Consider the following 72,089-nt stretch of genomic DNA (forward strand, 5'->3'; position numbering starts at 1 on the left):
GGATACCCCTACCTATGGACTTTGTAGGAATAGGCCCACATATATCATTGTGCATTAAGTCAAGTGGCTCATTCTTTTTTCAATTTAGGTTTCTTTTAATGGGTTGAATGTGCTGGATTTCTATAAAAGAGTCCCACTCTAAGCAAGAAAGCTTGTTATAGTAAAAGGGCCATAACTTTGGGTAGGAACCTCCCAATGAGATAAATGTGGTACTAGAATGTAGAAGACATCCCAAAGTATCTATCTATATCATTAAAATCAAATTTTAATGTAGTTAGGCCAACTGACTTTATTACAAAAATTTAATACAAATTGTTGTTCCATGTTTTGCGAGTTATGAAGGTTCATTATCTCATAGATTTTTCCATCAACTCCAACCCTTCTTAAGTTTAAGGATGATTATTCATATCAACAAAGCACTTGAGATACTTTGAAGCATATTAACATCATGAAGCAAGTGTCTTTGAAGTAAAATAACCACCCAGATCAAAAGGACACCCATCAAAATAGGGATCGTTAATATCATAGCTATCACCCACAAAAGCATGGGTCTACAAACCACCACCTAGATCAAAAGGAAACATAATCCCATCATCTCCATAAAATGAATCTAAATCGTTCTCATTGTGCAAGTGAAAATTGAAAACATACCAACATACCTCGTAGGCAGAGACATAGCAAGCATCAAGATATCTATCATTTGAATCCCAATATATGTAATGTCACCATCTAGTCTCAAAAATTCAAGCCTACTAACTGTAGCTTTGTCATGTCCTTTGTAAATGTATTTGTAAAGATACTTCATAGCTATGAGGATAGTAGAACATATCTCAATATTGATGTGTGCATTATATTTCTTTGAAAGTTACATATTATAGGGCAAAATACAATGATTATCAATGATACTACCCCTAGTGTTCACACTTTTTCCATCATCACATCTCTTGTAAATAGGATAACCTGTTTCATAATACCGGTCTCGCAAAATGAACACCTTTAGATACACCTTTGTACAATTTCCTTTGCTAGTACATGGACTGTGCAAATTAAACTACTCATATGGTCCATATATGTTAGATCTAACCCATTATCTTGTGTAGCACATGGAGTTTTTATTTATCTAGCAGCTCTATGCAAACAATTTTGTCATAATGCTCTATTATCAAAGGCTTGAATGACTCTTCTAGAATCAACAAAGTATGAGAGTGAGGCAACCCTATCTTTTAGAACGCTGGCACACTAACATATCTAGCTATACTTTCAAAAAGCTTTTAATTGATAAGTGTTTCTATCAAATCCACATGCTTGGCATGGAAGACACAAGCAATAAAGTCAAGCCAATCATGTGCCATTGCCTTAGCAACAGTGCTTGTCAAATCTCTAGCCAATTCGAATTGCATGTTCAAGTTATAGAAAGATCAGCCGTCCCCCTTGTGCACATAGTTTGCATAGCATCCTGATATAATCAATGCATGAACCTTGGACCACCAATGAAAGAAGAACTTTATTATTCCATAGTAAAAAATGAAGAATAAAGAAGATAGTGGTGGGCGGCCACCACTTGCAGCTTGCAGTGTACATGTAGGCACTAAGTATAAGATAAATATGTGTGGCTATGTATAGGTAGCCTTTAACTCTAACAACCTCCCACTTAAATCCAAATGTATCGGGAGTGAGGAGAAGAAAAGAAATACATAATGTGCATAGGAGTAGAACTAGATGAGGAAAGATATAATCTCATCCTACGCCCATCATTTTCCAAGAAAGGCATAAATTCCATTGGGAGACTTTTAGTAAGCATATTAATAGGATTCTCATATTTAGAGATCTTGACAAGATCTATTTGCTTATCCTCAATCACCTCTCTGATGAAGTGATACTGCACCACAATGTGCTTGGTCTTCACATGAAAGATCAGATTACATGCCAACTGGATGACAATCATAGAATCTGAATGTAAGATAGGAGTCATAGAAGTGATATTAAGGTCTACAATCAAATGGGCTAACCATAGGGCCTCCTTGTAAGTCTCAGTTGGCTGCAATGTGCTCAAGATTTGTAGTAGACATCCAATGCATTTCTATATACTAGACATCCAAGAAAGAGGGCCTCCAACAAAGGTAAATAGATAGCTAGAGGTGGACTTCCTACTATCTGCATATTATACATAATCTAAGTTGGCAACCCATGACTCCAGTATCCTAGCTGCCATAACAAAGACACAAGCCTATAGTGCCCTTAAGATATCTCATGATACCCTTCACAATGTCTTAATGCTACTGGCTAGTTATGTCATCATATAACAAGCCGCAATTCCCATTGCAAATGCTATGTCAGGTTTAGTGGTTATCATGGCATGCATCAAGTTTCCCACTATGGATGCATAGAGAATCTTGGCCCTCTCATCATCTAATTGGGAAGAATTTTCATGACTAACCTTCATATGGAAAGATAAAGGGGCGCTAATGGGCTCACCACATTGCATATGAAATTGCTCAAGTACCCGATAAATGTACTCCTTTTGTAGCAAGTACAGGATTCCCTTAGAGTGGTTTCATGTAATGCACATACCAAGAATGTGAGAAGCATGCCCCATGTCCTTCACCTCAAATATCCTATTGAGTAGAGTCACCATCTAGATTATCATAAGCACTCCCAATAATCAACATATCATCAATATATAATACTAAGATAATAAGGATACCATCACAAGCCTTCTTTGTGTAATGATATGGATCCATAATGTTGCAAGTATAGAACTACGAATGCATAAAAACTCTTAACTTCCACACTAGGTATTCCTTGCTCTTTTCCACAAATCCCCTAGGTTGCTGGTGTATAAATGTCCTCATGCAGGTCCCCATGTAGAAAATCCATCTTAATATCCATTTGGTATAAGTCTAGATCTAATTGTGCAACCAAGGCCAAAACCAAGTGAAAGATAGTCATCTTGACCACAAGAGAGAGGATCTAATCAAAGTCCATACCCTTCTCCCATTAAAAACCATTTGTAACCAATAAGGCCTTATATGTTGGCTTAGGATGACCAGGGGTGCTCTTTAGATTATACACCTACTTGCATGGCAATGTATGTTTTCCATTGGGCAAGGAAAACAAATCCCAAGTACGATTCTTTTGCAGTGAGTAAAAAAGACAATAACAACGTATTATTTTTTGGGTTGATTTTAGGGCTAACTTGCTAATATTATGGTAGCTTGTACTCTCTTTGTTTGGCAAACATAATTACAACTGCTTCAAATTCTTCCCACGATAGTGCTATCTTCAATATGGAAAAGTTGGATATCAGGTCGCAATGCCATAAGATGCACAATTAAAAGAACAAGAGAAAGCATATGATAACACCAAATGTTTTGATGATTATAACATTATCCCCAAGTCCAATGTTAAGAAAGAAGATATAAATGCCTTCAAATGCAACTTAGATGGTTACATCATCAGTTAATGCTACTCACATGATTGATGCTCCATCTTCTTACTCTCAATGTTGGCTTCTTAATTCAAGCACTTCATTTTATCTCACTCTACATTGTCATGGATTTTATATTTTGGAATGTTATAGGTTCCATTAGACTAGGAGATGACACTACATTGGATATAATTGGCACATGTGATGTGAAATTGCAGTTTGGTATTGGTGTTCCATTTGTGCTTCATGATGTACATCATATCTCAGCTTTGTGTAAAAGCCTTATCTCCATTGGACAGTTGGATGATGATAGGTGCCATGTCCCTTTTGGTGGTTTTTCATTGATAACTCATGGTAGTTTTTCTTTTAATAGAGATATCAAGGTTGGCATCTTGTATCCTTGCTTATGTCTAGCTCTCTTGATCATGTTTTGGTAGTGACTAATCTTTCTCATGTATCTCTTTGGCATCGTCATCTTAGGCATATGTCCCTTAAAGGAATGAAAGAACTCACTCGTTTATAATATTTGTCACCTCTTGACTATTGATATTTTGACTCTTTTAATTATTATTTATATGGCAAACAGACTCATAACTATCATAAAAAATATAGCTCTATGCACATGGATGAGCCATTGGCTCTTATACATTCAGATGTTTGTGGTCCCATGTCTTGTGAGTCATTAGGTGGATCTAAGTATTTTCTCATGTTTATTGATGATTATTTGTATCAAGTTTGGGCTTATCCTATTAAGTAGAAGTTAGAGATACTAGCTACATTTCAATATTTTCAAGCTTACCACAATATTTTTGTGCTAAGCTAGTCAGTACTATAGTTCATTTGATTAATAGATCCCCATGCACTCCTCTTGTTGGTAGAAGAGTTGGATTGGATAGGAGGTATGGTTTGGTAAACCTCCCTTGAATGCAAACTTACATGTCTTTATATGTGAGGCTTCCTATTATATTCCCAAAGACAAATCCAATAAGCTAGATTTGAAGTCCATCAAATGCGACTTTCTTGGACATGGTGATGCATGTGAGATTGGCTATTGCCTTTATGATCCATAGGCTTGGAATATTATCTGTGGTCATGATGTCATATTCCATGAGGAAAAGATATATATGAGATCAGAATAGGTAGTTGAGATATGCAGAGTGATCTTTCAAGAGGAGCCTCTTATTATAATACAATAATCAACTCCAGCTAGACGACTTGTTGCCGGTACTGATGATGTAGTAGCCCAAGATTCGTCTCTTGTGCAAGATCATGATGTTCGACAAAGAGGAAAATTCATTTAGGCCCCATAGCTAGTCTTAGGATACTTCACTAGAGCCTCACATCCTCCAATTTAATTCAAGCCTCTATGCATGATGTTATGGTAACAAATTTTGGTAAGCCCCTTACTCACAAGAAAGTTATGTATAGAGCTGGTTGTTACTCTTGGGAGAGGGCCATGCACTTTGAGTATGAATCACCACAAAAAAATCATACATGGGATTTGGTTCCTTTGCCCAATAAGAAACTTGCATCGCCATGGAAATGCACATACAATTTGAAGAGTACCCCTAGTCACCATAAGCTAACATATAATGCCAGATTGATTACTAAGGGTTTTAAGTAAGAGAAAGGCTAGATTGATTTGCTAAGGGTTTTAAGCAAGAGAATGAAGTTGATTTTGATAAGATATTCTCTCACATGGTTAAGATGACTATCCTATGCTTAGTATGGCCTTGTTTATGGAAATGGATCTGGAATTATATCGGATGGATATAAAAATGGCCTTTCTTCATAGAGACTTTCATGAGGATATTCATATGCAAGAGCCTAAGGAAAACAATAGGGAACACCTAGTATGCAAGTTGAGGAAGAGTCTTTATGGATTTATGTAGGCACTATGGAATGGTATCATAAGTTTGATGCCTTTATGCATTCATAGGGTTATTCTCATAGTGATATAGATTCATGTCTTTACACGAAGAAGGGCCATGATGGAAGCCTCATCATTTTGGTGCTATATGGTGATGATATGTTGACTGTAGGGAGTACTCATAATGAGTTGGATACTGTGAAGAATCGGCTTAAGAAGAGCTTTGAGATGAAGGATATGGGACATGTCTCTCACATACTTGGTATGCACATTATGCGTGATTGCTCTAATGGACTCCTCTAGTTGTCACAAAAGGAGTACGTTTATAAAGTCCTTGAGTAGTTCCATATGTAGGGTGGTAAGTCTACTGGCTAGCCATTATCTTCTCATGTGAAGGTCAATTCGGTAGATTGTCCCCAATCAGATGACAAGAATGCTGAGATGACCAAGATTGCATATATATCCACCATTCATAGCTTGATTTATGCCATGATAGCTACTAGCTTTGGCATAGCATTTGCAATGGGAGTTATGGCTCATTATATGGTGACACCTAATAGGCGACATTGAGTTGTTGTGAAGAGTATTGGCATAAGATATCTCAAAGGAAATGTAGATATGTGTATTTATTATGGTGGCCAAGATACTGGAGTCATGGGCTACACAGAATTTGATTATACAAGATATGAAAATAGTAGGAAGTCCACCTTTAGTTATGTCTTTACTTTTTCTAGAGGTGTTATATCTTGGATATCCGAGGTGCAAAAATGAACGGCCTTGTCTACTACTGAGGTTGAGTATATTGGAGCCACCATTAAGACTTGCAAGGAGGCCCTATGATTAGAGCTTGTTGGTAATACTATGACTCCTACATTACATTCAGACTCTATGAGTGCCATTCAATTGGTACATAATCTAGTATTTCGTGCAAAGACCAAGCACATTGAGTTCCATTATCGCTTCATCAAAGAGGTAGTTGATGACAAGTAGATAGAGCTTTGTCAAGATTTTGACTGACAAGAATCATGTAGATCTAATCACTAAAAGTCTCCCATTGGAATGTTATGCCTTCCTTAGGAAGATGGTCGGCATAGAATGACATGATATCTATTCTTTATCCTTTTGTACTTATATATACACATTATTTTTTTTCTTTTTTTTTCTTTTTTTTTCACACTCATGCACATTTTCCTGTGGAAGGTTATTGGGGGTCAAAGGCTAACTATGACTAGATGTGTCATTTACTTATACTTACTATCTGACATTTATATGTTGCAGGTGGTGACAGCTCATCACTATTACTTTATTGTTTATTATTTACATGACAATAGAATAAGGAAAGCTCACACATTGTGATTGTTAAAGTTTCCACATACCATCTTGCTCTCTCTTGTGTGAACTTCCATAGCTCTTACTTCTTTCTTACTTCCACTCATGCTTCATCTTTCAATACCTTTCTCTATTGCTTACCTATCATACAAGCTTTACATGGTTCCCTCTTTTCAATCACTACTATAGGTAGGTGAACAACCATATCTTACTTATGCATCTCCTTTAATACTACAAACTCGATGTGACTAAATATTTCATGCCAAATTTTATTTATGCCCATGCAGCAGCAGTCGTAAGAGCACATAGCTCATGTAGATTCTTCCTTCTTTCTCCTTTGTTAAACTTTGCTAACACTGCAAGAAATTTTGTACTCATAAAAAGTCAAAACACTATTAAAATAGCTTGTAATATAGGTACACAATGCATCTACGTTCATTCATTTTCAAGCCCATAGAAGATCTGCATCTACGTTCATTCATTTTCAAGCCCATAGAAGATCTGATTTGGAAGAATCATAACACAAATTTGATGGGTTGAGGGTGGGTTGTGGTTCTAGATTAGTCTTGAGCACCATCTCTAGGAGCTCATAAAAATCAAGGATAGTTATAGCTTTTACATGGTATCAGAGCCTAGGGGCTAACAAAGAGGAAGGTTGTCAATATCCACAAATAGTCCTGACATATCAAGTAGTAATTCTACTATACTGGCAATTTAAACATTGAGGATTCATCCACCAACCTTCAGTGAAGGTAAGTTACATGGTACAAACTATACTTTGTAGAAGTTTCAATTTAGGGAACTTCTCAGTTAAAGTTTCCTAATCATTACAGTGGTAGCATATTTGGTCATCATTATTTCAATTTGCTAGGGTAAATGTGCCAGTTGCATTGACCTTATCCTTCTTCCTCATGCTTACTTTTGGATCTATGCCCTTTTGATAAATACATAGGGTCCTTTGTTTAGTGTATTCTATCCCAAGATATCTTATTATTGGACTTAGATTAGATACCTTGACAAAGAGATTCAACTTACGTGAGGGTATCCTAAAGATCTAAGGTCTCCTAGTCTCCAACTCAATGTCCAACAAGGGATTGCAAAACTTAGCCACTTGTTGAGAGTAGCATCCATTGGTGGGATATACTTCATGAGGATCACAAATCAGGAATAGTAGTCTACCAAAATCAGTCCTAGTTAGCAAAGACCAAAGAACTCATTCATCTTTAGTGTGGGATAGGAAGGTGAAAGATATCTTCATTGCATTGCTTCTTTCATCTGATTCCATGTAGCAATGGTTTTTGAGACCCCATTATCCCAGCACCATTATTTCAATCAAAGGTGCACCTTCCTTACTAGCTTAAAGTTAGCTAGTATGGCCTAATTTGAGATACTAATTCCTATGGCATGAAAATATTTCTCTATGGACTCTTTCTAAACTTCAATATTTGTCTCAACATCTTTGCCTTTGCCATCAAATTTAGGCAGTTTGACATGCTTGAGAAGAGATTTCTTTTTTTGCAATTCAATGATATTGACAAAAAGTGAAGAACCCTAACTACATTTAAGGAGATAATTCAATGCAAGTTACTAAAGTTTCAATGTAGCTTTCTTCTCAAGTTTATTATAAGACACACTTATTCTTTGCACAATGGGATAGAGAAGAGGCATATTTTATTTAGATCTCAATAGTGAATTGGACCTAAGGTTCTATATTGGGATGGAACGTCTAGATAACCTTCTTTACAATAATTATGACGACAAGAGCAACCTCCAATAGATGGGATGGAAGGTCTTGATAACCTTCTTTACAATAATTATGGCGACAAGAGCAACCTCCAACAGAAACACTTTCTCAAGAAAAATTACTTGGGTTAATTTCTCATAAATATGGTCATTTTGATGAATTCATTGTCCTCCTATATGTGAAGAGTGGGATTTAATCTTGATTCTTCAAAGATAAATAATTTGACTACTTCTAGGTTCTCTATCCATTGGACTTGCTTTAAGTTCATCCCAATGTAGGTGAGACTATTGACATTGATGAAACAATGCACACCATTTCAATACAATGCCATTCATGATATAATGGTGACAAGTTGTAGATCTACTCAAGGATCCATGAGTCGATCCCTCCAATCAAAGTCTGAGAAATGCATTGCTAAGGTAAATATGGCTCGTAATACTAAAAATCATTGCCAAGCCTTATCATTCTAACAAAAGATCCACTACCCATTAGTGGCAAAAGCAATACACATCAGGATGTCATCAATTCAATCATATCTCTTAACAAGATTTATTGTACTTCTTTTTTGTTTGGATAATAATAGTTTTGAAAGCATGTAATGTTTATGAAAGTGTGCAATTTCTTTCAACAATATTTTTTCAAACAATGCCTAAGCTTATTAACTACGATTTGGGCCCTATTACTATGTGTAATGTACCTAGCTATTGCAACCCTAATGGAAAGTGTTAGTAGTCCATCAAGTGATGTGTCTAAGTAGTGTCATCCAAAACTCTGATGGAATAATCAGACTTTATCACCTAGTGTCACTTGACTCTACCTCGAAAAGAAGCTTTGCCTCTAACTTAACTGATTTCTTTGCATGACTTCTTAACTCTAATTCTAACTTTTAGTCACATTATCCTATGAGTAACAACACCAAAACTAGGTCATACCTAGACCATTCCTTTGTTCTTGTTTTGTAATTCAACCAATAATCTATGCGCTCATTGTAATTCATTAAACTATACAATCATGGATTAGACTTCATCATGAGAGAGAAGTACTCCTTATAGAAACCCCACTCCTAGGTTTCCTATCTTCATCCAACTACTATCATTAGTTTTGCTTGTAAGCATTCCTAACTCTAGTAGCAATCTCTACTACAATTCTTCTATAAATAAGAATGTACAAAGTTTGCATTTACGAGGGATACTTGAGCTTGGACTGACGAAGATGAAGCCTCATTGACTCTAGTCTTGTCCCACTCTAGTGTTTCTTTCTCTTGCATGCCCAACTTGGACCTTTGTACTCCTTTGACTCTTTCTTGCTCTTTTTGCAAATACTCCTTACCTTTGATACCAACTGTGATCTTCAAAATAGGGCTTGGGCTAAGGATTAGGGTTATTTAGCTTATGTATAAGAGTGCTTTAGTCAATGGTCATGGGTAGGAAAAGAGGGTTAAAATGATGCTTTGGATTAGGACAAGATAGATCTTGGAGTTGCTTCAATGTAAAATAGGGATAGAGAGCTAGAGTTAGAGCAATCTGAGCAAGATATACAGGCATTAACAGGAATTTTAGGTTATTTTTCAATCTTTTAGTATCTAGAGATTGCTTTCCACCAATGAGAAGAAGGCTTGTGTTTATAAAATATATTTTCAAAAATCATTTTTTTATTTTTTTAAATCATTTTGAAATTTTTAAAATTGTTAGTTATATTGAGATGACTAGATAATTGTCATTTTCTAGTAAAGTGGATCTAATTGTCATTTGTTTTATTGAGATGGGTTGGGTGGATTGCCATTTTCCAATGCTAAAGTTTTCCTATCACTTTTAGCTCATCTTATGAAGGAAAAAAAGGTAGCATAACCTTCTCCTTGTTCAAAATATTTGAGTGTTCATTTCCTCCTCTCATCTCCATTCCATATCCTTTGGAGTTTCTCTTTGTTTTCCCTCCATTTCACCACATGTTTTTCTCACCTTTGGAGTTCCTCCTTGTTTGGAAATGCAAAAGACTTAATGCTTCCATTGAGTTCATAGTCAGTTACAATATACTTGATTAGCAAGATTGGCAGGTTCTCTTGACCATGCAAAGGGGAGCAAAGAAATCGGAAGAGATCTTGGATAGCTAAGCCTTTCTTATCATGTTGAAAGGGTAAAGTAATGGATTTCAGACTTAGTGGCTCCAAGCAGAAAATCAAATAAGCGTATCTGCAACATGTTTTCATGCATAAGATCTTCACCTTGCATCAAAATCTTCACCTTGAGCCCAGTGCCTCTTATCTCCCTCTTCATAGACCCAATTGTTAGTGCATTCCGATTGTGTCTACCTTTTGGTATAAATGAAGGTTTGTGTTTCTTATTCATCACACAATTGATAAGATCCTTTGATATTATTATACTTGTATCCATCAAGCATCGAGGAGCGACAGTCTCGACGCCCTCATTTTGCACCCAACACTTGTGCCTTGGAGGGACCCTCATCTCTTGCCCCTTGCTTTGGCCATAAGAACCATGGTTGTGGGGTTGAGTGTTTATTCTTTTCTATGTTACATTGTTTTTTTTTACATGTCAATTGGGATTTCACATGTTGTGTTTTCTTAGCAGGATTTGTTTATGGATTCGACGAGCTAGGTCACCCTATCCCATGGTCACTAATAAAAAGGTGGATTTAAAGATGCACTTTTTGAGACTTCTGACAATTGTAAGCAGATCCACAAGGCATTTGTAAGCAAAAATGAAGATTTTAAGCTCCAAAGCGGTCCATGGTGCAAAGCCATCAAGGAGCAAGAGACAAAGAAGTGTTTGCTTCAATCCCTTGCCATCCTTCAGGGTGGTACTTGTCATTGTACTAATAGTACTTAGTGTTGTGTATGGCCGTGTTGCAAATGTTGCACCATCTTTGGTTTAGGTTGCATTTAGCCTAAGCATGTTGAAGATTGTTACACTGTGTGCATCAAAAGTTTTTAACCTCATTCTTCTTGGAGGTTTCCACTATTTTATTTCCTTTGTCTTTCTTCTTATTCTTAGGTTGCTTTTTGTCTTCTTCCTCTTTGGAATTATATTCTACAACACTGCTAGATTCTGCTTCCAGGTCAGAATCAAAAGTGGATGCACTATTGTTATCACATTCATGCTTTGGGGTGGACTTTGAAGTTTGAGAAGTAGCAAAGCATAAAGTCCAGTCTACAAATAATTAAGAAGCATCTAGCCATCACTTGGACATTAATTCCATTCATTTGGGGTAGAATTTGAGGCCATGAGACCTTAATTTATGGAGGGATATAGTCTAGGCAGCAATGGAGACCAGAGATGCAACATTTGAAGGGGTGTGGATCAATTTTAATGGGACATGGGCCAAGGCTAAAGGGGCACTTTTAATGTATGCAATTCTTGATGGGAGAATCAGAGACAGAGAGAGGAACAAAGAGCAAAAAAGAGGGCACCATTTTTCATGATGTTTCTTGCTTATTGTACGCAATCCGTTCAACTTTCTTTGGCACGAAGAACATGAAGAATGAAGCCTCCTTGCTATCCTCTATGCGCTCATGTAAATTTCATGGACTAATTTGAAGAAATGAAAATTTTGATTTTCTAGTATTTCTCTCTCCTCCATCAAAATAGCCTTTCTCTCTCCTTGCTTTCCTCCTACATAATGGCTATCTCTATGAGAGAGGGGGGATGGGCAAAAGAGAGGGTGACGTGAGACTCATGTGAAAGAAATGGTTTGTGGCATGTTGCTAGTCTACCTAGAGGGCTCCTTAAGTGCATCAATGGCTATGTTAAGCATTAGCGGCATTGGGAACCACTCGATGTCTCCTTCGTGTCACAGTGTGTAGATGCTCAATAGTAGGTAGGTGGCCTAGTTAAAAAAGAAAGATATAAAAATAATTATCGACACTTAACATTGGATGTTTTGAGTTTTTATTTTTTATGAAATAGCTAGAAACTAAGAAAAATACAAAGAAATAGAGAAGTACTAAGAATGGTCTAGTGAACCTAGAAATACAAAAATATCACGAGGTTGATCCCCCAATGCCAAATCTAGTGATCTAAATGATGGAAGAACATGTTAAACTCTGATGAAGAATGCTGAGAATGTTATTTTCTTGTTTGCATATTATATCTAGGGCAATTATAAGTGAAATATGCATCCAAAAGTAGCACGAATGAGAAACACTCGATGCTTTTGGGATGTATACAACATTATGCAATACATAGTTGAAAGTCATGAAATGATATTAAGCCTTGCTTGCTACACCCAGTTATTGTTTTCTCACATTAAAAATGTTTGTGCACTCTCATGAACACTATGCATTGAAGAATTTTTATGCATATACCGTTGCATAACAATTGGTCTCTATATTGACCAAGTGGGTGAGGAGATCCAAGCTGATTAGTCTCGAGGGTTCAAAGGGGTTTCTAGCGAGGATGAGTGGAGAGTAAGTGTTATGTTTGTGCTAAAATACGAGGACTGATGGATCAAATCCCTAACTGGGTAGGTCACTCGTATCTAGAGGCTATGACAATCAACTAGGAAGGTGCCTTTATGATGTTTGTGTGGTGTACTAGACACCTTTAGTTTGGGCACTCCTACGTAGAGTTCGAGGCAGGCAATTAGGAGGTTGAACTTTCTACGCAATGTGTCAAGGCTTCAAAAGAAAGTTCCTAGTCTATTGCTAGTCGCTCATGGCCACAAGGCCATGGGGATTGGTCGTGTGAGGTCCATCAGTGAGCTTGAGTATGTGAGAGCTGCTATCAGGTCCATTTTTGTGAGAGCTTCTATCAGGTCCATTTTAGGTCTCTATACATTCATTTTATCAAAATCTCCTAAGTTGACTACACAAATAATGTTACTTTGGATTACTATGAATTATCCACATTTGAATTTGTTGTGTGTACTTGTGTCATTTTGAGATATTATACTCTCATAACTACATCATCACGAATTATGAGAAAGAGACGTGTCATTACTATATTAATTAGAGTTATTGCAACATATCCATGCTTAAGCAAACACCTATACGTATGCATTATATTTCAAGAGTACAAATCATCAAGCTAACTTACACATGATTGATATAAAAGTAAGTTTTATCATGTTTTTATCATACCTACATTTACTCGCATTAATAATGTTAAATTGTAACTACACCATGATGGGAGAGATAACATGATGATTATATTACTTTGTGTGATTGCACACATAGCTATGCTTACACAAACACTTGCACATATACACCGTAGTAAGTGAGTAAAAATCATTTAACTAACTTGCACGTAATTTATATAATTTAATTATGTTTGTATCATGTCTAAAGTTTAAATGTTATCAATGATAAATTTTAACTACTATATATCATGAATTTAATCTGTCTACAAAGACATATCTTCACGTAACTTATATATTTTCAAAGAGTGCCTATAGCTATAGCATATGCATACCTGTATATCTATGTTCAATTGTTTACATATTGTTGCAATGTGTAGTGCACACACACACAAACACACACATAGAGAAAGAGAGAGAGAATGTGTGTGGTGTGTTGGTGGGTGGGTGTGCAATATGGATTGATTTGCAATGTTACATCAACCAAATTGTGGTATAAAGAAATGAAATAGCTAATAATGTAATGTAGTTGAAACACAAACATCTCAAAATCCTTGCTTAAGTAATGATGGTTGGCATGTACGTCATATTCTTAGTGCTTTTTTATTCTCTTTGTGGACAAGCTTTCTATAGGTCCATTGGTATAATTCTTCTAAACTATTAGCTTTCTCTAGTCCTGCACTGTGTCTTGTATAGCTGAAATAGATGGTACAAGCTTGATCATGGGTTTTGTGCATACCATGAGTTGACCACACTGATAGACTACCATATTCCTTGGCCAACCCAAGGGGTGTGATTGTATAAAATCTGTTGTCAAAGCATAAGAAAGAATGCTAGATTAGTTATGACCTTTTAATTAAACAATCATACTTTATCAAACATTATGAAGGTGGTGTACCATGTAGTGGGTAATGTGGTGATCTCTCCATGCACTAACCATTGAATTTTTACTCATCCAATGCTATTACAAAGGTGTGATAGTCATGTGAGTTCCATACCCACATGTCACAAAATACATTTGCCTTGCATGATCGTGCTCCACCACTATCAGTGTGGTCAAAAGCTACATTATGGATACAATTCCACCTATTGAATTGAATTCTTTGATGAGTAAAATGTATTACTTAACAAGGGCTAGTGTAGATAAAAATCTTTATGATTTCATACCTCCAATGGAATGTTTCTTTGGCATGTCTCAACCATCCTTTGACCTTTTCTCCTCCTTTTTAATCCTCATGGAAAGTTTCTTTGGAATGTCTCAACCATCCCCTTTGACCATTTCTCATCATTTTCAATATTCATGTTTCCACCATGCAAACCAACATGTGACACTACCTTCCCAAGCATTACAATTGCCTTGACTTGCACAGACCTAGGTCGCATTGTCTCCCAAGCATTACAATTGCCTTGACTTGCATAGCTAGGTCGCATTGTCGTGTGTGTGTGTGTGTAATTTCTCAATGATTTTGCACAAACCATTCATTATACAGATATGGACTCTAGACAAGGGAATATACAAAATTTTTCTAAAATCTAGATCTTTGAGGTGCCTGTTAGGTGCATTTTTCGAATTCTTTTTGTCAAGTTACGTTGTAGTACACATGAAATATATGCATAGGCTCTTTGAATTGGTCCTTTTTGAGACATTGTACATGCACTTTAGGGGGGCGTACATGCACTATAGGGCCTTTGAATCACCTACTAGATGCCATTCTACTTTGAGTCTTTCGAACCCTACCACATCCAAGATTCTCTCATTCATTTGCTCACTATCGATTTGGGGTATACTTGTCTTATAGAAAATCCAATGCAAGGTTTAGAAATTCTCAAACATAACCTAGAATACACATGTTATAATCATGTGACATAACCACACTATTACCATAAGTAAACTTCCAATATAAATATATTACTTATCTTAAACAATCCTAGAGAGTATTTTCTTTTCAAATTGGACACTAAATCATTTTGGATTTTGCTTTGAAATTATTGAATCGAGTGTCCTATTCATTGGAGTGACAGTGCCCTATTCTAGCTTTGTATCCTTTACAATTTGGCAACGCTCATTGACCGTGAGTACAAACTATAAGACACCATCACATTCATCTAGAGTTACCTTCAACAATTCAACAAACCATGGTTGTAATACCTCCAAGCTATAAAATATATTGTTGTAGATATTATAAACCATCACCTTCCCTATTGCTCCATAGTACATAAGAAATTGAGCTCCTAGGACCTGTGGAACTTGATCATTCACTTGTTTTTACATTGTTTTGAGTGATGTTGGATTTGGAAATATTAATCCATGTAGCTTAGATTCCTTCATCTTCAATTGAAAAGATTTGCAAATAGTTATATACCCCTTGTTGGATGTACTTATCTCATCTAACAAGGCCTACATATCGCTTAAGTTAAGCTTGTAAGCCATTGAAGCTTTGAATCCTTCTGGATCACTTTGATAACTTCCTTATTGAGAAGCATTTTAATGTGTGAAATTGATGCCTCTATGCTTGAATCCTTTTCTTCATTGAGTTGTAGGATATATCCATATTCAGAATCAAAATGTTTAGTTATCATAAAATACTTTACAAATACTTTATGAGATTTAAAAAAAAGTAATAAATAGCTTGCTTACTTCACTGCATGTATCATTTTCTTAACGATGCCACTTCATATCTTGAATATTTTGAAGTTTCCTATACCATTTGTGAACCCCCAATAATATCTGAAGCATGTGAACCACTTGTATATCACCATATATCTCTTAAGATGAAAGCATTTGTTTACAAAGCTATCTAAGTATGATTTTTTTTTTCAAAAATGTTAGAGCATTGATAGATTGGTCTCTTTTGAGGACCATAACACAAGTATAATCTTTTTGGGTCTTTTATAGCTTCTTTAGAAAGTTCATTAAGGACTATGCTCACATTTTTGAACCCTTAATACATTTGCTTAAGGATATCCTAAGTAAGAAAAAGTACACTAATCTATTGATTGTTTGGATCAATGAGCTTGATTGATGTCTTCAAACAATGAAACAATTAGGTACTACTGCACCAATATGTTATTTATCAATCCAAAGAAACCTTTTGAGGTTTATATGGATACGAGTGATTATGTTATGGATCTTATTCTTTATAAAGAACAAGGATGGCTAACATATTGGACTTGAGAGACATAAGGTCACTAATTCTCAAACATATTATACCATTTAAGAGAACAAATTATTAGAGGTCATTCATGAGCATAAAATTTGGAGTCATAATTTGTACAACACCCATTCATTAAAATACATTTATTATTAGCTCAGTTTAGGTGGCTGTAAAGCAAGATTAATGGAACTCATGTAAGAGTTGACTTTGAGATTCCTTATCAAAATGACTCAACTAATATGATTGTCAATGCCCTTAATCAAATCCTTTAAAGTTAATGTCGTGTCCTACAAAATTCAATTGTTTTGTATCTTTAACTTAAAGGGCATTGCCAAAACAATTCCTAATTTTGGTAGGATCTAGCAATTAGTCTAAGATAAATGTAGTAGCCTAAGAAGCTTTAGTAATCCAAATGCCTAAAAGTTGGCTACTAAGAAATAGTAAAGGAGTGTTTCACTCGTCTTGTTTAAACAAGGCAAAGGGTGTGTGCGCAAAGATTAGAATGTCTATAAAAAGATATGTACAAGTGCCATGGCACCCTAAGCATGGGCACCTTGGCATATATCAAACTTTGACCTTGGTTGCTCACTACTTTTATTAGCTGCACATGAAGATTTTAGTTGTCTTACATGCATGTGTTCACATTATCAACTCAATAAATCTTAACATTACAACCATGTAAAAATATTACATCCTTTATAAATTTCCAATACAAAGTGAAGTAGCATTTCCATGGATTTTATAGCATGATTACTCTATATAAATCAAGGTCATGAGGCCATCTAAGTCATGGTTGATCAATTAACAAATATAACTCATTCATATCTACAAAGATGACTATTAAAAGCTTTGAATTGGCTTGTCCATCTTTATAGACTTTATGGTCACTTTGATGAAATAGTCATTTATTAAGACTCTCACTGTCACTGGCCAAATCTAGCAAGGACAATTTTTCAATTATTAGAAACTCAAGTGACTATACCAACCTCCAAGCATCTTGAGACCTCTAGACAGAAAAGACTAATCAAATTATGGAGAATGTGTTGTATACATATCCCCCACAAAGAAAGTAATTGAAAGCATTATCTTCCTCAAATCGAGTTTATGCTAATACAAAGCATTTGACTATAACCCACTTATACCTATGTATGGTTATGAGCTGAAACTACTAATTGCCATCGAGCTAAAAGAAATAAAAATACAATCTATGGTCAACTTTCTAAACAATATACAAGAGATGTTGACAATTGTGAGAAAAAGCGTTAAAGCTACCCAAGATTGTGCCACATTTTATGCTAACCAACACCATACTCCTCGAGAGCTCGAAGAAGGTATGTGGCCGTACTTGGACATCCCCAAGGGCTCCAATTCAATAACTACTGACAAGTGCCATAAGTTATCTTTTAAGTATTGTGATTCTTTTCAAATTACCAAGAAGATAAGTACATGGCGTGCAAGCTTGATTCACCTCTTAAGATCCAAGTTCATCCAATGTACCACGAGTCAATTGAAAAAACAACTAATGCAAGGTAAAATGATAGTTCTAATTGAAGAGATTTTGCATCACCACTCATTATATTCCACTCAAGTGCCAATTAGTTTTTGGCCATAAGACTAAACAATACCATTAGACCATTTATCCCAAGTACTTAATGAAGCAATAGAACCACCTAAAAGGTAAACTCATTGGTGCATTCTTTAAAGAGTCATTTTTTCCGTTTTGTCCTTTAGGATATTCTTCAAACAATCATTAGGGGAAAAGTGCTACATCCTTAAACATCCATATGGATACTAGTAGCATTGATCATAGTGATCATGATGTTTCTTAATATGAATGCACTAAGGCCACTTCAAGGCTAGGGTAATCAAGTCTCATTTATAGGACTCAAGGCCCCATTGTGGTCATTATTGTGAGATCGCCACTATTGGATGCTTGATCGACAAGCCAATGTGTCTATACACCAAGATGGTGGTGTGGGATGCCAACCCTTGGGTTGTGGTCATGACCCAATGTACTACTAGCTTAGCTTAAAGGTGAGCATGTTTTGACTCCAACCAAAAGATGAGTCTAATGTCCATCTTCTATATGTTTGTGTATATAGCTTGTGTCATGTTTCACATATAAGTTGGTTCCTGTGTGAACATTTTAACTAGTCACACCAACCACGATGTGTAGACCACCTATCTAAACCCCTAGTTTGGCTACATCCCTATGGATGCAAATCGAAAGGCTGCAAATTATCATTCTATAAGAATGATCTACAACAAACACCCCCAATAATGGAGGCTTTTTCTCAAAAATCCACTTTAAAAATGAGATATACATCCAAACAAATTGCCTAGGTGAGCTTTTTAGGCTTACAAGCAAGTAATATTGGCAGGATATGGGAGCTCATGGTATACATGGGGTGAAATGGCTCATAGGCTATGGGATTAACATTGACCACCTCCCTTTCAATAAAACCTAAACTCCCCTCCATATACTTCATACGAGTAAGAACATGGCACTTGGGGAATATCTCTATCACTACATATACATCAAACATAGATCACACCCCAACTCCCCAAGATGTCATTAGTACAAGGATCACACCCCAACTCCCCAAGATGCATAACACAATTTTATCGAGAGACACACACACACACACACATGCCACTTGAGATGTGAGCAACCCATCAATTAATTAAACTACAAATTGAGACAAGGAGGGTAACTCACATCCCTAAAGCCCAAGAGAACATACATACCATGCCAAGAGGTGGGGGCTGGGCATGTGATGCAAATACATTAACATTGTAATCCTTTATCCCTCCATTGACATTGTTTCATACACCACTTTGCATCATATATCACATCACACTTTACCCATTAGACCTTAATATCCAATGATTAACCACCAATTGTACATGGTTGCCTCAATGGCTGTTTTTGGCCTTATGAACTTGCTTTTTTCTCTATGTTTTTTAAAAACATGACAAGACAATATGGTTTGGTTGTAACTCCAATTGCCCATAGATCCATCCATTTGTAGATCCATCGAGGAGAATCAAGAGTTATAGGTAAGCAATTAATTCCAGTGGAGTCCCAAGTACAGGCAAAGCCATATTTGTCTCAACATCACATAGCAAATATTAGAAGTATAATATCTTCAAGAGCCTGGAAGATGGGTGTTAGATATTATGAACTCATAATCCCTTTCTAGAACCAAGGGAGCTCAAGCTGCAGCAATTTACTACGGTTGGTTATTGGAAAATCATGTTCATCCAAATAGGGGTGACCAAAAGTGACTTTAAACCTCTTGTTATGTGTAAGAGCCATTATGAGAGTAAAGTTCAGATATGAAACTCATATCAGTCAAAAATGTATGTAGGCAACTACCTCGTAATTATAAGTACATATAAGAGCCATTATGAGAGTAAAGTTCAGATATGAAACTCATATCAGTCAACAATGTATGTAGGCAACTACCTAGTGAGATGACTTAACCCAGTACAGATTACACATTCACATGGGCCAAGCATGCACATGTTTGTTCGTCTAGGTGTCTTGATATGTTTGTATCAGCCACTACTGCAGAACTCTTTTGCCAAACAGAACTGCAGACTGTTTTCACACACAAAGTTGGTTTAAATTTAGGAGCCTGCAGTATATATAGCTATTCCATGTTATCAGGGTCGTTCACCTGCTTTCCTATACACAATCTAGGAAACCAATGAAAGAGATACCCAGCACAAAGGGAACATTACCCCCAGGATGACAGATACTGTCATAGTGCAGTTCAGAAGCAACCTAACATATTAAGAGTAGGCACGGTTATCGCTACATTGAACAAATAAAGAGTCACATCGAGCATCTAGAAGTTTCATCTACTCATGTTCCTTATGCCCAAAAATACCTACAAAAGTAGGTCAATACAGTACAAATTAGCTCTCCAGGAGTGTGGACTCCTCAAAATGCCACACATTTACCATTACTTGGGACTCCTGCATCCAGCATATGGCTAAACAGTGCAGGAGTTTATTATGATTTTCCTGGACATAAAATGTCAAAACTATGCAGTTTAAGCTTTTTCGACACTATCTAGTGAAGCCAAATTTCCCGTGCATGAGCAGTATCCATCATAAACAAAGAGACCGAGGAGAAGATTTTACTGATACTTGCAACTGAGAATGAATCCACTAGTACAGCTGCATTGATATCATGCAGTAACATCAAGTATATTGAAAGAGATTCCAACAGTCAGTTGTAAGAAGCCTTTTTTATGTTTTAAAAAAAATCAAGTTACTCTACACATTGTTCAGCTCCATTACAGCCACTCTGACACTTCGCAACCTGCTTGAGACAATTGCAAGCGCACGATCAGAACCAAGGAGTGCCAGAATTTGATAACTCTGGCAAACCTGCTGACATGACACTTCACTACCTGCTGAACAAAAAATACAGAGAACTTCTAAGCATGAATATTCTAGAGGCAGAGTGCACCACAATATTTTGGAGACTAAAACACAGGCAACAATAAAATACTCCAGTCAATGACATCAGACTGAAACTTTCCCAAATAGGAATGTGAAATATAAATGAAAATAGATCCTATGAGGAGTACTGCAATAACACAGAATAGACATCAAAGGCCAAGTAATTCAATCCGTGACTCATAAAATGTATATCATGACCACATAGTAAAGATGAAGAGCACAATTATAACCAGTCCAAGGCACTCTAAGATCATCCTACTAACCAAAATGTGACACACACAGCTGAGTCCTGCATGCTTCAGCATTCATAATGTGCAATCTACAACATATGCAAGTATGTTTGCACAGGTTTCTAGGGGCAGCTGTCAACACAAAGCAGTCACTTCACAGAAGTGTGAGAATAGATTCTTAAGTGACTCAAAAAAGTTGCCAGGACAGAGAAACAGAGAGAGAAAGCATGTGCCCCCGCACCCATGCAAGCATGCAATATGTATACACACGGACTGAAAGCATTGAGATGCCTGTACCAATGATTCACCTTCACATACAGAACTTGGAGCTGCTTTTTGGATCTTGGACAATAGATAACACACAGTAGAAGCACCATGATGGTATTTAGCTTCTTTCACCATTGAATGCCCAAATCTGCAGTAGTTTCAAAAAGCATAATTAAGTGCAATGTATTAACAAGCTCCTAAAATGACAAAGATCAAATACATTGATAGCCTTCAACCTTAAGAGTTTTATCCCAACTTCCACTACATAAGGCACTTCCATCAGGAGCTAAACCAAGGCAACTTATCCGCCCTGTATGAGAATCATCCATTTCCTTCAGATTACCAACCACCTGTATAGGCAAGTAAAATTATTATACAATACAAGGCCCATGTTTTACATCTATATAGTCCAGAAGCACCGCTATATCATAAGATTAAGATAGCCTATGCAGAACTCTGAAACTTACTTAAAAAGAAATATACATGGAAACACAGTCAAACTCTCATATCAAATGTACAAAATCTCCACTGAAAGGGCAACCCCAAAGTACACGAGGATTTGTCACTTCATGCATCTAATACCTTTTGCTGAACCATTATTCTGCCTTGCAGAAGCTTATCAGCCAGCACCATACATCTCTCTGGCTGCATGCTCCTTATAGTAAATCATACAGAATGAAAAAATGACTCAAAGAAAGATACAAAGCTGCCAGAGGATATGGACATAATTTTATCAGACAGTTTGAGCTTGCCTTTGCCTAATTGCAAGCAATTACTGAAGTGGGAAAAAGTGTCAAGGGCTGGAACACAGGAAGCTCCATAAGAAAAGATAAAATACAAAAATAAAATCGAAAAAAAGGGTCGTGGACATGGAAGTAGCGTCTGCAAAGGCCCTCATGAGTAGGGTTGCTAATGTCCCCCAATAACTTTGTATGCTTGCAAGCCAGAGGTGACCGTACCACCAACAAGATGTCCTAAGGAACTATCCTTATTTGATGGTACCCACTCTTTGAACATTGGTCCTGCAGAAGACCCAAACTCTTGCTCCTATTAAAGGCCTAAGCTCCTTGCAATTAACCCACGGTAGGATCAATACTTGGAATTGGAAACCTTTTTTCATAGTATCTTGTTCGAAGCTCTGAAATCCACACATAATCCATTCCCACAACCCCAAATTTTTTTTAAATTTTTAAAAAACAGCTTCTGCCGATGACAATACAATACAAGTGAACAAAATGGTAAAGACCAGGTCCCACTGATCCCTTTTACAAAAGTTCCCTATTTGTTGATTTTGACTGATCCTGTAAGGCAAAAGGCAAACTCTGGAGTAAGAGTATCTCATGATCTTTCAGCTTTTTCAAGAGGCTATTCCCACTGAATTGCATAAACAACCATTGAAGTTCTTCGAACACTCCCTCCTCTTCCCATATTGAGGATCTTCTGAGCTTGAAGGTACTAGTTGGCTTGCTTCACTCTCTGTCTTTTCGTTAATAGAGCTGAACACAGACATTTCATTGGCATGGATTTGTGAAATATCTTCCCTTAGTTCACCAAGCCTATTCCCTAACAAAATGTTAGAAGTTGTTGGGTATGAGATAGAGTTGAACACAAACATTTCATTGGCACAGATATGTGAAATAGCTTCCCTTTGTTCACCAAGCCATTTCCCTAACAAAATGTTAGGAGTTGTATTCATATCCAATTGAGCATTCAGCACAAATCCTTTTTGTTCCACCCAATAATTCATAATTGGCAAATATGACTGGTTATTACAATTTACTACTAGTTAAACTTGAGTCTTCATAGACTTGTTTATCAACATACCACATGTAATATGACTCCCTCTCTTCTTTTTTCCCATAAACAAGTGGCTACCCTGGTAGCAAACCACTTGTTTTATCAACTTGTAGACCCAGGTTCAAATCTCCCTTTTCTACTCCTATTACTAGATCACTGTACAGGTGCAGGGATCTCTCTCTCAACCCCCCAAAACAATGATTTGGATCCTTCAAAGACAAAGATACTCGGGACTTGCTCTAGAGTCACCTAGACAACTAGCATTGTAGGGTGACACTGAGTGCAGGTATGCTCAAATACACACGTAGCTGCAACTACATGGGCTACATATTGTTCACCATCCACCTCTACAAAACAGCTTGGACTCCCCTTTCTTAGTTCTCAATCAAGAGGAGCTCAACAAGATCATTAGGATAGATATAATTCAAATACACACAGCCAAGGCTTGGTTGACGCCCATCAAGGATCTAAGGACAAAGATGGGTTTCTACCAAAAGCATCATCTTCATTTGTCTCTTGATGGGTTCACAATCCAGTCGAGCTACCTGCACACACACTTGTCCCATGGATTACAACATTTCATTAGCCAGCTCCACATATCCTCATACCCATTATGGACAGACACTGGTCACTATGGAGTACATTCCCTCCCCTAAAGGATCAAATTTGCCAGCTTGAGCCACAGATTGAGAACTACATGTGCAAGTGCCTGATATAGTATGAGATCAGAGGGCACCTCCATTGCTAGTTCCTAGAGGGATTCCCATCCTTGTCCAAGGCAATGGACTTCCAAACTCAGTGTTGCCTTAGACGATTCCTCTTCAAGCTACGCCGACACAGCTACATCTAACAGTTCAGAGCACACTCTGGATTGACTGTGGTTCCACCATGGGAAATCACCTTAGACAGAGCCACTGAGAGATGCAACGGTTGCTACCCACTGCCCACCACTCCACATCCCACTCAAGGCACCACCAAAGGATATAGACAAAACTTACACAGTGGCATGCCATAGAGCAGCCTTACCTCGACACTTCATATTTTCCGTGTTGGATACACCCATGAAAGATAACCTTCTTATCAATTGCACATTGTATCATTTCCCTAGTGTTTTTAGTCCTTTCAGTTATTTGTTGTTTCCTAGCTAGATGTTTTCTCATATGTCCCGAGTGTTTTTAGTCCTTTCAGTTATTTGTTATTTCCTAGCTAGATGTTCTCTTATGTTATGGTTTCATCATTCTCCTTGGGAAACATGACAGTTCCTTGAACTTCAAACGTATCTATTTGTTTCACAGGCTGATTTGTTGGCCTTTTTGTAAAATTCTCTCTCTCTCTCTCTCTCTCTCTCTCTCTCTCTCTCTCTCTCTCTCTCCCCCCCCCCAAGAAAGTCAGTAGAAAGGAGAACCTTTCATGTTGGGAAGAAAGTTTTGCAAGATCAGGTCACAAACTGAGACCATGAACTGCACCTCGAAGTGAAATCATTGGCCTCAAAAAAGAGATCATCTATGAAGAGGTCATACAATCGAAGAAATCCTGTGCATGTTTAAGCTTTCTTCGCCTTTGCAATCTCCAGAGCTCATAAGAATAAGCAAAACAACTTCAATAGATACAACTACAATCAGAACAAGCATCTGACTGTTGAGCAGCAGTGTTTTAGCCTCTAATTACTGCTCAATCAAAAATGCAGACAACAGTTCATTGTTCCAACAGCAGCTAACCTGGGCTGTCACAGTGTCCCATATGTAGCAATCTCCACTTGAGTACGCTGCAAATAGAAGACGGCCTGAGTATGAGAATGCAATAGAAGTAACTGTTGTCCCTTGATTACTAGATTCTTTGTATTGCTGTAACTGATGCCCAGTACGTGTATCAAATATCCTGCATGATCCATCATCAGATCCAGTCCCAAACCTAAGACCATCTGGTAAAAACTGGACTGCATTCACATCAGCATCATGGCCATGGTAAGTTTGTTGGGCTCTGCTGGCTGCACGAATATCCCATAACCGTGCTGTCCGATCGCATGATCCAGACACAAACACAGAAGCATTTGCCGCGCTGATAGACAAACTGGAAGCACAGCAAGACACAGACATTAGGTGCACACAAACTTAGTGACTACCAACTAATGGTTGCAATTCAATGTCTAGAGGAATAGATAAATTGCAATCAATAAATAAACAGAAGAAGCACAGAGTCAACTAAAGATAGGTAGGTCATACATTTACCTCATGACATCTGCTGTGTGACCAGATGGTGAATCTCCACCAAACACGGATATCCTCTGACAACTATCTGACTGCCACAGAGCACAAGTTTGATCCCCAGAACTTGTGATGATTTGGGTGTCAGAGTTAGGTAGAAATTTGCAGCAAGAAATATAGCCCTTGTGCCCAGTCAATGTCTTAGGTGCTGGATTATCCGGGTCCTGCTGAGAGCTCAATGTATATACAGAGCATACATTATCGAGCCCTCCACAAGCAACAGCTTGTCCACCTGGAGCAAAAGCACAGGTCATTACCCAGGCACATGCTAGTTTGATTGCATGTGTCTTTTGTCTTGTCATTGCATTCCACACGATAAGATGCCCATCTTGAGAAGCACTCACCACTCGATCCCTAACCCTAGACCACTCCAGTGAGTATATCTGCATGACAGAGGAAGGTACAATTGTCAGGACTCTGCAGGTACTGCTGGTTGAGCTGAAAAGACTCTTTGAGTGTTAGAAGTTGTTTGAAAGCCAATGACTGCTTGTTTGCTGGAAAGTTGCTTCAATAACCATTCCAAAAAGGTAACAAGCTTTAAATCAACTTTTATAACATAACGGAGAAAGAAAGGTGCCTTTGAAGTTTGTGTGCAAATAATAGTGAGTATTTAACTGCCTGGAAATTGCTTCGAGCAAGTACTGAAATAATTTTATGACACAATGAATAGGTACAGGAGATTTGTAAATCCTCTTACGCGAATGTCATGCACAATTGTAAGAAGTTATTGTGAAGATACACAGACACACATATGCACATAGAGGTAATTTGGATACTTTAGATAACCTCTAGCTATGAAGAGAAAGCATCCAAATCCAATGTACTTATGATATTAAAGTAGTTGGAACAAAAAATAAACACCCATACTGCTTGAAAGTAATCAAATGTACCTATGACATTAAAGAGGTTGGAACAAAAAGTAAACACCCATACTGCTTGAAAGCACTATATTTTGGTGATCAACTTGAAGACCCCTTTTGTGTTTTAAAAGATTAAAATTATGTAGAAAAATCTCTTATACTTCCATGATTTATCCACAAAACAGCATAAAATCTAACAGCTATTGTCACTTCAAAATATTCATGCTGATATTATTTTGAAAATTTGCTTAGATTTTGTATTCACTATTGTCTAATTTTTTGAACCCTTGAACTCATTTTAATATTAGGTGAAAGATTTATTCCACACATCAGCCTTCTACCCTCAACACTGCTGCCCACACCCAATCCAGAGCCGCTGCAGATCTACTCAAGAGAGTTCATGTATCCCCATGATGGAACCATGACACTAGCCTTCCTTGACTGAGAAGGGTGGTCAAACCCTTATTTATCAGTATTTACAACAAGCAATTTTCCCACATAGGTTAACAATTAGATGAAATTCAGTACTAAAACAAATTTGGGCTAGGTTGGCCTTGTGAAAAGAGACGAACCGACATTGATTGGGCTCAAAACTTTGGTGGCCCTTGCAGTATTTCTTTTTTATTAATTCCAAAATGAGGCTTTCTAAGCATCTGCATAAATTGACTGACAAGGCCAACAACATAGCTCAAGTCTGGCCTTGTGATAGTCATGTAAATCAAACTCCCTACTATCCTCCTGAACATAGTAGGGTCTTCTATCTCATCCCCAACGTCAGCACTCAACTTCACATTTTGCTCCAATGGTACTGAAAGAGGCTTGCATGCTTTCATACCATACTTGGATAACATATCCAAGCCATACTACCTTTGGGACAGCCATATACCATCATCACATCTGATCACCTCAATACCAAGAAAATATCTCAGCTCACCCAAATCTTTCATCTCAAACCATCCTTGTAACAACTACTATGTAATATCCACATTTTCATACAATGTATTGAGTCAGGTGTCAGAAATCTATTCATTATAATGCAATTTCTTTTTGTGAAATAATACTATTTTTTCTATTCTACTTCATGTAAATGGTATGATTAAAGCGATGCCTTGACATTGAATCTGTGCTTTGTGTCAATGTAATACCTATATGCATTTTGATATTAATATTTGTGTGGTTTTACAAAAGTGTAAACATCTCTTAATTCCATGTTGATTTCTACGACATATTGGTGATTATTAGTTGGACTTAAAATGCTTAATGTTAAGGGTTTAAAATATACTTCTTTACATCTACTGGCTAGGTTATAAAGCATGAGTGAAGAAGCATTCTCTTAATAGAAGTATGTAACAGGAAAGGTGAAGAAGGAAATTGGATTACTGATACAAATATTGCTCATGTTAGTTACGTATATGTTCGAGTATGAAGGGAGCTTTTCAAGTGAAAGCATTTTCAATTGCAAATATACAAAGCATCGGAAGGGTAAAATTTTAGCTCTTAGACAAAGGAAGGTTAATTTCCATCTTGTAACAGAGGTGTACATTGTCACTGTCACCTGTAATAATCAAGTCAACACATAGATGACTATGATGACTAAACCTACATCTCTCTTTCTCACATAAAGTGAGTGATCAGCATCAGAAATACAAAATCCAATATTGACAAGATACTCTCCAATCTTGTCAGACCATGCTCTAGGTGCTTGCTTCAACCCATAGAGCCTAAATTCAGCCTACAAGAGAGAGGGAGGGGAGGATGTTGTTCTGATTTACAGCCATTGGAGGACCTTCTGAGGCAGCCAAGGGCAAAAGAAGACCAATCAACAGCAAGGGACAACATCTACAGGCTGTTGAGGCAGAGCAGCAGTAGTAAATGATGTTGGGATGTAAAGGTCCTTTATTCACCTCCTTGTATTTTACACGTGTATTGTTATGTTGTACATGTGAATGCACCCTTACGGGCCCTAAGTATAAATACATTTTATTCTTTGTGTACCAACACATTGTTGGTACACCCAAATCAGTTCGTCACTCTTACTCTTACTCTTACTCTCACTCACCTGCTCACTTCCTCTGCTGCAAATCTTCACGCTTCCGCTACCCGCGCACTCCAACAACTGGTATCAGAGCTGAGGTTAAGGTGCTCGCGCTCCTCGGAGTCCGTGCGAGACATCTTCAGTGTTCGCTCGCGCAAGATACACAGGTCGTTTTTGACCTGGCAGCTCACAGGAGTGGTCGTGTTCTGACCAGCGGGCTCACACAGGTCGTGCCTGACCAGGCGACTGCAGGCGACAGCTCACAGGAGTGCAGGCGACAATTCCTTGCAGGCGGCAGGTCACGAAACTGAAGCGACAGGCTGCGTGGCTTCAGGCAACAGCGACAGGCTGTGTGGCATCAGGCGGCGGGTCAAAAATCGTCAGGCGACAACTCACGCTGACCACGCGACAGCCAGCACAAGGCTGCGTGGCATCTGACGGGCAGCGCAAGTCAACGACTGCAGGTAACAGCTCACGCAAGGCTGCGTGGCATCTGACGGGCATGCGCAAGGCTGCGTGGCATCTGACGGGCAGCGCAAGGTCAACAGCTGCAGATTCGACACATTTTTCTTCCAGAAATTTTTAAATTTTTCTAAGGTTTACTGCAAGCAACCTCTTTGCCACTGATAGGAGTTCGCGCGCGCAAGCACAGTTCTCAGATTTGGGCAATTTTGAACCTGGAAATTTGGGGCTTTTCCCAGAATTGATGCTGTTTATGCTTGAGAGTGACATCTGTGTCAGAAATTGCAGGCATTGTGCACATTGACCTCAATTAATTTGGGGATTTTTCCAAATTTGTTGAAATTTTGCTCATCCAAGTAAAATTTCTTGGCATTGGACCAAGAAAAATTGGGACTTTTCATGTATTGATGTAATTTTGCTCAGCTGAGTCAGTTTGGCTGACATTTGCGCACATTTGGACCTGGAAATTTGGAATTTTGTGCAGAATTTGATAAATTTCTGCATTATTTGCCTGTGCAGTGGCTGGTTTATGTCAAAACAGCAGAGGATTATTGCTAGTTATGCAAGAACAGCAGTGTATTTGCTGATTTAGCTTGTGCTCTTGCAGTTCAGTGCTTTTACACTTGTACTTGTGATAAAATGGTTGCAAATTCTTCCAGTTCTGACATTAAAAGTTTGATGGAAATCAAGCGATTTGATGGTCAGGGCTTTGATCTTTGGAAAGATCGTATGCAGGGCATACTGTTCTTAAAAGATTGTGAGGATGCTTTGTAAATGGATAAACCCGCACAAATGTCTGAGGCGGATTGGGCCAAAGTCAATAAAAGGGCTGTGGCTTATATAAAGATGGGTGTCACTGATGACATTTTGACAGACATTAAGGGTTTAGACACTGGTCATGCAATATGGGAGAAGTTGAAAACTACCTATGAGATCATGTGACATTAATGTGACATTAATGTGATATTTAACGTAACATTAAGGTCACAAATATTGAATGTGACATTAAAGTGACATTTAATATGACATTAAGGTAAATCTAGGGGAACACGCACGAGGATGACCGTCCGGGCTCTTGGGCGCCCGAACGGGGTTAAGGGGAGCCTAGAAATAAAGAGAGTCCAAGAATAGTAGGACTCACCAAGGTTTGACAGCTGGCAATCGGATCATGATGGTCTGGCCAGCAATATACTAGGCAAGGCTCGGAGGTGAAAAGGATCACTCGTGCTCACCCATCCCGACTGTTTTCTTCTGGCTTGAGTCTTCTTCTGAGTCATCGGACATTAAGTTGACATACAACACTTATGTTGTACATCCATGTGCAAGACTTCTAAAGATTTATACTTTTCATGCCCCTTTAATTCTAAGGTCTGCACTACATGGATTTGTTTTTCTTTTCCCTTGCCCTTGTCCTTATCTTTTCCTTTGTCTTCCCCCTTTTTCTTTTGAGGGCAATTCCAAGCAGCATGGTTAGGGGATAGGCAATTGAAACACAACTTTTCTTTTTTGGCCTTATCAAAGTCATCAGGACTTAACTTTGGTGGTGAAAAGGATCACTCGTGCTCACCCAACCCGACTGTTTTCTTCTGGCTTGAGTCTTCTTCTGAGTCATCGGACATTGGTATCAGAGCTGACAGGTTTAGCCGTGTGGATTCGTGGAGTTCTTCTACGAAAAGGCAGTGACGGATTTTCAGAAGTCCCGCTATCCATTCAGTCGACGGGTCAATCGACGGGTTTCATACGTCACGCTAATCATTTCAGTCGACGGGTTTTCCCTCGTCGACCCGTCACGGATCCGTGAAGCCGCTGGTCAAACGTTTGGTGACACGTCACGTAAAACTTGACGTGACGATTATTTTCATCACGAATTAAAGGCGGGGCAGATATCTTTTACAAAAAGCGTCGTATGCTGGATCGTGCAACGTCGTATGCTGGATCATGTGCCGCCGAATCCTGACTCACGCCTGTTCGTGAACGCACCAACAGATCACACACGTTCTTTTCCCTTTTCGCAGGCTGAAGCTGAAGCTATTTTCTGATGTGTGTCTGATCAGTCGACTGCGCGTTTGGATCGACTGCACTTGCATCACAAGGACAAGCTCAGCAGAGAGCAAGTTCAGGAAAGGGGCATTGATGGCCTGTGTGATTATTAAAGAAGGGGGCTGAATATTAATTGTTTCTACAAAGAAGCTCCATTTCCTGCGTGACCGACTTTGTTTGGGCGATAAAATTTGTTCCTTACTCTTCGGGTTTATTCACAAACCAGCAACAACTGCCTGCCATTAAAATTAGGGAAGTACTTTACTTTGTATGCAAATTTCTTATCTTTGCTTTCCAATTCCAGTGTATTAATGGCAGAAAAAAGGAAAGAGAGAGTAATGGAAGGTTCTAGTTCTAGGGACCACCCTATGGTAGATCCCCATGAACCAGAAATTCAAGAAGAACAGTGGGAAGAATTTTTTGCTACACGAGAGCAATTTGATGATCTTACTGCTCGTGTGCAAGCTCAGGGGGTTCAAATGGAATTTTTAACCCAAACACTCACTGAAATAAAATCTCAATTAACTTTATTGTTAGAAAGAGATAAAAATAAGATAGAAACCTCGGATGTCCCATCTTCATCGAAAGATTTAGATGTGACTATGCGAGATCCTAAGGAACCCCACCATAAATTGAGGGATAATCCAGTTCTAAAGGATATGAAACCACCTCAATTTCACAGGGAGGAAAAAGATAGGAATAAAGATACAATCTTTAATTTCCTCCAAAAATGGGAAGATTTACATAAACTAAAAAATACCCCACCACATCTCCAAGCACTGGAGGCTAGTTTAACTTTGGGGCCCAAAGCATATAAGTGGTGGCGAACTTTAAAGGAGGCAAATAAAATACCTGAAACTTGGGCTCAATTTGAATCCGTCTTTTTGAAAGAATTCCTTCCTAAAAATAAAATGGAAAGAAATTGGGAAGATTGGGATTATGTCAGACAAAAGGGAAGACCCTTGCTGACATATCTGGAGGAATATCGTGAGATAATCCTCAAATTGGAAGGAATAGATGAATTCCAAAAAACAAGAGGATTCATTAGGGGACTAGATAAAGCCTGTAAAAAGGAAGTAAAAAGGAGTTCACCTAAGACGCTGGAAGAGGCAATTAAATTTGCATTAATTCATGAAGATAGTATGCGTCCAGGTACACTCACTAGTCTCACTGATACGGAGCCCAAGTCTAAGGAATTGGAAACCTCAAAATTTGTGGGCAAATTTAAAAGGAAAATGCCATTCTTTAAGGGTAAAAAACAACCTTTTGAAAAGAAACCATATGTGAGGCCAAAGTTAAGTCCTGATGACTTTGATAAGGCCAAAAAAGAAAAGTTGTGTTTCAATTGCCTATCCCCTAACCATGCTGCTTGGAATTGCCCTCAAAAGAAAAAGGGGGAAGACAAAGGAAAAGATAAGGACAAGGGCAAGGGAAAAGAAAAACAAATCCATGTAGTGCAGACCTTAGAATTAAAGGGACATGAAAAGTACAAATCTTTAGAAGTCTTGCACATGGATGTACAACATAAGTGTTGTATGTCAACTTCTATGTGGCAGCCTACTTTTGGGCCACATGATTTACTTAGAGTACATGGATTGATAGCTGGAAAGAGGGTTAGAGTCATGATTGATGACTCTGCCACACATAATTTTATAAATTATGCACTTGTCAAAAAATTGAAACTTCCCCAACAAAAGAGTGGGCATCAATATGTTGTTCGTATGATGCAAGGCCAAGACAATAAAATATCGGATACAATGGTATCCAATTTGGAAATTGAGATTCAAGGATATAAAGATAAACTTGATTTCCAAATTATGAACATGGAAAGAGCTGATATTGCTCTAGGGAGGGAGTGGCTATGGGAATTGGAACTAAAACGTAGTTATCACCATAATACACTGGAATTTGAAAGGGATGGTAAGACTTTTGTCATTCAAGGTGAACATGAAGTATTTGATAATCCTTTGCTGTGTTCTACTGAAGTTCAGAAGCTGATAAAGAAGGAAGTTTGTGAGGTATATATGTTATGGTCTCTTCCTGTACAGAACACTTTTACTTTCTGTAATATAAAACAACAATTTTCTTATGTTTGTGAGTTGAATGTTAATAATGAATTAAGTAGTTTGTTAGATGATTTTAAAGATGTGTTTCCTTCTGATTTACCAAGTGGCCTTCCACCAGATAGGGGTGATATAAATCACCCAATTGATATAAATAAGGATACACACCCTATTTCTAAACCACCGTATAGGTTAAGTGAAACACAGCATCAAGAAGTTGAAAGACAAATTAAGGATTACCTGGATAAAGGGTTTATTCAACCCAGTAATTCACCTTGGGCTTCACCAATTTTATTGGTAAAGAAAAAAGATGGTTCTATGCGACTTTGTGTTGACTATAGAGCACTTAATAAAATAACGGTGAAGAATAAATTTCCTATGCCCAGAATGGAAGATCTTTTTGATTAATTGCAAGGGGCAAAATTCTTCACAAAGATAGATTTAAAATCAGGTTATCACCAAGTAAGAATTAAGGCACAAGATGTTCCCAAGACAGCATTTCGTACTAGATACGCGCATTATGATTTTTTGGTGATGCCTTTTGGCCTCACTAATGCACCAGCTACCTTTATGAAGCTGATGAATAGTGTTTTACGGCCCTATCTAGGACATTTTGTAGTAGTCTTCTTGGATGATATCTTGATCTTTAGTAAATCAAGAGAAGAACATTTGGAACACTTACAATTAGTATTCCAATTGTTAAGAATACATTCCCTTTATGCGAAGAAAACTAAATGTGAATTCTTTGCACAAGAGGTCAAATATCTGGGGCATATTATCTCGAAAGAGGGAATCAACATAGATCCAGAAAAAGTAAGGGCAATTATTGAATGGCCACCTCCAAGGAATCTGGAAGAGCTGCAGATCTTACTAGGTTTATCTGGATTTTATCGTAGATTCATTCGAGATTATGCCAAAATAGTTGTTCCAATGACAGACCAACTTAAAGGGAAAGGAAAAAGTTTTAATTGGGGAACAGACCAAAATGAAAGTTTTCAAAAACTTAAGGTAGCTATCACTACAGCTTTAGTATTATTAATAATGGATCCCAATAAACCATTTGTGATTGAAGATGATGCCAGTGATAAGGCAATAGGCGCGGTCTTATTACAAGAAGGTCGACCAGTTGCTTTTGAAAGCAAGAAATTAGACCGTGCAAAACAGAATTATTCTGTTTATGAGAGGGAGCTGTATGCAATAGTACATGCAATGAAGAAATTGAGGCACTATCTGTTCGGTGCCAAACTTTTGATTTTATCGGATCATGAAAGCATTAAGTGGCTTAATGATCAACCGGATTTACACGGGCGTAAAGCCAGATGGGCCAAACTCCTTCAAGAGTTCAACTATGAGATAAGATATAGAAAAGGAAAGTATAATATAGTAGCTGATGCACTCAGCAGAATGCCCATCATTAATGAATTGAGTTTTACTCAGTTCACTTCCAACTTGCTTGAATCTTTAAAAGGGAAATGCCAGGTTGATCCGGCATATTCCAACATATGGAAAGCAATAAAAAATGGGGATCCAAATGAAAGTGCTTCTACTGAGGAAGGAATATCTGAGGATGTTCAACAAGGAAATGGAGCCTCAGGGGTTGCTCAAACTAGATTCAAGTGGAAGAATTTTACCATTGATAATGGTTATTTACTCTACAAGGGTAGGGTATGTGTCCCGAAAGATACAGAAATAAGGCACCAGATACTCTTTGAGTGTCATGATACCCCTAGCGCGGGACATCCAGGAGTTAATAAGACTTATAGTCTTATTAAAAGGCAGTTCTATTGGCCTGGAATGAATAAGGACGTCCTTGACTATGTGGTCAAATGTAATAAATGCCAGGTTAATAAAGCTGAAAGATTGAAAATGGGAGGACTTCTCCATCCACTAGAAATTCCTTCGGGAAAATGGAAGAGTATCTCCATGGACTTTATTGTTGCTTTACCTAGAACACAGAGGGGGCACGACTCTATGTGGGTGATTGTGGATAGGTTAACCAAAATGGCTAGGTTCATTCCAACTTCAACTGATGTTAAAACACCAGAATTGGCTAGATTGTTCATAGAGAACATATACCGATTGTATGGCCTTCCGGCAAATATAGTTTCTGATCAGGATAGAAAATTTGATAGTCAATTTTGGCGTACGGTATTTAGGAAATTGGATACTAAACTTAGCATGAGTACGGCGGATCATCCGCAAACAGATGGGCAAACTGAAAGGATTAACCAAATTCTTGAAGATATGCTTAGGGCATATGTAAGTAAAAGGCAAACTAATTGGGAAGAGTATCTACCGATAGCAGAGTTTGCATATAATAGTGCCAAGCACTCTTCCACTGGATATAGTCCATTTATGTTAATGTATGGGTTTCAGCCCAGAGCTCCTTTTGCAGTAGGACTGTATAAGGAAAAGGTTCAGGCAGCTAAAGACTTTTTGGAGGATATGAATAGTATGTTAAAATTTGCTCAAGAAAATATTAAAAAGGCTCAAAATCGAACTAGAGCATATGCAAATCCTCACCGAAGAGACATCTCCTTTGAAGAAGGAGAATTGGTCTATCTTAAGGTGCCTGAACAAACTAAAACTTTGAAAAAGGGACAATGTCCAAAGCTTTCACCAAGGTATTGTGGTCCTTTCATAATACTTAAAAAGGTGGGAGAATTGGCTTACAAGCTCCAACTACCTGCCGGTAGTAAAATACATCCAGTTTTTCATGTAAGTAAATTAAGGAAGAAGCTGGGTGATTTGGATAATCTAATCTTAAATGATGACATTGAGGAGCTATTCAATGACCAATCTAATCCACATGAACCAGAAAGAATATTAAATGTTCGTAATAGACGAACGAGGAATACTATTTATCAAGAATGTTTGGTTAAGTGGAAAGATTGTTCAGAAGAAAGCTCAACATGGGAGCGAGTAAGTACTTTAAAGAAAAGGTTTTCCGATTTACAATTAGACCTTCCAAGTATCGTTTTCGAGGACGAAACCGATTCTTAAGGGGAAGGAAATGTGACATTAAAGTGATATTTAATGTAACATTAAGATCACAAATATTGAATGTGACATTAAACTGACATTTAATATGACATTAAGGTAAATCTAGGGGAACACGCACGAGGATGACCGTCCGGGCTCTTGGGCGCCCGAACCGGGTTAAGGGGAGCCTAGAAATAAAGAGAGTCCAAGAATAGTAGGACTCACCAAGGTTTGACGGCTGGCAATCGGATCATGATGGTCTGGCCAGCAATATACTAGGCAAGGCTGGGAGGTGAAAAGGATCACTCGTGCTCACCCATCCCGACTGTTTTCTTCTGGCTTGAGTCTTCTTCTGAGTCATCGGACAGATCATCACACCTGTTAATCAGGTGCATTTAATGCGCAAGTTGGTGAATATGCGGCTGGATGAGTCCAAGCCTGCAGCTGAGCACTTGAGTGCATTTACTGGCATTTTAAATCAGCTCAAGGGTGCAAGTTTGGATTTTGATGATAAGTTGAGGGCGATCTTTTTGATCATGACATTGCCTGACTCTTGGGAGACTTTGGTTGTTTCTCTCAGCAATAACCCCAATCTCACATATGATGGTGTGAGGGGTTCGATCTTAAATGAAGAAATTAGACGTAAGTCTAGTGGAGAAGGCAGCAACTCAGCTTATAATGTTAGAGGCAGGGCTGAAAAGAAAAATGCAAATGCTGGATAGAGAAGCAGGAGCAAGAGCAAAGGAAAAGAAAAGAGTGATGTTACATGCTATCAGTGTGGTCGGAAGGGCCACAAGAAGCCTGATTGCAAGTATTACAAGAAGGAACAAGAGAGAAAGAAGAATGCAGGAGACATAAAGAAGAAAGAGGAAAAGACAGATGCATCTGAGGCAGGTAAAGACAAGGAAAAGGCCAATGTGGCCTCTAGTGTTGTCATAGAGGAGCTCTCAGATGCAGAGGCTGATGTATTATGTGCAATGGATTATGATGCCCTTGTATGTCACATGCAGGATATGCAAATCACCAAGGCTGATGTGATTGATGCACTTTTGTCAATTGATGATGGTGTCACTCAGACTTGGATTGTAGACTCTGGTGCCTCTTTCCATGTGACTCCATGTTTGGAGTGTTTTGCTACTTTTGATGCAGGCTGTTATGGCAAGCTTTACCTTGGAAATAATCATGCTTGCAGCATTGATGGGATTGGCACCATACACTTGTCTTTGGATAATGGGCAAGAACTTGTGTTGAAAGATGTCAGATATGTGTCTGCCATCAAGAAGAGTTTACTATCTGTTGGACAGCTTGACTTGCATGGTTACACCACACTGTTTGGTGGTGGTTTGTGGAAATTAAAAAGGGGTTCCATGCTGATTGCTAAAGGAACCAAGAAGGGCACTTTGTATTGTCTGCACTGTAAAGCTTTGAATGGCAAGTTTCTTGCAGTTGCTGAAATTGGCTGTCATTTGGAGTTATGGCATAAGAGATTAGGCCATATGAGCCAGAAAGGACTTGATGTTCTTACCTCTTTGAAGAGGGTTGATGGAAAAGGCTCTAAACTTGATTTTTGTAATGACTGTCAGTTTGGAAAGCAAATGAAAATTTCCTTTTACTCTGGTGTCTCCCGTAAGTCAAATGTCTTGGACTTAGTGCATTCTGATGTATGTAGCATGCCTTTGAAATCGTTGGGTGGTGCTGCATACTTTCCCTCTTTTATTGATGATTATTTCAAGAAGATTTGGGTTTATTTGTTGAAAAAGAAAAGTGAAGTGTTTGCTGTTTTTAAAACTTTTCATACATTCGTGACCACTCAGATAGGTAGAAAGTTGAAATGCTTGAGAACTAATAATGGGGGTGAGTTCACGTCTAATGAATTTTAAGTCCTTTTGTGACTTGCTTGGGATCAAGAGGGAGCTTACAGCCCCTTACAGCCCTTCTTCAAATGGTGTGGCTGAAAGATACAATAGGACTCTATGTGAGAGAGTGCGGTGCATGCTGTCCACTGCTAATCTCCCTCATGAATTTTGGGGAGAGGCACTTAAAACCGCGGTTCACATTTGCAACCGCTCTCCAAACAGGTCCCTAAATAATGGCATTCCTGAGGAGGTTTGGTCTGGCAAACCGGCCTCATATGACCATTTACGAATATTTGGCTGTGATGCTTTTGTGCATGTTAGAAATGAGCTGAGGAATAAACTTGACCCGAAATCCACCAAAGGCATTTTCATGGGCTATGGTGATGAGGGTGAATTTGGCTATAGAGTGTAGCTACCTCAGTCCAAGAAAATTGTTCGCAGCCGTAATGTTGTGTTTAATGAGGCAAAGTTGCTGAAAAGTACTTTAGCCTCTGATGAAGACATGAAAAAGGTCAAATTTCAGAATTTGCAGCCACCTATTACTTCAAATGATGAGCCTCATGGTGCTGTACCACAGGCTGAAATTGATGATCAGCCGGTTATCTTTGAGCCAGATGATGATGGACAGCAAATAGAAGCACAGGGAGGTCATGGACAGCAAGATAGACTTGCTGATTATGAAAATGCAAGTGCTGGAAATGAAAATGAAGGTGCTGTACAGCATGAACAGCATGCTGAAAATGGCTTACAGCAGCCAATAAATGCTGAAAATAACATGCCTCCAGATGTAGATCCGATTCCTGAGAATGTAGATCATTGGGTACGTAGGTCTACACGCCTAAGAAGGCAGCCACATAGGTATGACCCCTCTTTGCATTATGTGATGCTTTGATGAGGGTGAGCCTCTGACATATAAAGAGGCTAAGTCATGCAAATTCAGCAATAAGTGGGAGCTAGCTATGCAGGAAGAGATTAAATCTCTGTATGCTAATGATACTTGGGATCTTGTGTCGTTGCCCAAAGGAAGAAAGCCTCTTCCAAACAAATGGGTTTACAAAGTAAAGACAGTTGATGGGAAACCCAAGTACAAGGCAAGATTGGTTGCCAAAGGGTATGCACAGAAGGAAGGGATTGACTTCCAGGAGGTCTTCTCACCTGTCGTGAAGATGACCACACTACGTGTGCTTTTTGCTCTCACTGCTGTATTGGATTTAGAGCTGTACCAAAAGGATGTGAAAACAGCTTTTCTGCATGGTGACATTGATGAGGAGATCTACATGAAACAGCCCGAGGGTTTTGTAGTTCCTGGAAAAGAGCAGTTGGTGTGTAAACTAAAACACAGCTTATATGGGCTGAAACAAGCACCACGGCAGTGGTACAAAAAGTTTGACACTTTTATGCTCTCTCATGGGTTTACGCACAGCCACGCAGATCATTGTTTGTATATGAAAAAGGATACAGATGGCAGCCCTATCATACTTGTTTTGTATGTGGATGATATGTTGCTAGCTGGGAAGAGAAAGACTAGCTTGGATGCTCTCAAAGATCAGCTGAAATCAGCTTTTTCCATGAAAGATTTGGGAAATGCAGAGCATATATTGGGCATGAGGATTCGTAGGGATAGAACACAGAAATTGTTGTTCTTATCTCAAGAAAAGTACATTGAAAAGGTACTGGACAGATTACCCTTACCTCCATACCTTAAGCTTAGTAAAGCCAACAGCCCAAAAGATGACATGGAAGCCAATGCTATGAAGGGAGTCCCTTATGCATCAGCTTGTGGCTCTCTTATGTATGCTATGGTGGCTACTCGTCCAGACATTGCTCATGCAGTGGGAGTTGTCAGCAGGTTTATGTCAAATCCTGGCAAACCACATTGGGAGGCTGTCAAGAGTATTCTTAGATATCTGAAGGGTACACAAAGAAAGTGTATTAGCTATGGGCAGGGTGCACTTAATCTGCAGGGTTATTGTGATGCAGACATGGCAGGTGACTTAGACACTCGCAGGTACACTAGCGGGTATGTCTTTACAGTTGCTGGAGGGGCCGTCTCTTGGTGCTCCAGGTTGCAGAACATCGTAGCACTGAGTACTACTGAAGCTGAATACATATCAGCTACTGAAGCTTCTAAGGAAGCTATATGGTTGAGCAGACTCGCAGAGGATCTCGGCATGTCTATGAGTACTCCAGTGTTGGGATGTGATAGCCAGAGTGCTGTGTATTTGGCTAAAAATGCCATGTATCATTCACGCACAAAGCATATTGATGTGCGATATCACTTTATCAGACAAATTCTGCAGGATGGTCTAATCACATTGACCAAGATCAAAACACAGGACAACCCTGCAGATGTTCTCACTAAAAGTCTAGACAAGGCTCAGCATGAGCATTGCATACGACTAGTGGGAGTTGGTTAAAGGTTCACTCCGGACCTTTAAGTGGGAGGTTATTGGGATGTAAAGGTCCTTTATTCACCTCCGTGTATTTTACACGTGTATTGTTATGTTGTACATGTGAATGCATCCTTACGGGCCCTAAGTATAAATACATTTTATTCTTTGTGTACCAACACATTGTTGGTACACCCAAATCAGTTCGTCACTCTTACTCTTACTCTTACTCTCACTCACCTGCTCACTTCCTCTGCTGCAAATCTTCACACTTCCGCTACCCGCGCACTCCAACAAATGACTGATTTTCTTCAGTTCTTTGCATCTACATGCTGTTGTGGCAGGACAGCAACTGCACTTGACTGATTTTCAGTCATTCTTCACGACAAAACTCTGAATTTTCTCTCTCTACAGCTTTCCCTCTCATCTCCCAGCCATTTCACAGCCTTGCTCTGAAGATCTCAACATTTGGACCCTTGGAGGCTGAGAAATTGCAAATTTCTCTGTTGTAAGCCCTACTTTACAACAAAATTTAGGGTTTAGCAACAAACTTGGAAAGCGTGCTAGAAATTGGAAGTTCCAAGACTTGGATTCAACAAGGCTAAAGGTGAATTTCAGCTGAATTCAAGTGGAGGACTAGCCAGCCATTGAATTTGGGGCATTTCCATCGTCTATGAAGTGGGTGAAGGCCAATTGAGTGCCCGAATCAAGGGGCAAAATAGATTGAAGACTTGTTGGTCACTTTGGACAGTAAGGGGAGTTGAAATACCGAAAGGGATTGGGAGAATCCCATTGTAAATCAACTTTTACTTCAATAAAGCTAAAGAAATACCAAAAGGGGCACCAATTTTGGGGCCAATCGGATGTGCATTGCCCAAGATTAGTGGGTAAATTTGTATTTTCAGATTTGCATTTATTTTTTGCTGCTGTAATTAAGTTGTAATCAGGGATTTACCACCCATCCACGAAAGGAAGGCTGGTTTCAGCCATGGTGTTATGCCAGTCATGGAGAAAAAGAGATGGAGGAGAGCTCATGGGGCCATGCAATTTAAGTGGCAAGTGAGGAGGAAGCTCTCAACCATTGAAACAAGGTAAAAATGACTTATTCATGCAAAGAAGCTCTCTTGGAGAGAGTGTGCTGCTGTATTCTCAGTTTTGAAACAAGGTTTTCAAGGTTGAATACTCAGATTTGTTCTCTTATTCTCTCTCACTGATCCATAGCTTCTTATGCTTGCATCTTGGACTTTACCAATAAAAGATTCATCTTTGCTCAAGGAAGAAGAGTGCTATGTGTCATGAGTAAAATTTGTGGACTGATTTGGAACTGTTTTGACAGTCGTCAATAGAGCATACAGGGCTGAAGACAAACTTTTGATTATCCTCTTCTCTCTTTGAGACATCTATATCATCATATGTTAGATACATAGCCTCTAACAATGGAAGATTGACCCTTGATCATTGGTGGATTGTTCTACAATCTTAGAGCTCCACTAAAGTGAACGAAACGGAAATCAATTGGCCATATATGAGAAAGGGAGAAGCTAGGAAATATTATTCCAGAAAGGAGAAGAGAGTCATTTTTTAGGGAGTCGAAGCGTGCTTGAATAGGGTAAGACAAAACTATTACCCAATAGAAACCCCACCATACTTTCCTACCAATGGAACTTGGAAATCCATTTATGGGCTGTTTTGACTGCTTATGACAAGGCAAAACAGGGCTGAATGCTGTATATGGGTTTCATGCACTCTCTTTGATCACTTTATGGTGGATTATGCTTGGTTCATGGTCCCAGAGAGCAAAAGCACTTGTATGTTTCACCAAAGAGGCGTTTTTGGCCATGTATGGACTTGATTTGGGCTGTCCTTGGCTGTAATAAACAGTCAAAATCGGGGCAGCTTGTTGTGATGTTTGATTTGGATGCATCGAGCTAGTTCTTTTGAAGAGCTTTTGACCCAAAAGGGGTCTCTAACAGTACTAGACATAATCTAGATAGTTTTGAGCAGATTTATCTTGGAGTTTGAGCTTCTTATGGCTCTTGATTGACTACTATAAATACACAGAAATAACAAGGCTGATGAGCTTTGGCAGCCTTAGCACGGATTTGGCAGGTGCTTTTGCTTTACTAGTTGCTTGCCTTGGTTATGGTGGATGATATTAGCCATCTACCACTATTAGTCTAATGTCTACATGAAGAGTTGAGGTGAATACCTACAATAGTATATGGATTGAGTCAGCAAAGATCATGATATGTAATTGTGTATGAGCTAAGCCATCGCCTCAATGTGTCTTGGGCTATCATCCCACCTTCATATGGATGTATCTGTCTTGATTTGATTATGAGTTGATGTATGACATGTATGTCAGGATATTTGATCTCCTAAGCTCTATGAAATAAAATGACAAAATTCACCTCTATTGGTCTCATCTAGATCTTCTTTTCTTCCAAAACTCCTCTTTCATTTGTTTCTATCCCTGAATCCCTACACATCCTTTTGTCTCGTACCCTGACAATCAACCTTTTGCTATAAACAGTCCGAAAACGTGCAAAACAATATTCAGGTAGCCAATCTCCAAGGAGTTCAAAGCATGAATGGAGAAGGAGCCACTCGAAAGTGTTTTTTTAATTTATGTTTTTAAAAAATAAAAGGCTTTGCTTAAGAGAGACATTTTGTAATTATGATGTGCAAGTTTTGATCATGGCAATTACCCCCTTGTATAAGATATTGCACCTGATTGATATGGAAAGCACTACCTTGGGGTTTCTCCTTCACTTCATGATAAAAGCCATCGAGGAGATCGAGGCATGCAAAGTACTTGATACCGAGGATCAAAGGTATCTATAATCATTTTTGTACAAGTTAAATAATTACTTTGAGTTCTAAATCCTTAAGGCTAAATCTAATGTTTTTTTTTTTAAATTGTAGTATTGATATATTGGATGCAACGCCAAGGCATGATGACATTCTCTATTTAGCGGAGAAATATGGAAGTGGATGAGCAAACCCATTCATGGACTTGCTACCCTCTTGCATCATGTTTATAAAAGACCGTCTCTTTAAATGGTTCAAAAGCTACTAGCAAATAGAAATGTCTATCTCCCAAAGGCATTAGATAAGGACCAACAGGGAGATGGAAGTCTTTAAAGTATCAAGTTTGAAGTATCCAATGTTCAAAAGACTGCCCTCAAAGTTCTTGTATAGGTGAGATGAAGTTTAAAGCTCACAATTTAAACTTGTTACCTAAAACTTTGGAGTTTGCAATCAGTGAGTGCAATATAAACATTGAAGTTGAGACCATTTAAATTTCTTTCCTAACATAGAACTGCTCAATAGGAGTGCATGAGAAATTGGTCACTTTCTCATACACACCAAGATCCGCAATAGGTTGCACACACAACAATTAGAGCAACCAATTTGTCATCACTCTAACTTACAAACTATGCATGAGATGCCCATGGCCAAACAAGTTATAATGTTTCAACATTTTCTATTTGTTGAATATTAGAAATAATGAGTTAGATGTGAATCTTAATATGCAAATTATCATTTTACTCCAATTAAGCAAATGTTGATGAGGAGATCATCTTCAAGGACCTCTAAATGGAGCTAGAAGAGATCAACCACTGAGTCTCACATACCCATAGGAGCTGCTAAGTCATTGCTGAAGTTGCGAGCACCAGTACCACCACTACATTAACCATCAGGACTTATGTGAGGTGAGCCTTTGGGGGTTCTATTGCACTAACAGCTATAGTGGAGAATGCTCCAATTAGAGAGCCTAGGTATCATGATGACAAAAATGTATCAACAATGGTGACTTTGGTGAGTCTTTTGAGGCTACTTCTAGTGTCACTCGAGAGTGCTCTGCACCTATTGATATAGCTGACTCTAATGATGAGATTCCTCATGAATAATTTTGTAAAGTGTAATCCCAAATGTTTCTTAGATCTTGAGTCCTTTTATGAGCACTAAGTCATAGCATCGTAAATACCCTTTTATATACAGCTTTTTGGGATAGAACATGACTTGAGTCTCAACTCTTATGTAGCCTTGCAAGTGTTTTCTAAACTCTAATTCATGAAACTTTGTACTTTCCATGATCTATCTTTAAGTTACATATTTTGTACATGTGTAAAAGAAACTTTTTAACAAACACAGAAACAATATATTTTATTCTCAAAATTTGTGTGAATGTTCTATATTGTACATATTCACATACTAAACGTATGATAGAATTGTACTTGGCGACCTTGGTGCACAAATCAAGTTGCTTGTTGCTGATTGACCTTTAGTTGTTGTCTTTGCCCTCCCAAAATTGCCCTCTCCAACCCATTTTCAACTTGATGGCTTTGATCAAAGCCAATTGCCATCTATGTGGCAAACCAACCCGTGTAAACTCAACCTCTAAAACTAAATTTGCACCAATTGTTAATTCAAGAGATTGAATTACTTGGCCCTCCCAGAGTTACAGGCTCAATCTAAATTCCTAGCCTCAATAATCCTGAAAGTGCTGAAACTTCCACAAAACTTAATCCAGAACTTACATGATTTAATTCCCTAACCCCCATGACATCAAAAGTCATTCCCAAGGCACTATCATCTTCCCAATTATCCCACTAGCACATATCCACCACAACTTCTACCAATATCCCACATTGCCCAAGCTAGGGTTTGTCTATTCACCGTGACTTTATTTCAACTTAATTCACATGCGTACAACTTAATTGTTTCAATGAGAAGTTAAAATTTCACAACCCCATGATATACACACGCAAAGAATAGGATTGAAAAGGCCATGGATAGATATGTGCAAGTAAGTCTAGGAAACTAAATCTTGATGTTGTCACCAACAAATGATTGACAAACAAGCACTGTTCATCAAACTCTCATTGAGGCTCACAACCAAGAGATCAACAAAGAAGAAGACAAAGAAAAACATATTCCATAACAAAATGACCACAGAGAAAAGAGTTTATTATGCTACAACTAGAAGAAAAGAGTAAGATGTGGCAAAGTGCAAATTCTATAGAACCAAATTCCACCCACTCAAGCTAGCTACTTGCCTCATCTAATGCATGAGAAAAGTCATTTGGTGGTTATGAACTCCATATATAGCACATATTGATTAGTACTTTGTTAATAATCTATATACTGAAACTTGAAAATATACAACCTATCTAACACTTTTGCTTGTAAAAGAAATGAAAAAGGCATACTTGATATTTGTGCAAGAAGCATAAAGAAGAAGTTCAGCTACCAATGAAGGGATCGGGAAGGGTTAAATGAGTTTCCCAATGTGGGACATTCCAACAACCACCTTGAAACTCGTAGCACATTACCAAAATGTGAAATATGAATGAGCTTTAATATGTTTAATCAGCTTCAAATAAGATTTTTTAATTAATAAACTTCAAATCTGATAGCCCCACTCTAGGAATGGTATTCATTGCACTGGTAGTGAAGGACATGAGCATTGGACATGCAATGAGTAAAGTCCAAGCCTTGTGGCAAAAAAGCAGGACCAAAGAATGGGCTCAAACCTTATGCTTCAGGCAGCAGCAGTGAGGACAAAGCACAGCTAAGCTGCACTGCCAACCAGCATCATAAGCTGTTGCATTCAGCCAACAATGTCTCTGCTCGGCATGCCTATGCTACCCCAAAATACTGTCACCCAACAATAATGGCATACAATAGATACAGCATGATTCAGCTCATGTGAATAACAGTCAAATTTGTCATCTATGATCAGCCCCACAGCCATGATCGCCTCAAGTTCACAGTCTTTGTTTCAAATAACAATGTTTAGGATGCTTGTGATTGGTCTTGATTGAGCAGGCACAGCATTCAATATCAGTTGTGTGAAATTGTACTTTTAATATAGAAGAGCCTAGGGGGCACTTCCACCTGATTATCCAGTTGTCAGTCACAATATGTAGCTTACCAAAGTGTTTCAAACTTTCAAGGTCCTAAGCAAAAGTCTGCAACCTACAACAATAGAGGTAACACTTGGAGTCCACACACCACGTAATCATTCATAAACTATGCGATCAATAACATCCTTAGTAGCTGGCATTCAGTGTTGGTTTGAAGAAATTGTATTTTTAAGTAGAGCCGACAGGTTCTTACAACCTGATTACCCAGTTTTCCATCACCACATATAGGCTCCTAAGGTAATCCAAGGCCTTATGGTAAAGTTTGCAGTCTAGAACAACAAGATTTGAGTTTACACACCAAGTAATCATTCATAAAGTAACTGTCCTCAGTAACAGTTGCATGGGCAAAGCATTCAGTGCTGGTTGGAAGAAATCATGTATTGTCCAAGTAAAAGAGCTTCCACCTGATTATCTAGCTGTCCATTGCCGTGTCTCCCTTACCAAGGTGTTCTACTAGTCTATGCAAAAAAATGTAGTCCACAAAGGCAGAAGTAACTTTTTGGTCTACAGACCAAGTGTCCATTCATATGACATAGACTAGGTAATATGTAAATGTTCTCATTAGGTGTTGAAAGTGCTATCCACAATCAAAAGATGTAAGAGCATAGCAATTTATTACTTACTTGCTTAGCTGAATGCAAATGAGTGTTCTACAAAGTGATACTGGACTGATTTAGCTGTGTTTATCAACAGATCTTACTAGTTACATACTTTGCCTGTATGCCCTTGGAGGGTTCTGCAGCAGACAAGATCATGCCGGTTAAAGTGGATTGTTTGATAGCCGTTCTGTCTTGCATAGGTGGCAACTGGAATCACGAGCACATGAAATTGTTCAGTAGTAATTGGATGACCAAAATATGGTTATATCCAGCGCAAAAACTTAAGCATGAAAAAGACAGCAAAGATCTTATGAGTAGAATCCAAAACAGCAATTTTAGCACACCAGCAAGACAAAACACAAAGAAGAACCAATGCACGTGCTTAGAAAATTTTGGTTCTTCCAGCTGCATACACAGCTTGATGCAGCCCAGCACGAATGCACACTTCTGAGAAACAAACAGTGCAGAAAAGCATTTGATCCTATGGTTCTGGAAAGCAGGAACAGACCATCTGTGTCAGTTAGCTGGGCGCGCTTCTGTCTCAGCCGTTCTCTCAATTCGTTCACCCTCTCCTTTGCGGCAGTATGCTGCTCCCGCAAGTCCGTGACTGACATCCTGATCATCCCTGTTGCTGATGCTGCTACTCCCAGCAGGTAATCAGGGGGCTAAAAAAGAGCAGCAGGACCCCAAAAACCCTAAAGGCACCTGTGCTTCTTCCTCGATCTCCTTACGGCATGATCAGAGTCTCCCTGCTTCCTGCCGAAGCTCTAATAGACTTCCCTACCTAACAAGTTGACCATGTCTGTCTCTTTTTTTGTGATCTCAGCTTAAAATCGAACATTGCAGCCGAGTGGAAGCCAGGGAGGAGCAGCCATTCGCCATGGCAAGGAGGCAGACGCTAACGTTCATGGATACAGTCGACAGATACAATTGGAGGGGGGATGGGAACCGGGATCGAAGGGCGGGGTTCGGGGGCGAGGGCGGGGGGGCGGCGGCGCAGGGAGGAATCGAGAACGGGGGCGCAAAATTGCTGTGGCAATGGACAGAGACACAGGCCGAACAGGAGACGTGGTTGAGAGAGAGTGTCTGTGTGTGTCTGTATTGTTACCCCCCAACGAAAAAGAAATGAAGAAATGTGACGACAAACATATTTTTGAGTGTGTACGTCGCCGCCAGCTCAATCCAACAAGTCAGGGACAATATTATAAGGTTGAGTAGGTCACATACCTACACACTCAGGGCATGTCCACCATATCCACTTTACTTGCATCATCGCAAGGAGTTTTTCCTTAGGCCAACTACCTGCCATTGTCACGCATGAGAGGTTTTTGACATTTTCCCATGTGGGAAAGGCGCTCTTTTCCCTTGCTTTTCTCTACGGTGTGCAACATTGTGAGATTTTGTTTGGGTGCCACTGCATACTTAGCTAGGTACGATTGGGGCAAGGGTCTACTGGCAACTTCTAGTCAAGAGGGGTAGAGGGCAACTTGGCCCTAAGCAAGAGCTCATGATGTTGTTATAATATCACAATATGGAAATTATAGTGGGAATTCGCCTAAAACTTCTTGTGGAGTATTCAATTAGAAACAGTATTTCACCTAGTAAGACATTTGGCTATTTGATTGGAAACAAGGTTCAAGTCTTCTTTGATAGAATCAGCTTATTTTGTAGCTAAATGGGTGCTCAAATTTCAAAAGGGCCAAACCAAAAAGAAGGAAGGAATTAGTCAAGTCCCCCGACCTAAAGTTGATGACTTGTACATGTTCTTGGTGGTGGGTAGCCCCCAACTCGATGTGTAACGCCCTTATCAATCCATGCATATTGGGCCCTAATCCTAATAATCACTTAATGAGTCATGATAGCCTATGCACATGGTGTCATATTTTCTTCTATTGAAATTAAAACACCAAACCTAACACCTAAAGCACAAATTGCCACCCAAGCCTATGTGGTAAACTTAACATGATCCTATTTCTTGAAAAGTTAAAAATCACCTTTAAGAAGCAAAGAATATGAGCACAAAAACCTAAAAATAAATAAGATGCCAACCATGAGACTGATCCTCTCTCTCTAATTTTCTTAAAGAACATAAAAATGCATGATCTCTTTATATCCTCACACACACACACACACACACACTTTTGCTTTCTTTTCTTTACTTTTTGTTTCATCTCATTTTTTCTTGATGAAATGTTTATGCTTTACATTTTTCTTAAACAATACTTAGTCGTAGTACTTCCCTAAAAGACTATGGTTATTTTACTTTGGAAGATGGAGGGCTCCCTCTTAACTAATTTACTATTGTGGACTTTGGATTCCTTCCCCCTTTTTAGGGTGTTGGGTTGCTCTCATGCATTCATACTATGACACCCCCCTTTCTCATGCACCTCGTGAATGCTTTACTCACACGCCCTCTCTCTCTACAGGCTAAATAATATTTCCACTACATTTTGGTAAATCTTATTAGATAATGCTACTCTTTTCAAGTAGTCATATTCTTGGGCTTCTTCTTTAGGATCCCACCACGGACACCTATGACAAAGCTACTAATTTTTCTAAGATGTTTCCTATGTTTAATGCTGAATATAATCATTTAACAGGAATATGTATATTTCTTAGTAGGTCACTAGTCTCCCCTCCTCTCTCAATCTAACTTGTTAACATGTTATGGTCCCACATTTGCAATGCTTTTGAGAATGGTCCATATTTGTATCCTATACTACTTGCTTACATTAATATGTCCTTGCCCTGCATTGCTTACATTAAGTGGATCTACCCTTGCACTATCATTGAAGTAAATGAAGGCTTGCAATGCTACATTGCCATTTTCCAAGATGGGTATCCCCATTCTGGTTATCCTGGCCAAGCTTCCCATGGTTTCATGATGAGGTATCTACTTCTAACCCACGAGGCTTGGCAAGAGCTCTTGAAAGCCTTAGTGTTCAATAGCCATGCCCACTTCTCTACTATGGCTTTTGCCAATCAAATGAGTACTCACACTGTTCTAGGGGGCATGGGTTCCTTGAACCTATTTCCTTCATTCAACTTAAAATCAAAGATCACTGCACTATTAGATTCATCCCGTGTCTCAAATTTCTATACCGCTTCCTCAGGGTTTCATTAGTCTTCTTTTATTAGAACTTCTAGTGAAAGAGGGAAGTCTATCATCGTTTGTGGTTGTTCCTTAAGCTCCTCATCCATGGATCATAAGCTTCCTTTTGCTCAATGGTTTCTTTAGTTGGCTGCTCCATTGTCTCTCTAAAGTCAAAATCTAGAAAGTCAAGTAGATCCATAGGCGTTGTCATGACCATGGGTGGTTCTAGAGCAAGAGGAGATTGTGGTGGGGAGGGCTCAACTTGCAGGAATCAAAAGGCATATAACTCTCGGTTCCCATACTCCTTTTGCTACAAGTGATGTATGAGATATTGTTTGGTTGGTTCATCAGGTTGACCTCCTCAACTTGTTTCATGCTTTCTAGTATGCTTGTGGCTATCCCAAGTTGGGCCTCGAGTTTAATAGAGTCGTTAATTTGTAGAATGCAGGCTCTAAGTGCCGCCTCCTTGTAGATCTCCTACTACTTATTAATGATAAACCTTGTTTTAAATTGTTCCATATAAAGCAATCCCTAGGTTAATAGATAGCTTCATTAGTGTTGATTCTTGCCATCTTTGTGCTTCTCTTTTTGTTAAATCTATTGCTTGGGTCATCCTAGTGAGCATTGTCCTTTGCAAATCCTCATAGGTGACCTTTCACTATTATTTCTCCTGTAAGTAGTGCTTATGCTCTCTTTCCCTAAGATGTACTTTTACCTTTTCTTGTGAGAGCTCAAGTTGGAGTGTCATTAGTTGGCAGTTCATATCATCCATTTGTTTGCTCGTTTTGTCCATTTCTATCGAATTCTCCTTCAGTTTCATCTCGCTTTCTTGATTTTTTGCAACTTCCTTTGTAGAGAAAACTCTTTTTCTAGCAATTGCTTTTGAAGATTCTTCTTCGAGGTTGCATCCTTTTCATGAGTCTCTCAACCTATTCGTATAAGGAGTTCTCCTTCTCTTGTAACAATATTTGGAATTCTTCCCTTAATATTGCATCTTTGTTAGTAAGCTCCTTTGTCTTCTCTTGCAAGCGTTATCCTTTTCTTTTTAAAATTCTAACTTTTGTTTCTCTGTTTGGATGATGAAAGTCTTGTAGTTCTTTTGAATCTCTCCTTCAATTTTCCATGGGCACCTTGCTTCTCTTTAAGTACTATTGCCTTGCTCCCCTTGAGCTCTTCACACATTTTTTCCAAGGCTTCCAAACCGCCCAATATCCCTTATTGCTTGGGATGGTCTGAGAGCTCTCGACTTGCTACTACTTTTCTTGATGTGTTGCAGTGATGATTTGTATTGTAGGTATGGCCTTGACTAGCTTTGCTATCTATATCTACAATTTTTGTGGCTACTTTGTCTAGTTTTCCATTTGGCTCTGTAGGCTGAGCAAGAGATTTGGGTTGGTTGATGGAATCTCTTCCACTTTCTTCTTCCTTTTCCAAAGCTACCCTCTCCTTTTTCTATCATAATCTCACCCAATTGTTTGCATAAGGACTCCTCAAAGGAAGGCCTTATAACCTGATGATACTCTTCTCACTTCCTTCTCATTTAGTCTCATTCTTTTTATTCCCTTATGTCATATTCCTCTTTTGACTACTTAAGGGCTTTTTCCATTAGAATATTTTATTCTTCATCCTCATCATCTTCCCTTTGTCTAGTGGATGGGATTGGCCATCACTTTGAGGTAAGTTCTTAGTTCACATTTTGATATTAGTACTCAACGTGACTGGTAATGATTCACTAATTTCCCAATGTTGCTTGTGATCTAAAGCCTAGTGTAGCCCATTTCATACATGCTTATCACTATTCCAAAGTCGGCACACTAGTGGGTAGTGAAAATGGTCTTATCCTCATCAAGGGTGTCTTTGATAAGGATGGTTGTTTAACATTTAGCAAGGTCAATGAACTTCTTGTGAGTTCTTCAAGAAGGCTTGAAATATCATTTCTTACTTTAGGTTCTTAAAAAATTAGGCTTTTCAATTATTTTGATACCTATATACCATTACATGGAGAATTCCATAATTCTCACCCATCGTCTTACCACCATTACAATAATTTGTTAATTAGCTAGGAGACCTAGTTGCTAGCCTTGATAAGTTGCTTTCTTGGTCAAGAACTTGATCTCTAGATGTTATAAAGATCTTGAGAACTCTATATCTTTGGTCTCCCTCCCTCCCCTACAAAATAGGAGCAAGCTTACCAGCTTGGAAGAGAATGTCACAATGTGTGCAAAATGTATTTATTTTGTAGGGTTTATAGTTTAATTGTTATGTGCAATAGAAGAAGTGGTTTATTTATGTATAATGGAATAAGGGTTTGGAATCCACCAGCCATAAAAGTCAAGGTTGCACGCCAAGTCGGCAAGAGCATCCAAATCAATCAGATAGACAAGTAGCTTGCAAAGATGTGATGTGACGTTGTCCAGGAGTGAAGGTCTATTGAATCGATTAGGGGCATGGTGCTCTTCCTTAGTCATAGCTTGTCGAAGAGTGGGTGATGCATCAACTCTTTTGGAGGCATTAGCACACAAGATTCAATGATTTCCTATAGTGAAGAGGTCTCATAGTATGTCGTATGAAGATACACAACTAGGATTAGGGGCTCGTTGTCTAGTTTTACATCGCTAATGGTAATGAATCTAACAACTATGATTGCTCGATGAGGTTTGGAGGGTGGTAACATAGGCTATTGATGGTATTGCTCAAACTATTTGTAGAAGGTTTGTTCCACATGTAGCAAATGGCTATTTATTTTCACCATGGATGGGTCATGCGAGGAATGCCCAGGTGGGTAGTACTTCTTAATCTTTTTGCCATCATGGAAGTGGCCAATGGGTTAGTCATCTAAGGTTTCTAGTCTACATTCCCAGTCCTATTGATTATACGAACACATAAAGGTTTGAGGCTTCATAATTTCAACTTCTATTTGTGACCTTTTATTGAATATAGTAGAACAAGATTCCCCTTATTGAAGGATCTTTATTTGACATGTTTGCGAATCGGGCGAGCCTCCCAGCAAGTAGGGGACTAGTAAGCGGGTTTTTGTTAGGCGTTTGATCTCGATTGTAATGAAGCATAGGTTTAGGAAAGAGAGTATAAAAGACTGATATGCAACATCGCTCGTTATCTTTTTGCCATTAATCAAATCATCTTATTGAGGACTCCTATTTTTGGACATCCTATCATAGCTAAGGGGTGAGTACCTTGTTCCAACATTGCAAGAGGTGGGTATCTTACTACCACATCCATCTTACTTTTATATTTCTTCAACACTATAACCTAAGCATTAGCTATGGTTGTCCTACTTATAGCTTTTATCATATTTTTTGGTTCTGTTTGAATATATTTATTATTAGCAATAAATCGACTTTCTTACATTGGTATCAAAGTAAGTATTTTATCCAATTGAGAAGTCATTTTCATGCTTTTGTGCAGTCTTTGTGCATCAAAGATTGTCTATAGCAGTTGAGGATCTAGTCTTTGTCTTGTTATTCCTTGTAACCATGACTAGGCAAGCTCTGCTATAGTAAACCAATGTAAATTTACAAGGCATTGACAAGATCTTGGAAGAAATGGCAGTTAGGTTGCCATTTTAGTAGGTTGTGACCTTCTTTGAGCCCATTTTTATTGTTATTGGACAAAATGGGGTTCAATGAGTTTGGAGAATACTAAAAGTGTAACTAGTTTTCAAGAAACCATGATTCCTCTTTCTCCTTCAAGCTTGCTTCAAACTCCATGGAAGATTTTACCCCATATCTCTCTCCCATGACTTGTGATGCCTAGGAGGATTGTTAATCTTGATTCTTGACATCAAATGGAGCTGAACAAGCACCAAATTAGAGGAACAAAGTGCCACATGGAGTTGCTAAAGTTCAATGCAAATTGTGCTACTAGATTAGGCTAAAATCCTTCATCTTTTGCACCATGACTTGATAATGCTTAGTTTTGAGCCTTTATAATGCTCCATAATGCTTGTCCCTAGTCGTTGCAACATCATCTTGTTACTATTGATGACCATAATGATTCCATGAACCATTTTCTTCGATTTTGAAGTTGAATACATAGGACAGTAGTAGAGATTCTTCATCCGCATCATTGGATCTTCAAGTTTTGCTCTCTACTCTTGAGTGCAGATTCTATTCATTGCCAAGAGCCATAACAAGCTCTCTTTCTCACCATTCAAGGCTTTTTTCCCCTCTTACACTCTATTCAATGCTCTCCTGAAATAGTTTAAAACAAGCTAGCCATGGTTTATGGATTAAATCTCCAAGTAATCTTACTCTATTTGAGGGGATCTCACTCAAGAAGCTTATAGGGATGTACCTACAGCATTGCCTACCATTATGGGGTAAAGATTGATAAAACCTTTCAATAATGGGAGCGTTATCACTCTTTTGAAGACCATGGACAGCTAAACAAGCTTAAAATCTCTTCTATTTTGGTGAAATTAATTAGGCTTTCAGCATTTACTTGCTTCTTGAAGTGTGATTAAGGCTTGAGAGCAATTACTTTGCCAGATTGGGATCATTCTATCAAGATTTGGAGCTTTCTCCTACTATGGATAATAGTGGACAGCAAATGGTATACAAAAGCATTTGAAGATTTGGGAATTTTATCAAAACAATGATCAATCTTGGCAAGGGAGCTACACTACAACAAGCATTGAAGATTTGGACTCTTTTGAAGAACGAGAATTGATTGATTAGTTCTTCATCAACACTCGTCATTGCTTATCCAGGGGTACATTTGATTCTATTCTCTTCATTTCTCTTTCCATCCATTTCATTGGCCTATTCCACTTGTTGAAGAGAGGTATTAAGAGGCATCCATCTACATTGTAATAGCATATATGGCCTATCCTAGGATTAAATCTAATTATGCTTGCATTTACTATCCTATCCACGAATTTCAAAGCTCCATTGATGCTCAAATTGATTCAAACACATCATTTTGTGCCTAACATTGATCTTACATAATTTGTGTGATTCATTGAATTCATTGATTGGAAAATTTCCATGATGGTAAGTGGAAACTGTTATAAAGTAGTGAATCACTATTAAAGGGTAATTCCCTATGCCTTTTCCATCTATTTTAGCCTCTTGTACCTATCAATTCTTGCATATCATTGAAGAGTATAAAGAATAATTTCATTCATGTATATCATACATGTTTGCTTGGACTTAGCATTTAGTTGCATGTATATGATTCTTACAGGAAAAAGTGGATGCTATTTGAGATGTGAGACAAAAGAGAGGTGACCCTCACTCACATCAATGATCCGGAAAGGGGTACACAACCTGACAATGAGAAAATTTGCACACCGCTCAAGTCTTTGGGTCCATGCTAATCCCAGTGCAAGGCAAAGAAAAAAAGGCACGATAGCACGATAAAATACAAGAAAAATCTAAAAATGTGGACACAACGGAAGAAATGGTGAAGAAGTGTAAGGATAGCCTCCGAAAATCCAAGGCAAGTGCAAAAGGTAGAAGGCACATGTTTAAATGCAAGGCACCCCTAAATTTTTTGTAAAGAGCGCCAGGCTCCCTCTTGTGCAAATTGTAAAATCTAGATGGGAGTAGGTGAAGGGATAGGGTGGAATAGAAGGGAATAGGAAAAGAGAACCTTGGCAAGATGCTTGGACATGTAAAAAGGGGATGGATGCCCAAAAGTTTAGGGCTTTTATATAAACCCAAAAAGTGAAGGAGAAGCTCATTCCTTAGTGTGTGGCTAAAGTGGTCTTTTCTTCTCCTCTTGTCTTGTCTTCTTCTTGCTTGCTTGTGCTTGTGCTTGAGAGGGGGAGTGTGAGAGGGCGAGGGAGTGAGTGAGTGAGGGTGAGGGACCATGGTGGAGAAGCTCTCCATCTTCTCCTCTCTTCTTCTTTTCTTCTCTTCTCCTGTTTGGTGCATGTGACTATGGAGGATGGAGCAAGGTGGAGAATTGAGGATGCTTGAGCTTGCATCTTAAATTGTTGAGCTATTGGAGGGCTTGAGGGAGGAGGCTACTCCATCGAGTATCAAGGTAGGCTCAGTACACTCGTAGGATCGAAGGCACATCAACTAGGTAAGAGATATCCATTTGTGCTCACTTGAAATGCTTGAAACAATAAGTGGTCTATGGGTCTTGGCAGTCGACCGTGAGCGCCCTTTACATTTTGGTTCCGTTGCTCCCAATGGATTCAAGCTTGAGCACTTGCACACTTCAAATCGAGCGTCAAAGTAGGGTTCATCCTCAAACCCGGTGCTCTTTGTAGGTAGGAGATTTGGGAGTTTAATCTTTGAAGCAAGTAAGTATTTTGTGTTTTAAATGATTTGGGAAGTAGGAGGAATCATTTTAGTGCTTTGGTTGTGATTTTTGTTGCATTTAGAGTAGCCTAGGATTTCGAAATCAAGGCATACCATTGTAGGGTTGCTACTGTAAACAAGCCCAAAATAGGGGCAAAAAGTGGGCAAAAATCCATCAAAAAAGCAAGAGCAAGCACAAAGCAACCCTCGGCTATTGGCGTAGGGGTATAAGACCCAAGGATGGGGGAAGGAAGGCTCATTTTGAGTACAACAATGTGTGTGTGTGTGTGTGTGTGTGTGTGTGTGTGTGTGTGTGTGTGAGGGGTTTTATGATAGGGAACCGTGATAGTCGACTCCTTGATCCTCATGTATTGGAAGAGAGGGAGAGAGACAGAGTGGAGCAGAAGATGAGCCTTAGCTCATTGTTGTTCTTCTTCCATTATTCTTCCATCATACTCATTGAAAGAGACTTACACACATAGGTATGACTAACCAAGACTAATTGTGGTTAAGTCATTGACTACACCGACTTATTGAATGTCACACACGTGTATAGCTATATCCAGCTAATGTCGGTCACACAGATAAAGATAGACTGACTAACGAGTAACAAGAGCTTGATATTCTAACACTCCCTCTCAAGCTCAAACCATCTGATAAACTCCAAGTAGCTGTCTGAAGTATATGAACTTTTCTTTACAAAGAGACTTGGTAAATATATCTACTATTTGGTCTTCAGTCTTCACATGAATCAAGTCAATCTGCCCTGTAAGAACCATTTCTCTAATGAAATGGTAGTGAATCTCAATATGTTTGGACCTAGCATGGTAGATAGGATTGCTAGCCAACATAACACTGCTGAGGTTATCACAATGCAATCTCACCCTGCTTTCCAACAGTATTCCCAAGTCTTTCAACAGTTTCATCAACCAAACTGCTTCGCAAGCCGTTAAGGCAGCTCCTCTGTACTCAGCTTCTATACTAGACAATGCAACAATAGGTTGTTTCTTACTCTGCCAAATTGTTCATACTGATGCCCAATCCAGATGCATAGCCACTGGTTGACCTCTTGTCATAGGCACAACCATCCCAATCAGCATCAGTAAACCATGTCAAGTCAAGGGATTTTTCATATTCATAAAACAACCCATAATTTGTAGTAACCCTTACATATCTCATGAACCTCCTAACTGCATCTAAATGTGGTTTGTGAGGCTTTTGCATGAACTAACTAATTAGTCCCACTGTATAACATAAGTTAGGATGGGTAATATTCAAGTATATCAAGCTGCCCACCATCTACTGATACATGGTCACATTCTCTATGTCATTCTCAACATCAATCTGTAGCTTGACATTTTGATCAAGTGGTGTCTCCATAGGCTTGCATTTAGCCATACCATACTTCTATAACATGTCATGAGTGTACTGCTTCTGTAGCAGCCATATACCTTGAGGCATAGAGATTACCTCAATCCCAAGAAAATACTTCATCTCACCAAGGTCTTTGACTCTGAATTTAGCTTGTAAACATGATTTAATTTCAACAATGCCCTCTTCATCATCTCCAGTGATGATAAGATCATATACATAAACCACTAGAAACACACATCCATCATTTGTCTTCTTCGTGAATAGATTGTGATCTGCATCACCCAGTCTAAATCCATGTTGCTATAAATAACTGATGATCTAAGCATTCCATGCTCTAAGTGCTTGTTTTAGTCCATATAAAGCCTTTTTCAGCTTACATACATGTGTAGGAAAGTCTGGATAAACATAGCCTTCAGGCTGCTCCATATATACTTCCTTAACCAAATCACCATTCAAGAAAGCATTCTTGACGTCCATTTGCCATAATTTTCAGCCTTTGCATGTTGCCAAAGCAATGACAGTTCTGATTGTTGCCATTTTAGCCACCGGACAGAAAGTCTCCTCATAGTCAAGGCCATATTGCTGCGCATATCCTTTTGCAACCAGCCTAGCCTTATAGCATTCTAACGATATTGCTGCGCATATCCTTTTGCAACCAGCCTAGCCTTATAGCGTTCTAACGATATTGCTGCGCATATCCTTTTGCAACCAGCCTAGCTTTATAGTGTTCTAACGAACCATCTGACTTGCACTTAACCTTGTACACCCATTTGGAGCCAATGGGGGAACTTTTTCTTCAAGCAACTCAACCAATTCCCATGTCTCATTTTCAACTAGGGCTACATACTCCTCATCATTGGCAGCACACCGGTTATCATCTGTAACTGCATCATCAAACTTTGTAGGTTCTTTGTAACCTGTCACACTAGCCATATATGCATAATGGCGGGTTGAATAACCAATGTATGTAAACCTGTCAATTGGCTTTCTGACTCTCTCAGATCTTCGTAACTACGGCTCACTCTGAGCTTGCCTCTCATGAGGCGGTACATAATGACTCTGCCTTGCTCTAGGCGTCATAATTGATGGAATGCTCAACTCACTATCCAAACTATCACTGTTGGATGACTCATATCCTGTTGTAAGTGAACCTGTCACATCTTCAAGCATCTTTTCTTTTCCCTTATCCAATCTCCCCCTCACTGACATATCTATGTCAGTGGATGTAGGAGTATGACTCTGCAAGCGTCCTAACCAAGGACTTACTATAGGTAACCCATCATCTATAGGACCACTCATAGATGCACTCACTGTAGGTGTATTTTCAGCATTGGCTAATCCATCAGTAGCCAATGCAACAGGATTACCATACCACGATGCGAGCTCATAAAAAACAACATCTCTGCTAATTAATGTCTCATGTGTAGACAGTACATAATACTTGTAAGCTTTTCGGTCTTGTGCATAACCAAGAAACACACTCTTGACAGCTTTAGGATCCAATTTCTTCCTCTTTTCATTAGGAACATGCATACATGCAATGTTGCCAAATACCTTCGAGTGTGAAATGTTAGGTTTATGACTATACAACCTCTCATATGGAGCTACATCATGAATCCCTATTGTAGGGGTTCTATTCAGCACATAGACAACATTCACTACTACTTCAGCCCAATAACCATTTGGCAAACTCTTCTCATTCAACATAGCTCTTGCCGATTCCATCAGTACTCTATTTTCCTTTCACTTATACCATTTTGTTGCGGTGTATAGCTACAAGTTAACTATCTTCTAATCCCATATTTAGCAAGGTACATGTCAAAGTAATTATAGACATATTCTCCACCTCCATCTGATCTAAGACATGAAATTTTACAGCTCAACTCATTTTCAACATGCTTCTTGAAGTCCTTGAATGCATCAAACACATCATCCTTATGTTTCAGTATGCAAAGCCAAGTGTACCTAACTACTGAAATCATCAATGAAGGATCCATAGTAACGAGCACCACCAAACGAAGCATTATGAGATAGACACCATACATTTGAATGTCCCAACTGCAAGGGTCATGAGCTATTTCGTACATGTCTCATAAATGGAAACCCTGTCTACTTTCCAAACTAACATGCATCACATACATGTCCAAAGTCATGATACTTGAACTTAGGTAGTCCAAGCACAATCTCCTTCTGTTGTGCATAGATTTTAGCTTTTGTACATTCACATGGCCAATCTGCATATGCCATATCTCAACATCCCATATAGCACCACTATCATGTGCAAACATGGCTACTTTCAATTCTAGGATTGACGCACCAAGAGTAAACATTATGTCATCTCTTTAGCCTCTAGCAATCAATTTGTAGCCATCACCATATTCTTCAACAAAGCATCCATCTCTATTAAATCTCACCTGTAGATTTTGTTCTGCCATCTATCCAACTAACAAAAGATTCTTGGTTATTATAGGTACATGTAGTACGTCATGCAGGCTTTTTTTCTTGCCGTCAGGCATCATCAATGGAACAATTCCTATGTGTTGAATGTCATGCTGGGTGTCATTCCTAGTACACACATAACCATGTGAACCTGCAACCATCTCATCAAACCATTCTCCATGGGGTGTCATATGATTTGAAGTCCCCGAATCAATGTACCATCTCTCATCTCTGTTTTGCTTAGATGCATTCTTAAACACATGCTGCATGGCAAACAATATGTCAACCTGCTCATCATGAGCACCGCTAGAAGATGCATAGTGCCCATGATGTTTTCCCTTTGCCTTCATATCTCCCTACTTCTTGTAACAATCCTTTGCAATGTGTCCATATCTACCACAGTAAAGACATTCATTATCTCTATTTGGCTCATCATTTGATTGCCATGAACCAAATCCACCACCTCTACCATGGGGTGATCTCCCCCTGCCTCTAAAGCTGCCAGATCCACGCTAGCCATGTGTATTCGTGCCATGCCAGGCATTTTGATGTTGCTATCCATAAGTGTTTCGAGTGTCTCCTTGACCTCGAAAAGAGCCACGACCTCTGCCACCTCTGCCATGCTGGCTAGAGTAAAGAACAATGTCTCTACTTTGAGACATACTAGAACCTATATTCAGCCCAAGCTTAACTTCCTCATGCAACAGGAAAGCAATCAGCTCATTCCAATCAGGGGATTCAACTCTCACAGAAATAGATGTATCAAATGCCTTATACTCTTTGTGCCAAGTCCATTCAATGTCACTGCAACCATATCATCCTTAAACATTGAAGATCCAATGGTGGCAAGTTGATCCGCTATGTTCTTCATCTCTGTACTGTAGGCCTGAATGCTTTTGGCATTCCTAGACATGTTATTGAACTATTGCTTCAGTTGAATCTTTATTGCATGTGTTACATTTCCATAATTCTTCATGAATATGTCCCATGCATCCTTTGGGGAACTGCATCCAATAATTTGTATAACCATAGCATCTAATATACATAAGGAAAAGCAATGTAACACCTTGCATGCTCTCTCTGTCCATAGCTTATGAGCCCTTTTCTGATCATTTGTCAGATTCCTTTCAGGCATTTCAGGTTCAACCTCATCACATGTACATAAGTTCCAATAACCTCTGCCAACCAAAAAATTCTTCATATGGAACTTCCATAAAGTAATTTTTTTGTTGTCCAGCTTTTCCCCCACAATTTGAGTGATATTGTCAGTGCCTTGAGCATTTGCTATAGTTGCAGCTTAGGTATTCAGTGATGTATACAACCTGTAAGTATCTGACTCCTTTTCCTACAGTTTAGGACCAATTTCCTGTTATTCAAGACAGTTTCCTGCAATTCATGGCAGTTTCTTGCAATTCAGAACAATTTCCTGCAATTCATGACAATTTCTTGCAATTCAGGACAGTTTTTTGCATATCATGACAATTTCCTGCAAACCAGGACAGTTTCTTGCACTAATTTCTTAGACCAAAGAAACAGGGTATTTTAGCCCTTTACAACCTCAAAAACATCCACAAACATGTGGGATAATCCATAGGTATTTTAGTTAATACATAGACTCTACAAGTACTGTATCTCTGTCTCGTGTATTCTTACTGCAATGAAGAGAATATGCAGTCTAAAACTTGCAACTGACATTCAGGCACCTTCCTGACATTTAGGAAATCAACTCCTTTGAGATCCTGAGTGATAAATGATGTTATTTTTTTAAGGAGTGTAGAGAGGCAATGTCATACACTGCATTTACTATAAATGACCAGCCATGTAGATGTCAAGGCATTTGTTTCATCTCCAGATTTCAATCCTCAGTTGCATCCAATGCTCTCTTTAGTCTTCCAGGCATTCAACATACATATGTCAGGTCATACAAATGACAGGAGCTCCAAAATGACATGTAATGCTTCAATAAGAGACAATGCTTGTTGCCTACATTCAGTGACAATTTCTAGCCATTAAAAAATTCTAGATCTAAATATTTTTCAGCATAAACTCCTAGCTCCAATGTATGACATCAAGTCCATATGACTTCCTAGCATATACCTATGCTTCAATGGTACTCCTAAACAAGTTTGAGAGGTCCAAGCACATGTCAGAGGTGCATACATGCTATAGGCTGTATGTATACAACAAACCACTACTATTTCAGATCTGTAATCAATTCTTCAAGCTCCTAGATGAGCTATCAGTCAGGCTCTCAGTCAAGCAATAATGCTATCACCTACTGTTTATTGTAGTAAATAGCCAGTCTGCACATGTCTGTGCTAAATATCTCAAAATCCGTGAGGAAATTTTAAAAAGTTTATTCTACAAAGTTGTAGACCACATTGAAATAGTTAGGTATAATGAGCCGTTTCTCCAAAAACCATTTCTGTAGCAAGATATAGCTTCTGCAAAAAGACGGGTTGCAGGCATAGTCTCCTTTGATGATATTTTCTTTAGATCTGATGTCTTGATCTCAAATGGCCACTGCCAAGCCTTCAGGCTTTAGGCGTTCAAACTCTGATACCATGTTGGAAGAGAGACAAAGTGGAGCAGAAGATGAGTCTCAGCTCATTGTTGTTTTTCTTCCATTGTTCTTCCATCATACTCATTGAAAGAGACTTACACACATAGGTATGACTAACCAAGACTAACTGTGGTTAAGTCACTGACTACACTGACTTATTGAATGTCACACACGTGTATAACTATATCCATCTAATATTGATCACACACATAAAGATAGATTGATTGACGAGTAACAGGAGCTTGATATTCTAACATCATGGTACGGGTGTTTCCATCATCCCAGGTGAGCTAGACTTGACCCTTGGCTATTGTTTAACGTTCCTATGAAGTTTGACAGTAGGTGCTTGCCACCTTGGATTAAATTGAGCAAATTTATGCCTTGTTTGTGAACTCCTCATGTGGAATCGGCATGTCCAATTCGAACGATTGAAAATTGGATGAGAAAATCGGACTGTCCAATTGGCGAAATCGACCCACCGAAAATCGGTTGCCGTCAGCCCTAGAGAATCGGCTCGTCTGATTCAACCGGTCCGATTCTAAGGATCGGATGAACCGATGAACTAAAATCGAACAAACCCAAAATTGGTTGAAGCTAAGAATTGGCCCTTTCGATTCTGAGAGTCAGACAATTGAGAATCAGCCGAGGCTATAGCCACAAAAAGAAACACAACAGACTGACCTTGCTAATCAACTCATAGACATAGCCCAACCGAGTAGGAAGATGCAACATAAATCTTAGTAAACCCAAGAGTGGCCAGTAATTGCACTTAGAGCCAAACTAGGCCAGAACAAAGAGAGCGAAATGAATGTGATAACTGTTTCTTGCATTCGCACACCACTTTGATATGAACACCTGAAGCGCATAGAAGAAAGCTGAAAGCCTGATTTCACACCGTGCACAGAAAAGACACCACACAAGCATTGAGTGAATATAAGTTGAGGATTGGTTGCAATAAAAAGGAACGCACTTAGAACCCACCAGTAGGAGATGACTCCAAACATAGAACGAAACCTCGGACCACGAGACCACCAAGAAGGGCCAAAAGTGAGTGCCATTGGAACTCCAATTGTCCTCGATCTACTCAATCTCATAGGCAGCCTAGCAGGCTAAGAACCCATCACTATGGTGGCAGGAACATGCATGAACTTCGAAAATGGTGAGCTAGACGTAAGGAACTTCGCGATTGAGATCCAACAAACAATAATGCAATACGACCTGCAAGCAAAGGTAGATTATCAAGGTAGGCCAACCCTGGAGATCATAACCGACCTTGCGGAAGAGAGAAAGCTAGCGCGGCAGGTGTTGTAGCGTAGGGCAACATACGATCAAGAGCAGCAAGAGCTAGGAACTTGTAGCGAGACATGGAGATGCGAGAGGCCCATTGAATACTAGTTCTAGCCAATAGGAACCAAACAGGACCAAACGCAAAGAGGGAGAGAGTGCTAGAAGTAGACCTTACGTTGAGCGAGCTTCTCATGAAGTGACTCCTAGACAACACCGTTGTAGAGCAGAGTGGAGCACCTTTGGCAACCTCATTGCTAGTAGCAGGATTAGGAATCAACCAAGGCCCCAGGAGCTAGTCGAAAATCCCTACAGTCGCAAAGCAGCTAGATAAGTATCAGCCTAGTGATGACCTATATAGCTTTGTAGAGTAGTTCGAGCAAGTTTGTGAGACAAATGGCATCACTGACCTCGCTCAATGTGCATAAGCTTTTAGCTTATGCCAGGCGATAAGGGCAGAACATGGTATACTAGCTTAGACGTGGCGGATATGACCAACTTCAATGATCTCAAGAGTCTCTTCATCAAGAGATTCTTTAAGGCAGGATATTCCAACAACCTCATGGTCAGATTGATGAATGTTAAGCAGAGGGACAAGGAGGACATTAGGGACTAAGTTACTCACATGCGAAGTTTCTTTAAGAGGATCCTAACCAATGAATGACCAATGGTGGCAAGAGCTGTATCCACGGTGTTTATCAATGGAATCCATAACGAAGAGCTTTATAAGGCATTCGTAGACAACTCAAGTTTGCAGAGAGATACACTCGCTAGTCTTTGAAGAAGCTATACGAGTGGATGATCAGCTGAATGAGAGAAGCTCTAAGAGTGCAAATCAAGATGAGGATAGGTATAGAACTTCAGAGAGAGCCACTATGTCAAGCAAACGATCAGGCCAGACCATGCAAGACAAGGGAAAGGCCATTGACCAGGGCCAAGAGCTGGACGAGATGAAAATGGAGCTACTTAGATTGCAGGAATTAGTGAGGAGACTGACACGGCCTCATGTCCAGTGTGTGTATTGTGGCAGAAACCACCTTCCAGCTAAGTGTCAGGACCCTAGGTCTTGACCTTGTGCTAATTGTTGTAGGTTCAGCCCACGATGCCATGCATTGTAGGCTACCAAGGAGAATCCCATATCCACAAGCCTACAACAAACCATAACTAGGGAACTGGCCACCAAACTTCTTTGAGAGGGGAGCCCCATTGGCTCTTCCAGTGCCTAATGATGCTAAACCAACCATTCTTAGGATGGAGATCAATCCCACAGGTATACCTAGGCTACCAGGACCCTTCGTAACCCATCCATCGATAATCCATTATGTGGAGGAGTCAAATGAAGAGGAAGCCTACGTGAACCCTTACGTCTCATATGACGAAGAGGGAAACCCAATCCTTATGGATTATATACCGTTGTCGATGATGGCGTTAGGAAGAGGTAGGGGTAGAGGCTTGGGTTAGTAATCCCAAGACTCGATTACCTATTGGACATGCAGACATGCATGCCACATCTCTTCGCGTTGCCCCAAGAGGGAGCCAACTAACTGAGAGAAGGTAGACCTTAGGTGCGTGGAGTGTGGAATCACTCACTCGTTCGTAGATTTCCCTAAGCGGAAACCAACCACTAGCTCAACAATCATACCATCAGTACCATTAGGGCTATTTGGAGTCAAAATGCTTGATGGAGAGGCTACGCCCATTCCATTGCATGTGATGACCCGAGCACAAACAAAATAGGCCGGCATATCACTGCCATGACCTAGTAACTTAGATGTCGCCTCAATACGGAAAAAGAGTTGTAGGCAAAGAAGGAAGAAGACTGAAGCAAAAATCACACTCAATACTGAGAGTGCTACAACATTGCCCGAGGGAAAGAAAGTTACGGATGCAGAAGCAGAGACATCCACTCTAAAGACTACACAGAAGGGGAGTGCACAAGTCGACGAATATCCTGACCCACCAACTTGAGGCAATAGATAAGGTCAAGGGAGTGGGTAAGAGAAGCCCAACAACACCAAAAAGATGTTGAGCCTATCTTGATGATGATCTAGACAACCTCTTTAGTGCAAGCACACTAGTTTCACCAATGCACCTAGGGACAAAATATGATATTGCACCTCAAGCATCTCCTCTTAGAGGCAAATCACGAGAACAACAAGGCAGCAAACTAGTCAAGGCCATCGGCCAAGGAACGCAGAGTTAGGAGAGAGGCAAGTGGCTAGCAACTTTCTTACAACACTAGTCAACACCCCTATAACTTTGAGCTTAGGAAGCTTGCTTCGGCAAAATCTGACACTATGGCAAGAGCTAAAGCAGTGAGTAGAAGGACATGTAGAGTTAGGAGTAGTCGACTTACATGACAATGACACAGTCACACAGATACCTAGTCTAATGTTGCACTCGGTGCCCAAATCCTTACACATTAACGCCTTTTGGGAAGGTACAGAGATGCATGCTATGTTACTTGTCTTGGCATTGGGAGATGCCACGAGAAAGGGAATTGTAGACATGGGGGCAAGAGTAAGTGTGCTTAGCCATGTAGTGCTCTAGGCTTGGGGTAACCCATTTGTCAAGAATGCTAGGTTCAACATCACACATGCCAACGAAATGAGGGTGAAACCATTCGAATTGTTGAAGAATTAACCATTGAAGATTGCAAGAGTGCAAGTCCAAGTAGACTTCATTGTCATGAAAGGTGTGGACTACGATATCTTGCTAAGCCGACCCTGGATGAGGAATGCACAAGTCATACAAGACTGGGGTAATGGTCTAATCTTCTTAGGAAATCAAATGGAAGCCATGAGGGTGGAGATGAATACTTGGAAGACTACATCGGTTGACTTATAGGCCATCTCTACTCTTATGAAATTTGATACTCTAGTTAGGGAACCATACAGGCCACTGACAAAGTACATCCCATGTTCAAAGGATGAGCGAGATTGGATGCACGTGCTTGCCACTATCAAATTGCCATTCTCAATGATGAGGAATACAAGTGCACTGCCAAGACAAGAAGTGAGCCCAAGAATGAGTCCTCAGTACCCTTGTGCATGATGGCTAGAGCTCCTAATGGACGACCAACCCCTATCATGTTCCACGTCCCAAACAACAAACGAGACCTCCATGAGATTGTTGAATATTTCACAGGCAAGGAAATCCAACTGCTAATTTGAAAGCTCTTAGGGATCTCTTGGACAAACTAGAGTGGAAGTGGACTAAAGTGCACGATTTAAACTTAATGTACAATTGGGCTTTAGTGATGACCGATGGAAATGAGGATCTAGATTTAGGAGATGATGAGTAGTGGAGGTTCAAATGATGAATATGAGGACTGCCAGTCCTTCAATGTGACGAAAGCGGAGAGGACATGGATACGATCGAGTATAACATTGATGGATGAGTAATAGAGCAGATACGAGCAGACTCCAAGCCATGGGAGGAGAATACCTTTGGAATCGAACATGGAATTATGAGAATAGAATGTGATCATGCTCAGATGGAGGACATAAAAGTAATCGATTATGAGCAAGCTGGCCTCACTCAACCCAGTGCCACATCATTGCTTTGAGTAGAGACAACATCTAAATTAAGATCACCCAAAGAGACTCTCTCTTCTAGCAAAGATGGAGAGTTTGACTAGGAATTAGAGATAAGCTCTGACAACGACCCCAAAATACCCAGACCCGCTATAATCAAATGCATCAAGGGAGACTTGCCAGTCCACCTAAGGCTCAAGCGATTAAAGGAGGAAAGAAGGAAGCATACATAGGAGTTAGAAGCTAAAGGGCAAAGGAAACTGCAAGACCTACCAAAGAGATCCACGAAATTCAAGAAGGGCGATAGGGTGGTGATCTTGCTAGGAGCCAAATGACAAGGGCAAGCAAGTACTTTATATCAGGGTAATTGTTGACCTTCCACTCCCAACTGATTATAGGAGAGTTCAATGCTTCTTAAGCCATAAAGGATACTACCAACAAAACTTTGTATTGATTGCTAGACCTCTTTACAAACCACTCATAGTATTCAAGTGGACCCAAAGAATGCTATTGCGTATATGAGGAGTTGAAAAAGACTCTAACAACAGCACCTATCTTAAGAGCCCCAAACTAGACCATAACCTTCCATCTGTATATTGATTCTTCAAAGTTTGCCATGGGTGCAGTGTTGTGCCAGCCTGGTGAACACAACTTAGATTATCTCGTGAGCTTTGCTAGTAGACAACTCATGGATACGAAGATGAACTATTCCACCATGGAAAGGGAAGGACTAGCCATGGCATTTGCTATGAAGAAATTCCGGCATTATCTCTTGGCCATGCCCTTTACTTTCTTTGTGGATCATCAAGCTTTGCTTTATCTAGTGAATAAACCATGTGCTACAGGGTGGATTGCTCGATGGTTGCTTCTGCTTCTTGAATTTGACTTTTTAGCGGTGGTACGCAAAGGGGAAAAACACTACATGACTGACCACATGTCCCGCATATCCACTGGACAAATCATTAGACAAGGTATAATCGACGACTTGCCGAATGCACACCTCTTTAACTTGTCTAGCGAGAGAGAATTATTAAGAGTTGATTTAATGCCATAATGGGCAGACAACATAGTCCAAGTGCTGGAGCAGGGATTATCTGAGAGACCCATTGAGAAGGCTTGACTTAGGTGTCTCATCCTCAAGATACAACCATATCAACTCATAGTTGGTCAACTCTATAGGCTCAGATAAGACGGCTTGTTGCGTAGATGTGTGTGCGAGTATGAGATGTACAATGTGCTCATAGAGGCGCATGACCGAATTGTGGGAGGACATTTTAGTGGAGACACAACATCCTGCAAGGTGTTGCAGTCTCAACTGTGGTGGCCCACCCTTTTTCATGATGCTACAAGATTCGTGAAGCATTGTGATGAGTGCCAATGGACCAAGGTACCTGTTCGGAAGGACAAAATGGAGCTGACCCTTGTTATTGCAAGATAACCATTTGAAAAAGGGGGAATAGACTTCATTGGGCCCATTAGTCCAGCAACACAATACTCACAAGCCAGATATATCATAGTTGCCACAGATTACCTTGTGAAGTGGACTGAAGCTCGAGCTATTAGAAATAACGTCGCTAGAACCATGGCCGAGTTTTTTTGGAAACAAGTGATCTCACGATTCGCCTATCCCATTGAGCTGGTTAGTGACCAAGGCACTCACTTCATCAATGAAGTGATTGCCCACCTATTCTCTACCTTCTTGATCATACATCCAAAGTCCTCACCCTATTATCCTCAAGTAAACGGTTAAGTAGAATTCGCGAATAAAATTCTAGTGAACATATTGACCAAGGTTGTCTCTGCCTTGCATAGCAACTGGGACAATAAATTGATGGTAGCACTATGGGCCAATCGTACAACCAATAAAACAATTGACTGACCTACATCATAGAAGCTATTCTACCAATAGAATTCTTCGTTCCTAGTCTAAGGGTAGCCATCCAAGAGAGATGGAAAGGAAGGGAAGCATGGACGGATTGTCTAGTTGAGTTGGAGCATTTATCCGAGACTCAACTTCTAGCAATACATGCATTGATTTGTGAGAAGGCATGAAGGAAAAGCTGGTTTGACAAGCATGTCAAACAGTGGGACTTTGACCAGGGGAACCTTGTATTGATGTATTCAGTAAAGGGCATAAGTAAAAGATGAAGTTCAAAGGTTTAGGACCTTTTCGAGTCCGTGCCATTAGCCGACGAACAGGTGATGTGGAATTGGAAACCCTAGAAGGTGAGAGCATAGGCTTTTTCAACAGTAGTCGCATCAAAAGGTATTATCCTCCAAGTCATCCACTCCATGAACCCCCGATGCTGGAACCCTCTGTCAATGTCAGAATTGCCACCCTCACAAGATAGAAGATGAGGATAAAGAAGTTGTAGCACCCGCCTACTTGGATATAATGGCCACTCCTCAAAACACGACCTCGTTTGTTGACGCATTGATAGATGAAGGAGTTGACTGTAACATTCTGACCCGCAATCATTGGACCCAATTCGACCGATCGTAGCCACAACCCACAAACACAAAGCTCAGTTCTTTTCGTAGTAAATCACATTCCCTTTTGGAAAAGTGCAATGTTGTAGTCTATTTCGAGTCTAAGAGCATACCCATAATCCTTTATCTATTGCTAGGATGCACGTTTAAAAAACAGACCCATTGTCATGTTGATTACAAGTCGCAGCGAATCCACCTTGCCATTGGCAATGTACACATAGTAATGATCTTTAGCCAAGGGTAGTGGGGATCTATCAAAGACTGCAAAGCCATTGCTAAAAGACACCCATAACTAAGTCTAAAAAGGGAGGTGGTGACTTGTCACAACCCACCAAGTCTCAACGCCAATGCATCACCGTGAGCGGAACCAAGACCCATGAACCCAAGTTCAAATGGGTCCCTAAACATCAAAGACCACCACCTCGAAGTACTCAAACACGACATCGCAATGCTAGGAACCCGTACTCCATGCCTAGGAGGCAAAGAAGACATTATGGGCGTAAAAGAACACTCGAACTGACCTGGATCCCTATGATCCTATTGCAGGCGCAAGGTTATTACAAGGGTAATACCTGGATATGGGTACCTAAAGCCAAGACTGCCAATGACACCCTTCAATTGCAACCCTCAAACTTGATCATGCAATATCAAACGGTAATTCAGAACCAAAACCACCAACAACTCAAGCTGCTAAGCCCACCCAACACAAGACCACTGAGTCTATAGAGCCTCAACTAATCTATTGGCCAAAATTGTAGCATGTTGTCCCTAAACCGTCTCAACCTAGCATTGCTAATGTCCCCAAGCCTTCTTAAATGCTTGACAATAGAGACTCAACATCACAAACTACCTCTAACGTCTAAGAGGCAAAGCTGCACCCAGAGCGGACCCACAAGACCCCTCAACACCGTAGACACTAGCGGCAGACCTGTTTAGCCCAGTCAAACCCCAACCACCACTAGGCTTAATCCCCTCTTATGAGCACCGCTCAATCCTTGCTTTGGCCTCTGATTTGATTGAGAATATGGGGGTGACTTACTCACTTGCATTCGCTGCTTAGATGTCACCTTCATGACACTTGCTAAAAGCTATGATCGGCTAGACTTAAGTCTCTTAGATGAACCTATGGCCACAAAAATGCATATATTCTCTTGCTCTTGGGAAGAATCAGAATTCATATTCGTTAAGGCCCCACAAGTAGCTAAGGAGTTAATTGCCACCAAGATATCCATAGAACAAGCTTGCAAACAACGCCTTATCATGTCATACAACAAAAGCTAGTCTTAGCCGCAACTCACGAGGTGGAGGTGTTGCATCACCTTGATAAAAGTGATTCCACCTTGTTGAGCAAATGGTATGCTCTTTGCCTTCAGTGGGAACAGAGAGGTTACAAAATCATGACTCATGCTAAGTAGAGTTGTGCAATAATAACCTCAAAGTATGACCCAACTTACATAGCTCCAACCTCATATAGGGCGTTGACCATCATCCGCAATCAACTCCTAGAGGAATACATCATGACCCATCCTTATTTAGACCGCATTCTCTTAGAGGAGGAGTTACACATTGCTAGCAGAATCAACTCTGGTGACTTCCTAATGGATGTCCTAACATGCATCACTCACATAGGCATCCAACCTTTTGACATGGACTGCTATGCTACCCTGGAGTACAAGCCAAACTTCTATTCATGGCTCATGTGAAAGTAATGCCCCACATGCGTTGAATGCCCTTAACCCTCCATTCTCCAATTCTAGGAAGGATTTTTGTCAAATTCGGAGAGGAGGGGGCAAGGTGAGGAAAAACCAAACCAAAATTAAAAAAATCAAAACTCAAACCAAACAATGGAATAAGTGTAGAAAATAAAAAGAAAACAACAAAACATAAAGTGGAAGGAAGGGAAAAATGATGGTATACTTATGCTTGCTTGGAATGTATGAATGACATAAAAGGAAAATCTTTGTCAATATTAAAGAAGCTTGCCATTCTTATCACTCCACAATGTAAAATTACCTCAATAACTAACTAACGAAAAGCCATTTTTGCCATGCAAGGACCGAGAATGGCACTTCGGGACCTGCAGCTACAACCAACTCAAGTTCTCAAGTGTCACTAACTCGAATGAGTTGGTGGCCAAGGAACCATCAGAAAAGTAGGTTATGGATCAACG

At 39.4% G+C, this 72,089-nt stretch overlaps 1 protein-coding gene across 6 annotated transcripts; it reads right to left on the bottom strand.

Moving 5' to 3' along the window:
• Nucleotides 1-20,735: 20,735 nt before the first annotated feature.
• AGB1 (GTP binding protein beta 1) lies at nucleotides 20,736-48,034 on the bottom strand. 6 transcript variants are annotated; one of them, XM_087683374.1, is made up of 7 exons: nucleotides 47,376-48,034; nucleotides 46,980-47,074; nucleotides 25,612-26,030; nucleotides 25,102-25,453; nucleotides 21,823-21,936; nucleotides 21,628-21,734; nucleotides 20,736-20,946 (listed from the first exon to the last, which is right to left on the bottom strand). In XM_087683374.1, exons 1-6 carry the CDS (start codon nucleotides 47,488-47,490, stop codon nucleotides 21,705-21,707), a joined length of 1,125 nt encoding a protein of 374 aa, XP_087539500.1. In that variant the 5' UTR covers nucleotides 47,491-48,034; the 3' UTR covers nucleotides 20,736-20,946; nucleotides 21,628-21,704. The 6 variants fall into 6 exon arrangements, with proteins under 6 accessions (XP_087539500.1, XP_087539498.1, XP_087539502.1 ...); XM_087683372.1 differs by having other exon boundaries at nucleotides 20,736-21,040; XM_087683376.1 differs by having other exon boundaries at nucleotides 21,617-21,734.
• Between the last annotated feature and the right edge of the window lie 24,055 nt (nucleotides 48,035-72,089).

This window comes from Lygodium microphyllum, chromosome 8 (genome assembly GCF_053477565.2).
Source record: "Lygodium microphyllum isolate KBCC chromosome 8, Lygodium_microphyllum_v1.1.10, whole genome shotgun sequence".
Classification (NCBI taxonomy): domain Eukaryota; kingdom Viridiplantae; phylum Streptophyta; class Polypodiopsida; order Schizaeales; family Lygodiaceae; genus Lygodium; species Lygodium microphyllum.

What these genes read in the sequence shown, in the direction of transcription:
- AGB1 (XM_087683374.1), bottom strand. Translation starts at nt 47,490, where the DNA reads ATGATCAGGATGTCAGTCACGGACTTGCGGGAGCAGCATACTGCCGCA. An exon ending in CCAGCTAACTGACACAGATG is followed by an intron (nt 47,075 to 47,375) that starts GTCTGTTCCTGC and finishes TCGTGATTCCAG; the next exon opens with TTGCCACCTATGCAAGACAG. An exon ending in TCCAAGGGCATACAGGCAAA is followed by an intron (nt 26,031 to 46,979) that starts GTATGTAACTAG and finishes TCTGTCATGCAG; the next exon opens with ATATACTCACTGGAGTGGTC.